Consider the following 71,940-nt stretch of genomic DNA (forward strand, 5'->3'; position numbering starts at 1 on the left):
TGAAAATGTGTGATTAATAATTAAATCGTTGAAATTAACATCATAGTTAGTTGTGAAGGTCCATACTTATTAATTGTAAAGAACTTTGTTGCCAATATAATAGAAATGTTTTTAATGCATCTTAAGTTTACTGTTAGAATTATTAATATTTTTTAGGATTTTGTGAGACTTACAAGATTTATTGGTTGTGCTTTTTTTCATAAAAAGTTTATTTAAAAAATCAAACAAAATGTAAAAGATTATAGTAACAATTGTATTTTTTATATATTTATGTTACCCAAATAGAATAGTTAACACTATTATAGTGAGTTAAACATTGTTTTGTGAGTCGCAGGTAATGTTTAATAAACTTATTAAAGATTCTACAACGAATATACGTCAAACGTAAAAGTTTATTTGTTTTCTTTTTTTCTAAATTCTTTATATGTTGAAATTATAAAAGTTATTATTATTCTTGAGCATTCTCATGAAGTTAGTTTTAGACATATTTAGTTGGAGAATGATTGCGTTGTGTTATATAAGGCTTTTTTTTCTTTCTATTTCTTAATTTGTTGTTTGGTCTCTTAGAGGAAAATAAAGAATAAGTTCGAAAATATGTAAAAGAATTTAAATAATTGTTCAGTTAATTTGACTTCATTATCATTAGAAAATAAAATTCATTATAAATAATACATTATTATATTATTTATATAATTGCTTATGATTTTTTCCGTAAACTTTATCTTCAGAGTCTTTAGCTTTATTTTTAAGAAAGTTTGCTTTGTGCATACATTTGTTAAGTTGCCTATTATTTTTTTTTTCTATTTTTTAATAACTATTTTTAATGTAATGTCAAATTGTATGTTTTGATATGTCAGCTAACTAAAATGCCCTCGTAAACAATAATATCTAAAATAGAATTTATAATAAAAACGTTAGTATGAATGCATTGTTATTTGTTTTTTAAATGGAAAAACGTTTACATTAAGGATTGTATTTTTGAAAATAGAGATATAGTTTGGCTTCTTTCTTCTACCATTAGCAAGTAATGAGCATGTGCTATAAAGAAATTTGTGCTCATTTTATTTATAGATCGAAAGAGAGGGGGAGGGCCCTGCTTGTACAAAAATTAAATAAAAAAATAAAAAACAATAAAAATTCTTAATAAAATCAAATTGTTAACTAATATCTTATATCAGTTTAACTGTTTTTTCTTTCATAATAATTATAATAGCTAATCCTTTAATCATCAGATAAGAAAATAGTGTATGGTAAGACATAAGAAGGTGTGTAATAGAAATAATTTGATCTAATAATTAAATAAGAAGGTGTGTAATAGTAATAATTAAATACTCACATATTTCTCAATTTTCATAAAATTCCCGCATTCCTTTCTATTTGTCTTGAATTTGAAAATATATATTTTTTATTTCTCTTGTTTAGAATTTTAATAAGACATTTTAGGTTTCTTTTGTATTAAACTTCAGAGATATGGATAAAAGAGAAAACTATAGAATAAAAAAATGATTATATTTATTGATTCGTGCAAAATAACATTAAAAGATGCATAAAAAAGATACAGAGAAACATTTTTTTGTGGAAGTTGTATAAGATTATTCAAGACTTAAATCTAAAACTCTTGTGGTGATGTGCTGTTATAATATATGTCCTCTCACACAACCAAGAGTAGCATGGTAAAAATAGGCTTGACCTAATTTTTGAAAGTTTCATAGAAGAGGTCAAACTAAACTAAAAAAATTGTAACCTAAAATAGACCGAACATTGTTCTGAAATCCGTTAAAAGAAAGGTATAACTAATACTTAGATCCTATCTCACTTTACTTTTTCTTAAAATTAATTTCAAAGCATCACACCTCAACCAACCATAGTAATAAATTGATACTTTGATTGCTATAGATAACTGATCTTATTTGCAATAATTTTTTTTTCAATAATTATTATTTGTGATTTATCTTCCATAAGACGAGGGATGTAATCTACACTAACATTTTCTTAATAATCACCGTATAGAAATGTACTCTGACATTTTAAAATAAATAAAGTAATACCATTTTAGTATATATTATAAGTCATTCTATCCTTTTGAGAACTGTACTCAAGAGACCGAGTCCAGTTTTTTTACGTAATTTATTGTACTATGCCCTAGAATGTTTTCAAAATACATTATCTTTTGTATATTAAAGTAAAGAAGGTTTTTAATATACTTGAAAACATAAAAAATCCATATACATCAATGTGTTTTAAAAACACAATGGAGGGTAGCAAAAAAAGCTTAACATGACCTGCATATTACAGCACCGTGACGAAGGAGCAGAGATGCATTCAAACTTCCCTAAGAGTATATATATCGATGATCTTGTCAAACATTCAAGAGGATTAATGTAACATAAAGAAAGAGAGGTGTTATAACGTAATATTTTAAAACAATAAAAAAGTGAGAATAACAAAAACAAGGATTGTTCGTGTAATTTCTCAAACGTAGAAGGATAGAAAGTGTAGTTTATTCCAATATGTAGACACTGTTTTGGTATATATCGGAGCATAGATAGGAAATATATGAAAAGGGAAAAAATGAAGAAAAATAATAGAGATAATAAGTGATATATATGAGAAAAAGAAAAAGTAAATTTAAAGCGAGTAGTTTTGTTAATTTCTTAGATTGCGTAGCAAATGTGAAGCTAATAAGAGGTGTATTTTTTGTTAGGGAAAATGATAAAAAAGCGTATTAAAAAAGAAAAGTTAATAAAAAAAAAGAAAAAAACCATAAAAAGAATCCTATAGGAGTAGTGAAAAAAGGAAAAGAAAGAAAGAAGTGTGTTAAGTGTTAATAAACTCAACGACCTCGGTGGGCATTAATGAGGGTGGATTGAGAAGGCAATGGAGTCTACGGGTGAGGGAAGAAAATGAAGGATGAGAGATTGAAAAGATCAACTACAGCCAGCATCTCCACTCCTTATTAATTGTCCCACTTTCAACTTCACTACTATAAAACACTTTTTTCTCTCCTTCACCTTTCCCTCACACACAAACGTCTCTCTCATCTTCTTCTTCAACCCTTCTTCTTCTTCCCTCACACCCACTGTTCTTCATATTGCATGGAACACAGTTTCTGAATATCCCTCACTTCACTACACACCTTTCCTTTGCTTACATTGAACTCGTATATACATACACATGCATGCATTTCAAGGGTCTCCGGTGAAAGAGGGTGAGAATAGAAGATTAGAAGAATAGAATAAAGGTGGTTTTTTTATTTTTTGGGAGGAGGGTCCCTCGTTCACATGGAGGCATCGACGGCTTTAATGTTCCTATCTGCAATAGCGGCCTATTTAATATGGTTCACCTTCGTAACTCGCTCCCTCAAAGGTCCACGTGTCTGGCCCCTATTAGGCAGCCTCCCCGGTCTCATCCAACATGCCAACCGCATGCATGACTGGATTGCTGACAACCTACGCGCCTGCGGCGGCACCTACCAAACCTGCATCTGCGCCCTCCCCTTCCTCGCACGCAAACAGTGCCTCGTCACTGTCACCTGCGACCCCAAGAACCTCGAGCACATCCTCAAGCTCCGCTTCGACAACTACCCCAAGGGCCCCACCTGGCAGTCGGCCTTCCATGATTTGCTCGGTCAGGGCATCTTCAACTCCGACGGTGACACCTGGCTCTTTCAGCGCAAAACAGCAGCGCTCGAATTCACCACGCGCACCCTGCGCCAGGCCATGGCGCGTTGGGTCAACCGAGCCATTAAGCACAGGTTCTGTCCCATCCTGGCCGCGGCTCAGCAAGAGAACAAATCGGTGGATCTCCAAGACCTCTTGCTTCGCCTCACTTTCGACAACATATGCGGCTTGGCTTTCGGGCAGGACCCTCAGACTCTGGCCGTTGGGCTCCCTGACAACGCTTTCTCTATTTCCTTTGACAGCGCCACCGAAGCCACTTTACAACGCTTCATTCTGCCGGAGATTCTTTGGAAGCTCAAGCGATGGCTCCGCCTCGGCATGGAAGTGAGCCTTAGCCGAAGCCTCAAACACATCGACCAGTATCTCTCCAGCATCATCAAGAACCGTAAACTCGAACTCGTCAACGGCACTGGCTCCCACCACGACGACCTCTTGTCTCGTTTCATGAGGAAAAAGGAAATCTACTCGGACGAGTTCCTCCAGCACGTGGCACTCAACTTCATCCTGGCCGGACGCGATACGTCATCGGTGGCCCTCAGCTGGTTCTTCTGGCTCTGTATCAAGAATCCGCACGTGGAGGAAAACATCCTTCGAGAACTCTGCACTGTTCTGCTCTCCACTCGTGGAGAAGATATCTCAACCTGGCTGGAAGAACCTCTCGTGTTCGACGAGGTAGACCGTCTCGTCTATCTCAAAGCTGCCTTGTCCGAGACCCTGCGACTTTACCCTTCCGTCCCCGAAGACTCCAAACATGTGGTTGAGGACGATGTTCTCCCCAACGGAACTTTCGTTCCGGCGGGGTCCTCCGTGACGTATTCGATTTACTCCGTTGGGAGGATGAAGTTCGTATGGGGAGAGGATTGCCTCGAGTTCAAGCCAGAGCGGTGGCTCTCTCCCGAAGGAGACAGAATTCAGGTTCAAGACTCTTATAAGTTTGTTTCCTTCAATGCGGGACCGAGGCTTTGTTTGGGGAAGGACCTGGCTTACTTGCAGATGAAGTCCATCGCGGCGGCGGTGCTGCTCCGCCACCGCCTCGCAGTCGCGGCGGGCCACCGCGTGGAGCAGAAGATGTCGCTCACGCTCTTCATGAAGTACGGTCTGAAGGTGAACGTGTGCCCTAGGGATCTGAAACCGGTGCTGGAAAAGATAAAAAAGACCGAGGGTGTCGATGTCGGTCAAAAGTGACTTTCATTTGCTTAATTAAACAGATATATACATCATCAGTTTAAATAAAGCAATAATTACGCTTTATAATATAAGAATTTTATATTATTATCATTATTATTACTACTTAATATCGAATGATGATGTGTCGTTTCGTTTCATTTGTGTTGATTAGCTTAATTTACCCTTTCTGTTATATAGATAGAATTTCCCTTTCCTCATAAGCTTCATTTCTCATTTCATCTTGTACGATTTTGATAAAAAAAAGTTAATGCTGCGCTGCCTAAACCAATGTTAATTTGCTCTGTAATTTACAGTACTATAATCTGTTCGTAAATATTAAAGGTTTTTCGGTGATACCAATGTACTTTTTGCTTACCTTTGATGGTAGCGTACTTGCGTAATTAAAGACTTATGTAGTCTTTGTCACGATATATAGTTCGTAACTGCACATTTCTAGAACTGGGATGTCTGGATTTGTGGCGATGCTTGCTTGTGATGCATATACTGTTTTTTCAACTACAAAACAGACAAAGTTATAGGATTGCACGTGAGTTGGTATACTAAGGTTTGGTGTAAAGCAGAAAAACGGTGCACTTTAGTTGCATTTAATTACAATTTTTGCTTAGATTTTGTTCTTGTTTGTATCCCTCGAATGTAAAGTCCCAAAACCAAAAATCTAATATACATTATACATACATATCACAATTATAATAAATATAAACATGTTTAATAAACCAAAAATAGAGCAAGTAATTATAAATACCTAAATTTTACAAACCAATAATATATCCACATACACAATATTTAAATTCTTTAAATCAAGAATTCTCCTTTAGTACTAATTCAAAGCACTACAATAACATGTTGCTCTCACAATCACAAATCTATCTATTGATCTCCCTGTCGCCTCCACTTAAGGCTCCATAAATAGATTAAATTAGATTAGAAAACTTTTGAAAGACATGTCTTCTCTCATAATTTAACTATCTCTTAGTTAAATAATCATTTTTCATTTATTATATGCAATGAAATCTTGGACAACCCACTTCATGATATACAAATTGAGTTAATAATCAATATCATTATGTACATTTACCTACACAGTTATATAAATTTTGTCACACAGAAAATGTTATAACACGTTATATTAAAGCGATATTTCTTAGAAAAGAAAATTAGTTAATCAGTCTCATTTATCACCCAAATGTTTATATTTTTTACGTTCTTTTGATACTTTAGTGACATTGTTATAAAAAGGATAAATTTTCAGTATTTATTTCTCACTAGAACTACTACTTATATGCTTGAACATAGAGCAACTACTCGGTCAAATAACAATATTAAATATCATTGTTTGAGTGCTGTTTAAGAGACAAATCCATCACTTCAACGAGATGTGCATAAGAATATAATTCAAAAAAGTTAGTCAATTAAAAAAAATTAAACATGTCAATTCAACCCAACATCATATTAAATTTAGTTCTAACACCAAAAAAATAATCTAATTGGTTTAAATTGTCTACTTCTACTCAAACCTAATATTAAATATTAGAATTGAACATTAATAGACAACCAAATTAATCAATTGTCAATCCAAAAGAAAATAATCACTTGAACTAAATTGATATTCTTCCTATTATATAATACTTTATTAACTCGAAACCAAAATAATAACTATCATCTCTAATTATATAATTTAAAAAATTGCTGAAAGCAAATCAAGTTAATTAAATTACAGTAATTCATTTTAACTTGAAATTACTTATTTTTAAGTAATTTTTAAAAAGAGGAAATTGTAAAAGATATCCTAAGTTTTTTCTTAAAAAAATTGATTAAAAAAAATAAAATACATCATTAAAAATCTATATCGACATAAATTTATCTTTTTACATCAAATGATACATGTGGCAATAAATCATAAATGCAAACAAAAGAAAAACACGACTTGAGAACCTGGGATAAAAGATTTACTCAAACGAAAAGTATGACATTATAAGTTTTATCTGATTTTTATCACCTTCTAAATAATGGTTTCGAAAGAGAAAAGAAATGATAACCTAATTTCTCAAAAACTTTAAGATAAATAGATTTTTAAATTTAGAAAAAGATTTTCTTCAAATAAAAAATAATTGTAAATAACCTCATAACTTAAAATAATTAAAATATTTATTCTTTATTTATTTTAAACTTTCTGGTTCATATTTATAAAAATATGACATTACATCAATATAAACATATTTTTCATCAAATTTGTTTATGATTTAGTTTCCGAATTAAATATAATTCAAATAAAATTATTAATTTGACATTATCAATTAGTTAATAATTACTTATTTAAATTGAAACTTGATGAATTGCATTTAGTTTGTTTTTGGATTTTTCTCAATTTAATTTTATTCAGCACTTAAAGAATGTACTGGGTTGAATAAGATGCATGAGTAGTATAAAATGTTGACACGTGTTCAGTTTATTAATGAAAAGAAAAAATATTGACTCAGTTAAAGATATAGACAACTTTAGAAATTTAGTTTTTAACCTTTTGAATTCATTCATTTTAATTTTTACAAAAAGTATTACTAAATGTTTATGTTCTTTTAGAGAAATATTTTTAGTTTAATCATGTTGGTATTTTATTTTATTTTTATGGAAAAGCAATGAATCAAACCGATTCAAATTGATATTAATACTATTTGTTTAGTTTGTATTGGCTAAAAATAAAATAAAAACTACAACCTAATAAATTCAATTTAGTTATAATATGTTATTTCAAACATATGTGTACGCCTACGATAAATGTTACTTCAAACAATGGTGTTTTTTTTTTCAAATACGAGAATGAGTATTTCTAGTTGGAAATGTTAATGTTTGGAAATAAATGATTGTCAACTTTGTGCATAATGATAAAGATGAGTTACCGTTATCTTTAGCAGCATTCCACTTATGTTGTACTTATCCCTTGTTTGCATCACAGCATGGAAGGAGCAAACATGGATATTTGCAGAAAGACATTGATCTCTCTTTGTTTATATATATATATATATATAAAATAAAAGAATATGTTGAATGTGGATATGATCCGTCATATCTTCACATAGTTCATTACTTAATATTTTATTCATTATTTATGTTTTAATAATCATAATGATAAATGTATTAAAATATACTAAAATAATAAATAAAAAAATGAATATTTTAATAATTAAAAGATAATCTCAATTTCTTACACATTTTAACTTTCATTTAATCTAAACAATAATTTTCATTTTCTCTTTGTAATCTTCCACTTTCCACCTGATCCAAACAATTCGGGAGTCTTCCTAAATGTGTTTCTTTCAATAAATTTGTGTATGTTTAAACTAGGGAATGGAAATTCGAGAAGAGAAAAAAAAAATATTGTGGGTATGTCAAGTTTTTAAAATATTTTTCAGGTCATCCATATCATAACATTATTAGTAGCGTCATATTTTTGTATCGGTATCGATAAAAGAAAATATTGTAAAAGCAAATTCTTTAAAGAATATATTATATATTAATATTTCAAAAAATTTGAGAGCATATATAAATGTACATTTCTAAAACAAGTACGGTGTCATGTTCCACCATGTTCGCGTATCACTATCATCAATTAATATTTTTAATATTTTCTCATAGTATGTTACAAATATTAAATAAAATGAAGCTTATATTTTTCTTAATTTGGAACGTATTTATCCAACTTGTACATATTCTGAACACCAAACTGAGTATGAAATCAAGTTTTAATATTAAATAATCCATTTGCCTTGTTACAATTAAAAAAAAACTATAATCTTTGATTTTATTAACTATTTTATGATTTTAGTTTTTGTAAATTGTTATTTGTTAAGGATTTATTATACTATTTTATTTATTTGCTCTAAACTCGATTTCACATTAACAGATTCTTAGTTGTAAGAATTGGTTGAGAAACTGTTGATGAAAATTGAGAGCAGAAAAGCTTCCTATAACATGAACATTTGAAAAGAAATGCAATGGACGTGTTCCTATAACATGAACATGGTTGATGTCATTGAGATGAGTTGTTCAAAGAAGATATTGTGAAGCAAATCAACACAGTGTTTGTTATCTTCAGAAAGCATAAATAAATCTTACCCTAACTAGATGGTTTAGGTTACCATAACTGCTCACAAGCCCTAAAAATCTCAGAAAGTGATTCAACACTTTGATATATTGGATCATATACACTCTATCTATCACATTTCCAATAATGGAATATATATATATATTATAAACGTAATTAAGATATTGTCAAATGGTGTCATTTGATGTGTTAATATTATATATATATTTTTTAATTTTTTCTAACTTGCAAGGTTTTTTCACAAGAGTAAATAAATTATAGGATTTGATGCTTTTGGTTTCCAAGACTCTTAACTAAATTTGTGTTTGTGATTATGTATTAGCGAATTCTAAGGCTACAAAACATTATGTATGTTTTTTCGTGAAGAAAATGTGATGTCGCTTCATAATTTCATAAGAGTGTAAATCAATTTTATCTAAAACTAAACCAATCTAATGAAATATTATATGAAAGTACAAATATTATATGAAAGTACAAATACTTCTTGGTTAAAGAAAATTAAGGGTTTAAATGTAGCTTTTTTTTCTCACATTTAAGTAATATTGTTTTTTTTTAAAGAAAACAATCTTGTAAGACTAGATGACTCGATATTTTTTCATTATTTTTCCTTTTTCTTTCTTGTTTTTTCTTATGATTTCTCACACCCCTCTCTCTCTCTCTCTCTCTTATGAAATTTATTTATTTTTTTTTTTGCCATGAAAAATATCCTATTAACAAAAAGGTAACTGAATATGGAGATTTATATCTTATCAAAATTTGATTTGAAGTGATTTTCTTTCTAAAACTTTTCTACTTAATCATTTGATTTTATTAATAAATATTCCAAAGCTTTATATATGTTTTGTTAATAGAAAAATGTTATTTTCTTAACCAATGACATTCCCTTAGGTTTTTAGACGTTTGCTATTTTTTTAACAAAATTTTTGCTATTACATGAAACACGAAAAATTGTCAACAGGAAAAATTATTTGAATTTGATTCTAAATTACGAAGTGCTGTTAATACCAGAAATGATTGGTTTTATATTTTGAATTTTTTGAATTGGATTATTAACGAATGTGTTTTCATTTATTTTAAACAATTTATTGTTTAGATGGTTAATTTGAGTGATACTTTTTATTCCCATAATAAATTTGATAATTTCACTTAGCGGATGAAAATTCCCTCAACTAATTTCAACGTCAAAACAATAAAATAATTTTTTACTCAGAGAATTACGTCTAATTTAAAAAAAAAAATTGTTTTGTTTTAAATGTATGTTTGATTTGAGTTATATGATTTGAAATTATTATAAACGTTTGTGCATATTTATTTAAACACGAGTGTTGAAATGACTTCAACCATTTCATTATTATATTGTGAAATGATGATACATATTTGGAATGTGGTGTCGAGTTCATTTGTTGTTTGAAATTATCTTTCTTTTACTTTTAGCTCACATAAACGAAGATAGTAATAAAAAATTAAGGAAGAGTTCTTGTATCAATGTTACACATGCTTAATTGTATGATTATGGATAAAGTTTTAAAATTTAGAAAGATACACTTAATATAAATATATTAAATTGTCTCTCTTTAGTAAGATACACTTAATATAAATATATTAAATATAATATAGATATCACGTCTTAATACGGCATCCAAAAGTTGATGGTATTGATTCTAGTTCATCTTACTTCCCAACAAGCCACTATAAAATACGGCATTTATTACGTCTAATCATCTCCACAAATTGCGTCACAAGCTCTGCATTTATATAGACCATCCAAGCCATTTTCAAACCAAATAAATAAAATACTATATTCCTCGTATAAATATTTTATTTATTTATTTACTATTTGTAATCTGTGTATTATGAAATGTGTACACAAGTAATTAAAAAAGGAATAATCTGAAGAATCAACTATAATATAAATTGATGTTGTTTTGATTTCATTATGAGATTTTATGTTTAATTACTTTATATTTTAAATTTTTTTTTTTTTTTATTCTAGTATTGGTTAGATTTAAACTTCATTTTTTAAAAACAATTAAATGTGTTCGGTAATCTTATTTTAATTATAAAAGAAACAGTTTGTTAAGTGGTCCATAGCCTTCATGGATTTTGGGGTTGTGATTTAGCGAAAATATTTAACTGCAGACTAACTGTGTCTACTATTTTTAGTGCAGATTCTTGTAGATACATCTTATATGCACATTTTTACTTAGTATAATAATACTTTAAAAACATTTTTTTACATTTTAAATAATTTATTTATCTTTCTGTAATTGGTTTAGGTTGGTGTTTATGATTATTATGATGGATTGTGAAGTAATTTTGGATCAATCAAAGAATAACACGTAAATAATGTTAAAATATTGTGAAAAAAATGTTATCAAAGTATCATTATCCTTCTACTTATTATCATATATTAATTACAAAGAGGTATTCTTTTGGAACATATTTCAAAAACATTAACTTTTATGATAAAATAAAAAAATGAAACAAACTTCTTCATTTCATTTTCTTTTAGTTTTTTTCTGATCAAAAAGTGTTTTTTAGCACAAAATAATTCATTAAAACATGTCACCCAATATAAGTGAACAGTCAAAATGATCAAACCCTCACCAACATATATTGCACAACTATTGTTGTTTTACAAAGAATATGAATTTAATAATATTATTGGTGCTGTATCATGCTGTTAATTAGAATTTCATGTTAATAAATTGTTTGATACATTTATTTTTTTCTTTTAAGCTCTTCAACATTCAATATTGTATTATTAAAAGGAAAAACTAAATGGTATATAATTGTTTTCCGTGAAACAGCTTAGACGTGGTTGTTGGATCTTCTCACTAACACAAAATCAGTGGAGTGTTTTATCCTACACCTTCAACATCTCATTTGTACCTTCAAAAATTTCATTTTTAACTTTCTGACATCCTGCACTTTCAACATTTTTATAAACTTCATTTTTAACTTTCTTTTTTTCTTATTAAAGACATTTTAATAAATATTCTTTTACTTTTTTCTCCTTCTCATTAAAGACACTCTACACCACCTTAATAATAATTCTAATTTAATTTAAAATTTAAATATTATTTAATATAATTTTATATTTTAATAATTATTAAAATATGATTTATATTATAATAACAGCTATATTAAATAATAAAAATAAAATAAAAATAAAATAATAATAATAATAATATAAAATTTAACTTAATATATTCAAATATATTAAATTACATTAAAATATTAAAATAAATTAAACAATTATTAAATTATAAATAAATAAAATAAATTTCAAAAACTTGTTATCGAAAATCAGTTTTGTTTTTTATTTAAAATTTAATCAATATTTAATTTAATTAAAAATTATAGCATTATTTATTATATTTTTATATTTTAATAATTATTAAAATATAATTTATATTTTTATAATATTTTTATCAAAAAATAAAAATAATAACAACTAAAATAAGAGTAAAAATAATGAAAATAAAAATAATATTAAAAATCAAATTTAATATATTTAAACATACTAAATTATATTAAAATATTAGATTAAATTAAATAATTATTAAAATTTAAATAAAAATAAAAATAATTATTAAAATTTATTTATCGGATATATCCGATCATAAATTTATCGGATTTCTATATCCGAGTAACATATGTTTTTAAAATTTTGTTTTTTATTTAAATTTTAATAATTATTTAATTTAATTTAATGTTTTGATACAATTTAATATATTTAAATATATTAAATGTGATTTTTAATATTATTTTTATTTCATGGTTACTCTTATTTTTATTTTTTAATAAAACTATTATAAAAATATAAATCATATTTTAATAATTATTAAAAAATAAAAATATAAAATAATATTATAATTTTTAATTAAATTAAATTTTGATTAAATTTTAAATAAAAAACAAAACTGATTTTGGTATGTGATAAACAAATTTTTAAAATTTTTTGTTTTTATTTAAAATTTAATAATTATTTAACTTATTTTAATATTTTAATATAATTTAATATATTTGAATATATTAAATCAAATTTTATACTATTTTTTTTAATATTACTATTATTATAATATAAATCATATTTTAATAATTATTAAAATATAAAATTATATTAAATAATACTTAAATTTTAAATTAAATTATATTATTATTAAGGTGGTGTAGAATGTCTTACTAAAGAGAATAAAATAAAATGATATTTATTAAAGTTTCTTTAATAGGAAAGAGATGAAAATAAAAAAATATTTATTAAATTGGGAATGAAACTTTTAAAAAAGTTGGATGTGCAGGATAAAATGTTGAAAGTGTAAGATGAAACACTCAAACCAGTGTTACAAAAATTGAGTTGGGCCTGCAAGGCTATTCAACCATCTCTTTCTTTTCATATCCTACCTTACTTTCCAACTATTATTATTACTATTATTACTTCTATTAATATTTTTGCTTTTTAATTATTTTAAATATTTAATAATAATAACATTAATAATAATAAACATAATCATAATCATAATCATAACTATAACCATAATCATAATCATAACGATAACTATAACCATAATCTTAATAATAGCAATAACCATAACTATAACAATATTTAGTTTAATATAATATTTTAATTAATATATATTAATATTTTAATACTTTAAAATATTATTTATTAAACTATAACAAGTAAAAGACGTTTAATTTTTTTAAAAAAAAAGTAAAAGAGTTATAAAAATGAATATTAGATTTAGAAATTCGTTAGAAGTTTTATTGAATTTTGATATATAGTGATCTTTTAATTGAATTTTGAAATTTAATTAAAAATTCAACAAATTTTAAAATTTTGTAATTTTTTTAATCGAATTTTAAAATTTAATTAGTTATGATATAAGATGATTTCTAATTGGATTTCAAAATCCATTAACTTTGTTTATGGGTTTGACCTTCAATTTGTTTTCAAAGTTTTCAAAATGCAACAAAATCAAACTACACAAACTTATACATATGATAAAGATAAACACGACCACTAGCAGGACCACCAACAAAATTCAACCAACAGGAACACGAAGAGTAATAGGAGATCATGAGGACCACCACAATCAAGAACAACGAAGGAAACCAGAAAATGAAGGAACTTAACTTAAGAGTGTGGAGTTCCATAAATATATTAAATGAAGAATTAAATTATATATATATATATATTTTTTTCATTTCATGAAGGATAAAATGATATATTTGGAGGTGTATGAAGAAGTGTTAGAGATGCAGAGATGGAGAAGCAACACGTAATTCAATTAGCCATTAATCACCCAATTTTGTCTAGAAAATATATAATGTTTTGGTGGCACTTTCTTCAGGTCCATAATTTCTCCATGCACCCATAATTAAAAAAAACATTATAATGTCTTTAATTCCTTTATTATTTTTTAATTTGAGCTTTCATGAGTATTAAATGAACATTGTAGTTTATATGATTTAGAAAACAAAGTTATGTTTTTAAAACGGTTCATGATTATAAGGTTGATAACTCCATAAAATAATTGTTACAAATTAAAAGTATCAATATTGTCAATATTATGTAGATCACTTTGATTGATGTTTTTTTTTCAAAGTTTTTGAAGTTTTTATTTTATTTTATATTTATAACTTTTTTTTCTTAATTTATGTTAAACGAAATTATTTTTAAGTTATAAAATGTTAAGTTAGTCAAATCTAATTAAGATAACAACGAGATGTACTCATTTAAGTTTAGGTTAAATTTTTTCTTATTAGTGTTAAGTCAAGTCGAGTTGGTCTAGGTCTAATTTGAGTCAAGTAAGTCAAGCCAAGTTGGTCGAACCTAGGTCAAGTAATGTTGGTCTGATGCAAAGTCAAGTTGAACTTAGACCGAGCTGAGATGACTTGAACCTTGGTTAAGCCAAGTCGTTTTGGACTAGTTGAGCCAAGTTGGGTCGAGTCCATATTTTAGTTGAGTGTAGACAAGTTCATATTCTTTTAGGTTCAGGTCAACCCACTTAGTTGGATCGATGAAGACTAGGTAGGGCCTAACTCGATGAATATTAGGTTTGGGTCAAGTTGAGACTATTTGAGCCTATGTCGAGTCGATTTGGCCCAAGTGAGCTAAATCTAGCAAAGTCGGTCTAGGTCAAGGTCGAGATGAGTTGATGAAAGCATAATTCGAGCGAAGTTAGTCCTAGATTAATCAAGTTAAGCCACATTTAGTGTAGTAAGGAAGGATCCACTTTCATCTAAGTTGGGGAAGATCCACATTAGTCGAGTTGAATTATGCCTAAGAATCCTAAATTGATCTAGACTAGGCCAATCCTAACTTGATGAAGTCCAAGTCAAGTTGGGTTGAGTCGAGACTGTCTGAGTCCAGGTTGAAATAAGTCGACCTAGGCACATTATAGTTAAGTCGACCCAAGCCGAGGTTGGGTTGAGTTGAGGTGGATTAATAATATTTAAGGTTAACAAAGTTGGATTAGACTCAGGTGGGTCCTATTCCAATCAAGACCAGGTCGGGCCTAACCTATTTTAACACCAAGTCAACTCAAGTTTAGGTCAAATTGAATTGGTCTTTGTCCAAGTTGAACCAAGTTTGTCTCATCATAAATCGAGCTGAGTTAAGCGTAGATTAAGTTGAGTTGGTATGGATTAATGTCATTTGAGGTTAATAAAGTTGGGCTAAACTCAGGTGGGACCTATTCCAATCAAGACTAGGTCAGGCCTAACCTATTTAAGACCAAGTCAAGTTAAGTCTAGGTCAAATTGAATTAGTCTTTGCCCATGTTGAACCAAGTTTGTTTCATCATAAATCGGGCTGAATCGACCTAGGTAGAAGTCGAGTCGAGTTGACTTAAGCTCCATCGAGTCATCTTGGTTCGAGCGAGGCAAGTTGACTCAAGTCCAAGTCAAACCAAGTCTAGTTTACGATGAATTTAGGTTAAGTTGGACCCATGTGGACCAAGAGAAATGTGGTTAGGTTTGACCAAATCAAGTAAAATAAGATCAGGTTTGGCCAAGTTGAGTTAGGTCGAGACATTTGGTCAGGATCATGTCAAAATAAGTTTGATCGAATCTATATCAGGTTGAGCAAAGTCTACCCAAACTATGGACGAATCCAAAAGTTCAAGAAAGGAAGTCAAAAGGAAATAACAATTAATAAAAAAATAAATCATAATACATAAATACATGATACTTTGTATTTAAGTTATGCACGTTGTTCCTTCATGTCATAAAATTTATTAATGATAAAATTTGTATCAAACTTCTCAACAATCATTCTCTCAAAGTAGGTAATAAAAAATCAACTAAAAATTCATCTTTCATCTTGTTTCTTAGTCTATTTTTCACAATCTTCATAACTGAAAAAGATCTCCTAGTTGTAGCAGTTGAAACAAGGTCAAATATTTCACTGTTTTGACCAATCTTTAACAAAACTCAATTTTTTTTATAGATTTCTCATTTTAGAATGAAATGGAACATCAAGGTCATGATGTTAAGCTTGTACTCTTAGATGCACTTTTTTAGTTTTGTATAATCACTCGGATAAAATTTCATTGTCAATTCACAAATTTTCTCTACATTGAATGATATCTAAAGCCCTTTTGGATCTAAAGTTGCACTGAAAGTAAGTAACTCCACCATATTATCACAAAATCTACTATTAAGCTCCTGTAATTAGTATCAAGTGTAGCAATAACAAATTAATACAATAATAATGTTCAACTATAATGTTATCAACATTTTTTCAAGCTCGACCTCTTTTAGGAATATACAAGGTAGTTATCTCAAGAATATATGACTTTTAGAATAAGAAAAGTTTTAAATTCTTACTTTTTTATGTGACTTTTTTTTTTAAATTAAGTAATCCGATTACTCTAATAAAATTCTATAATTTCATTTTATGTCCAAATGTGTTACCAAACAACATATTTTGTTATAAAGCAATATTTTTTTTTGGTATTATTTTTCCTCTTAATATGTCTTATCCAAACACAAGGTTGTCCTTTTTTTATTATTCTTTTTACATGTTATTCTACTATGTTATTAACTTAAAATACTAAATTGGAAAGCAATTAAGAGGTTGAGAGAAAAGGAAAAGTAAACACAAAAAAACAGAGAGAACTTATTCATTAAAAGGCTATCTCCATTTACAACGTCTTCATTTATTCTTCCTCTTTTTGTTTAATTCCATGTTATTCAATACTATGAATAGGTAAATTTTGTATTCATTAGGACTAAATATGATCACTAAACTTTTTTATATAATTTGATTATATTTATATGTAGTTTTATATTTTTCTTTTCATAGATGATGTTTAATCTTTATGATTATTGATTATTATTGTAATATCCAAAAAATAATAACAATTTATACAATTGGACCTTGATCCTCAAGATTAATGATATATCATCACTTGGTTTAATTACTCTCTAAGTTTATTGACCTTACCGAGTTCATATTACTACAACCACATATGTCTTCTTTTGTCCATGTATTATCATATAATCATTATAGAATGATAAAACCAACCAAACATAAAACAAGAAAAAACAAGTATAATGCACAAAAAAACATAAAGTAAGGGAATTAATATTTTTTTTTATGTTGAAGTCCAAATTTGTGTGTGATTTATGTAAATTAATGAACTAAATGGTTTATTAATTGGCTTGTAATTTGTGATGCATTAACTGAATTGGTTGATAACTTATACATATGTGTTTCTAAAATTGTGAAATGTGATATGGGCTTTATGATGATTTGTTTGAGTATAATATGAAATCTTGAAGTGTAATGTTATCAAATTGGTTTAGTGATGTTAATTGAAGATGTTTTGAGTAAAAATACACTTATTCAAGAATTGAAGAAGCAAAAATTTCCTCAATGCCAAAACATTAACAAAATTGAGTACTCAACGTCCTGGAGCTAAGATATTCCTTGACAAAGTTGTGCTCAACGCTAGTACAACACCACTCAAAGCTTTATCAATTGATAGAAAGTACGTTTTGTGATTTCAAGTGAACTTAGACCTGATCAATTACTCAAATTGGTACTTCTTTCGTAGTGAATTGGTTCAAAAGAGTTTTTACACATTAAAACTGGTACCAATTTATTCAATTGTTCAGATTCTAAGTTCCTTAGTCACACAAACACAAACAACAATCAAACACAAAACAATCATCCAAATCATACAAATTAATTAAGTCATACACATAAGTCAAATTCATCATAAGCAAAACATGAAATTTATCAAACTCCCGCACCAAAGTAACTTAGCTTCCCTTAATTTTGACAAGTATACAAACAACTTAAAATCCTTATAACACTCCCAAACGCATAGGAAACCTTATTTGTCCAGGAACAACATAAGCATGATCAGGATATGTCATCAAAATCATATATCAATAGAAAAACTTATAGATGACTCTAAAGAAACATGCAAACAAAATTTTACCCACTATAAAGGAATAACCAATTTGAATATAAGAAAATATAGGAAACTAACTTACATAAACTAAAAGATTGATCTGTCAAAAATTGAGAATTCAGTATAATGACCACTAAAACGGTTCTTAATATTCAAATAAATAAACAAGAAGTTAAATAATTTAGAGAGGGAAAAGAGTTTTAGTGAAAAAATTATTAAAAGATACATATTTTTAACTAATAAAATTTGTTTATAAAAGAACTCTATTTATACTTTAAATTTTTAATATTAATATAATTAAATCTTCTAATTTTACACTATTAATTTTAAAAAAATAGTTTTCTAAATTCTTACACGTCATTAATATACAGAAAGATTTTTCTAATACATTTATAAAAAAATAATTTTTTTAATTTAAATTAGAGACTATATAATATATAAATAATTGTTACGTTGCTTAATAAATATTTGTTCAGCACAGTTAATTTATTTCTTATTTATAACTATTTTTTGTTTCAAGTCTTTTCATGTTAATTGAAGATAGAAAATTTCAAAATAACCAGATTTAGTGGTTAAATATTACTGTTAATTTCACATCACAAAGATGCATTTCTTATTTATAACTATTTTTTTTTCAAGTCTTTTTAAATTCATGTTAATTGAAGATGGAAAATTTCAAAACAAAATCCAATAACCAGATTTAATCGTTAGATATTAAAAGCATCTTAGTTTTGCTATCAATTTAAATCGATCAATTTAAATACTTTAAAAGCTCAGTCACACTGCCACATATAAATCTTCATTTTCCAATGCAGTGGAAATTTAATGCTATCTTTTAAAAAATTGTATTCTCGAAGTCAGTTTAAATTCAAATTAGCTATACAGTTACTATTACTATTATTATTATTATTATTATTATGAATAATGTTATAAAAAATAGATTATTTAATATAAATGATTTGTTATAATATTTTTTTATAGTTTAATTGTAACGTTTACTTAAATAATTTTAATTATAATTTTATTTAGTAAGAATTTTTATTTTATTTTTGAAAATGGTGTTTATAAAATATTTAAATATTAAGACGTGTTTTGAAATGAAAGATTATTGTGTGATTGTTTTTCGCCATGATAAAATTGTTGTTCCTTTTTAAAAACCTTTTAAAGTATTTTGTAGGGTGATATTATTAACAGAAAACAAACAAAAGCTTTACAATATTACCTTTAGAAGAAAAAGACAAAATCCAATGAAAAATGAGAAGATAAAATGTTTCATTAAACAATTCTATTACGAGAATAAAATGAAATATATAAAAATAGAATAAAATATTTTTTCTAATAATATAAAAATATTCTGATCTAGTTTTTAGAATATTTTTTTTGTTATTTTTTGTGTGTGTTATTTTAATATTTGGAAGTAAAGAAAATGTTAAAAAAATGGAAAATAAGAAAATCTTACCATAGTGAAACAATAAAAATTACAAATTTGTGTTTTTTTTATTGATCCATCCCAGCTAAACAAAACAAAGAAATAAAAATATGTTAGCAAATGACTTTTCCTATAAAGAGGCAATGACAATAAATCATGCAAAAGTTAATATTGTGTTTTGGTGTATAAAACTCAAATCATGTGAGATTTTTTTTTTAACTTTTTAATTTGAATTTGCTATAAATTTGAATTAAGATGCACATTATAACACAATAATAGAGTGAATATAATTAGTTAATTATATATAAACTGTATTAATTACTTGTAGTTACTTTACAGTAAATATAAATTATCAATAAGATAAATTCATTTTATCCCTGTCTACTTTGGGGAAAAAATATGATTAACATGTTACTTAACTAAGTGAAAGTTAATTAAATTAAAAATTGAGATGTTGAATCACATTAATATCAAGAATAGTTCACCTAAATGGCTAACAAATTCTATGAACTAAGTCATTTATCATTTTTAAGATTTCTCAATTAGTTAAAAAAAGAATTCTATATATAACAATACAAACAGTATTGTATAAACTAATTATAGGGTGAAATGAATTAATTAATTTATTTGGTAACATTAATATTACCATTAATGTAATATATATTATAAATACTTTAAATTCTTTTGTTCTATTTTTCATCCTATTATTAACCTATGAAACTTCATTTAAAAGTATTTTTATAGTAAAAAAAGTGCAACTTATCATTTGAAGAGATTGCATAAAAGGTTAACATTAATGCATATAAAAATCAAATTTTAAAATGGTGCTCATAGAAGGAATTAAAAGCAATAAACAGAGAAATACATTGAACACTATTGTCATGTTAATATTTAAATATATTAAATATTAAATATTCATTAAATATTACTACTTATTAGTATGCTTCAACATTAATTAATATATTGAATATATTATGCTCAATATTGAATAATATAACTATTAAAGATTAAATATATTCAGTGTATTAGTATTCCATAATTATAATATTATTTTAATATTTTAGTACGAAACGTTGTTATTATATTATAAAAAATACTCTGAATATTTGTTGTATAATTTTTAGTGTACGCGTGCTTTTAATATTTAGGAAGAATCCAGTTTTACCTTTCCAAGAAAAAAAATCATTTTAATTTTAAATTTGTTCAAGAAATGCTATTTTAATCTCTCAAAAATTTACCATTTAAAAACTAGAAACAGTTTTGGAAAATCTTTTTGGTTATGTTTAAAGATCAAAAAATAATTTTAAAAATTTGAGAAAATAAAAATAATCAACACACTTTTACATTTTCTTTATTTTTTTAATTTCATTTGGATTTAAAACATTGTTTACATGTTTAAAAAAGGAAAAAAAAGTGAGAGTATTCAAAAGGAATTAAAAGAGAAAAGGAAAAAAAAAGAAGGAAAAAATCCTCTTAATCAGTAGGTCACAGATAATATTAAATAAATAATTGATTATGCATAAGTTGCCGTTAAATACTGCCGAATAAAGATTCGGTGTGTTAGGATACAATATAATACCATGATAGCGCCTAATGCCGGATACCCCAACCGTAAGATGGCACCATATGTAATTCATCTTTCGAGTGTATCTATATCAGAGTATTTAACGGTGAGATAGCTACTAGGAGGTGGTTCCCACAAGTTTATGCACAGTATTGAATCATTTAATAAAGTTTTAAAAATTAATAAATCATTAATTATTATTATTATTTAATTAGTTTCTCACACTGCACTTACGTTTGGACAATAACACTAAACTGAAAGTACCTTGTTTTGTGCCTGTTTTTCGCTCTTATTCTTGCAAGTTCCCATGGCTTTTCTCTGACTCTTTAACTTCGCCTTACTGTGTCTGTGATGAACGGACACCTCGAGGTTCTTATTTTCGGCAAATGTCGATGCTCTGGCACTGAAGAAACGTATCACTGAGTAAGTGTAGGGTTACAGTGTTTCGTTCTTTGTTTAATTTATTGTGCTGGTTTGAATAATTTGTGTGTTTTGAAACCTATCATTGTGCAGAATCGTTTGCATGTTTCTTTCTGGAATTTGAACTAGTTGAGCTTCGGTTGCTATTTTCTGTCTAGGAATTGGAGCTCATTCTCGTTTGGTGTTGGTTTGTTGCTGATTAGTTGCTGCTGGTGGCATTGCTGGTGCGTGCGATTTTGAGTCAATTTCTTTGTGAATAGCATTGTGTATGTTGTCATTTTACAGTTGGTTGAACTAGTGGATCTGATTGAAGGACACTACGGCTCTGTCACTGGTTCTTTTCGATTCATTGGGCTGATTTTATGTTCATGTGCAATGTTGTTTGTCAGTTGTGTCCGTTCAGAGTTTAATTATGATATCTGGTTTGAATACAAAACTGAAAGAGAGAGAATGAATGAAATGTACTTGATAAACTCTGTCTGTGTGCTGGCTAGTTTGTTCTTAAGAAAGAAAAGATTGATAAATTGATGATTGTATCTAAGAAACTGGTATGTGGCTTTTGTTGACATAAACTTAAGTAAATTTTGATGAAGATACCTAGGTTTTTTTGTTATTAATCATGAATGTCATTAATTCATGCAATTTTTACCATTTTTATGAATTTACATATATATTATACATTATATAAACTGTATAAATTATTTTAAATTGTGGCTGTTCTGCAATCCTGTTAAAGTATTTTAGGGTCTGGTATCTGAGAACCACTATCCAGAATTTAAAACACGGGGTCAATTATACCTAATTGAACCTTGTCTAGTGGTTTCATGTGATCCATGTAGACAACCTCACAGTGGAATAAGACTTTTGTTGCTGCTGCTGCTGCACCTTGCCTAATTATAGAACTCAGTTGCTACACTATCTTCATTACTTCATTGTCAGTGGTTCACTTTTTTTAAGTTCTGAGTATATAATGATACAACTGTCTTCATAGAACAAGTTAGGGCCGTGGCTTCTGGTTTTTTTAGGGACACTTTGGCACTCTATGACAAATTTACAACTCAGTAGAACTTAATTGATCCGATACTTGTGTTGTCTTCAATTTCCTAAAATCATCATATTATCATCTCGCCTTCTAATTTTCAACCTGACAATGTTCCTGGGTTCCTTGAATTTCAGTTTGGAATGTGAAAGCATCTGTAATGTATGTTGTCATGTAATAGGTTTCAGCAAGTGCCACAGACTACTACAACATAGATCAAAATATTTTCAAAATAGATTATCAATTACCTGTTCTCATTTACTTCTGTAAAGCCTTTTGGTGTGGATGATTTATTTTTTTAAATGTTTATTTTTTGAGAACGAACTAAGATTGGAAGTCTTTTACAGATTGTTATGGTGTGACACTTCAGAGGAACCCCAATTGAGTTAATTGTATTACAAACATTTGTGCTGTAATGCTAAATGTGAATTTACACCCAGAATTTGCAAATAGCTTCTGCCCTGCCCCTCTGCGTGTTTGGCAAGCTTTTCCTAAGACATGCGGTCGTGGTGGGGAAAGTCTTCTTCCAAAGAGGCGAAAAGGAAGGAAAACAAGGAAAGTATTATTCACACCATACAGCGGAAATTAAAGAATGCTTCCGAAGAGAAATGCAATAATAAATCTGAAAGATCAAGGAGATATCGTGATGATGCCATCTCCAAAAAGGGATCTAGATCTCTTGTACCTTCAAGATCACCATCACCCTCTACACATGTATCCCGATGTCAAAGTTTTGCAGAAAGGCCTCTCTCTCAACCACTTCCATTACCAGGGTCACATCTTTCGGATGCCATTGGTGCAAATGCTGGGGTTATTTTAACATCAAAACTTGATAGAGCCATAAACTCAAAGCCATCTCTATATTTTCCCCTTCCAATACCTGGTTTTGTTTCAAACAAGGAAGACGCTACTGATATGGAAGGAGAAATAGCCACTGCATCTGTTTCTAGTGAAAGCTCAGTTGATAGTGGCAACTCATTTGATTCGCCGCATTTTGTTAGCCCTCTGGCTTCTGATTGTGAAAATGGAAACCGAGCAACCATTAATAGTTCTTTCAGGTTATTTTGTTTCCTTCTAGATACATTTATTTTAAATTCTTTCCGTTTATTTACCTTTTCTTTTTGTTTGTTACTAAATTTATTTCTATTTTCCTGAAGTCTGGTGCACAAGAACCAACCACTTATTACTATACAAAGAAACTCAAGAACATTCTCAAAACCAAGTCCTCAGTTGTGCAATAATAAGCCATTGTCTACCTCACCAAGAGGGGTTCCATTATATCTGCAAAATCTGCAAGTGGCTCGCCCAGGTGGTTTGTGTAGTGCTCCAGGTAGTTCAATATCAAGTCCTAGAAATCCAACGGGAGCTTTTGGTCCTGAACAAATGTTGAACTCTGAATTACAGACAAGAAAGCCTTATCCAGATATAGCTTCTGGGCACTCCTATAGTCTGGTTTCAGGCCGTAATTCTAGCCATATTTCAGTTGGTGGGGATCTTTCGGGACAGATGATTTTGCCTCAAAACAGGTGTAGCCCTGAGTGTTCTCCAATAGTTAGTCCCAGAATGACAAGCCCTGGTCCCAGTTCCAGGATACAGAGTGGTACTGTGACCCCTCTGCATCCCAAAGCTGGAGGAACTGCAGCAGAAGCACATACAAGACGCCTTGACGATGTGAAGCAAAAGAATCATCAGTTACCACTTCCTCCAATAACAGTTACTAAGCCGTGTCCATTTTCTCCAACCTATTCTGCATCAACAACTCCTTCAGCCCCTCGTAGTCCTGCCGGATCAGAAACTTCGATAAGCACAGGTTCGCGCTGGAAAAAAGGACAGTTGCTTGGAAGGGGAACATTTGGACATGTATATCTTGGTTTTAACAGGTCCGTATCAAGTGTATGAATTTTTATTTTTATTTTTGTGTTCACCTTCTCTTTAAATTATGACACGTGGTACATATGGTCGTTTTTTCCGTATTTTGTTTTTGTAATAAAAATTTGGGAGTAATATGTAAAATTTGGGTAGGGCGTAAGTACCAAGGGAGGAGTAGTACAGCGGTACCAACTTACCCAGGTGCCTGCCAGATGTATTCTGCTGTTGGACCAATAATCACTGTATGCGTCATTCAGGAATTCTTAATCAAGCAGATTGTGTTTGAATATGCATTTCTCCACTTTTTACATCACCCTCATTCGTTAATATGTCAGCACTGGTCCTGTTTGAAAGTTGATATTCGTTGTTGTTCATGCTTTGTGTTTTTTTCTGCATTAAATTCTTTCAACTCTTTAATTGTGACGTAGTTCAACTTTTGATGTTCTATAGAGAAAGTGGTGAGATGTGTGCGATGAAGGAGGTAACCCTTTTTTCAGATGATGCTAAATCAAGGGAAAGTGCACAGCAACTTGGCCAAGTAAGCGTTCTTTCGTAGATTCGGTGTAATACCCTTCTATGATCCATTTTGCATGTCTTATACTTGCCTTTCCTTTGGAATGGTTAAAATTATGACGTAAGGAAAAAATTATTTCCTTTCCTCAGTTGTGCTTACTTGTTTAAACAGTTGAACAAGGTGTAATTGTGAATTAATGACATTTTATAATCATAGCGATGAATATTCACATACGTGATGGCATTTGCAGGAAATTGCAATGCTTAGTCGGTTGCGGCATCCAAATATTGTTCAGTATTATGGATCTGAGACGGTATTTATTGAATCTTTGACTTTATACAGTAAATGATTTCACTTTCGGAATCTGCTTGCATAAATCAAGACTTCCACGTTTGCACAAATCAGTTGTTGTAATTGCTTGTATGTTTTGAGAAACACGATTAAATTTCTTCTTAACTGCAATTGCAGCTACTACTGTAATTTAGTGCTTCACATGCTGTCAAACTATTGACTATCAATTGTCAAGTTCCGAATGCATTTACTGCTTTATGAAAATTTTATGCCTAAACAGATCGATGACAGACTTTATGTATACTTGGAGTATGTCTCCGGTGGGTCAATCTATAAGCTGGTTAAGGAATATGGCCAGTTAGGTGAAATTGCAATTCGCAATTATACTCGACAAATTTTGTTAGGCCTCGCATATTTACACGCCAAGAACACTGTTCACAGGTGAGTTTTATACATATTGTACTTGAAGTCTTCTCATATAATTTTCAATCATTGTAGTCAATAGCTCACTGTAGCGGAGTAGCTCGGCAGAGTGGACTTGAGCTGCTATGGGATTGAAATAGAATAGCGGTTTTCAAATAGCAGTTGTTGCAGCCGCTAGTGTCTTTTCATGTTCTATAGTGGCGCACCCGTGATAAAAACCCATTTTACCTGAGCTTAGATTTTTGGGGTAAAACTGTTATTTCTTTCCTATTTTCTAGTTCATTTTTTGCTTTAGAAAGTAATAGGGTTTGAAATCCTTCTTCCTTGACCATTCCATAAAAAAGTTACCTTTGTTTTAGTATTTGTTCCTTCACACTTTATGGCAATGTCGTTTATGTCTCCCGCTCTTTCTTCTCATTTTTCATTCTACTAATTTGTTATTTTTCTATTAATTTATTGTATGCATAAAACTCCAAATAAAATTATAAAGAAATTCATGATAAGTAACAGGTCAGAAGATTGCACATCAATCTAGGAAGCAGTATAGTAATAAATAAATAAAATGACATGAATTTCTTTATTTAGTTTATATTATTAATTTTAAAAACATCTACCTTACAGCTAGCCCGCCCGCTATAGTGTTTTCAAAGGTGGCTACTATGCGCCAGTCTCCTAGACTAATAACTGCGGTTTCAATTCGTATCTATTGTTTTAATTATGTTATGATCTGTGAAATGATTTCCCCTGGTCTGATCACTAAATTCTGATCAGGGACATTAAGGGAGCAAACATATTGGTGGACCCTAATGGGCGGATAAAATTGGCAGATTTTGGGATGGCAAAGCATGTAAGAGCATTTAAATGTTTTATTGTGCAACATCTATGACTTTGTAAGAGCATTTAAATGTTTTATTGCGCAGAAGCATTTAAATGTTTTATTGCGCAGACTTGAGCTTATCATTTCATCACAATGGGTTTTACTAGCCAGGCCAACCTACTTAATGTGCCATGTTTGGTAGGTTGGGTTTACACATTGGAACCTATCAAGTGCAAGGACCCGCCTCTCATAATCAGTGGCTTTTGATAGGTTGAGTTGACCCATCTAGTGCAAGATCCACACCCTAAACTCATCCCATTCACTATATTGGAAAAATGTGTTTTAATTTTTTTATTTATTTAGGTGACTTGGCCTATCAAAAACCTAACCCATCATAAAATGAGTGCACTAACTTTCCTAACTGTTCCAAAAAATAGGGGCCCACCTATCCTGCCCCGTTCATTTGGCGGGAGGGCAACCTGCTTTGCCATCTTTCTAACTTGATATTTCCTATCTTGAATGGTTTGCAGATAAGTGGTCCATCTTGTCCATTTTCTTTCAAAGGAAGTCCTTACTGGATGGCACCTGAGGTCAGGATGATTTCTTGATTCATGTAAACTTTTGTCACTGGTCTTATGGTGTAGTCTATACTTATCCGTGTTACTGCCTTAAATATGTAGGTTATAAAAAATTCAAATGGTTGTAATCTTGCGGTTGATATATGGAGTCTGGGATGCACTGTTTTGGAGATGGCGACAACAAAACCTCCTTGGAGCCAATATGAAGGGGTGAGTTTGTAGACAGACTAAAAGCATCTTGAATCATTTGAAATGTATTTTCGGACACAAAGGATTCTTGGTTGGAAACTTGGAGCACATGCTTGTCTAGGAACATTGATTGCTTAACTTGTTTCTGTTGTTTTACACCACATATTTCAAGGTTGCTGCTATGTTTAAGATTGGGAACAGCAAGGAACTTCCGACAATTCCAGATCATCTTTCAGAAGATGGAAAAGATTTTGTAAGGCTTTGTTTGCAAAGGAATCCTCAAAATCGTCCCTCGGCTGCTCAACTTCTAGAGCATTCATTTGTTAAAAATGCTATGCTGGAAAGATCTATTTTATCTGCCGCTCCTTCAGAAGATCCTACTGCTATAATAAATGCAGTGAGATCTCTGGTATGTCATTTCATACAATCATCTTTTGTCAAGCTGCATTACTTTTTTCAGTTTGTGCATGGCTACGTTGTCTGTTAGTTCTTACGATTCGTCGCTTTTAATTTCTTTTAGGTCGTTGGACCTGCAAAACGTAATTCATGCTTAGACTCAGAAGTAGCCGGGACCAATCCGCCTAGAAACTTGAAAGCGGGTTCTGGATCAAGGTCTCTTTCAAACTCAAATGGCACACCCTTAAGCATGGGAAAGATCACGATAAAAAATACAACAGTCTTCTTTGTGCATATGAATATTTGTAGCTGTACATGTATTCAAAAGCTAGGAACCTGCATAACTTTAGCACTTATTTTAGGCAAGTAGCTTTATAGTTAAGTTGACAAGGAAAGGTGGTGGATAAAGACTCTGATGCCATATTGGTCGAATTTATGCTCTTTTTATTTATTTTATTTTACGTACTTTGATTTGAAAGAGAAGGTACTAACTTTTTTTGTGCCCTTTGTTTCCAGTGATCCTCATACACCAAGAGAGATCTCTTGTCCCATCTCTCCCTCTTTTCCTTATAAATCATTGCATACAAGTGGAAGGATGTCGCCTCCAATATCTAGCCCTCGTACTGCATCAGGCTCATCTTCGCCCCTAACCAGTGGCGGCGGTGCTATTCCATATCATCAGACAAAACAATCAATAATCTCCCATGAAGTTTCGGGGATGATACAAAAGTCCCATCATGGTGTTATTCCAATATCTAGCCCTCGTACTGCATCTGGCTCATCTTCTCCCCTAACCAGTAGCGGCGGTGCTATTCCATATCATCAGACAAAGCAATCAATAATCTCTCATGAAGTTTCGGGTATGATCCAAAAGTCCCATCATGGTGTTATTCCAATATCTAGCCCTCGTACTGCGTCTGGCACATCTTCACCACTAACCAGTGGCGGTGGTGCAATTCCATTTCATCAGTCAAAGCAACAACTATTCTCACATGAAGTTGTGGGTATGAGCCAAAAGTCTCAGAATGGTGCCATTCCAATTTCTAGCCCTCGTACTGCATCTAGCTCTTCTTCACCACTAACCGGCGGTGGAGGCGCTGATCCATTTCATCAGACAAAGCAACCACTATTCTCACACGAAGTTTTGAGTACGATCCAAAAGTCTCAGAATGGTGCTATTCCAATATCTGGCCCTCGTACTGCATCCGGCACATATTCGCCACTAACCAGCGGTGGAGGCGCTGTTCCATTTCATCAGACAAAGCATCCACTATTCTCACATGAAGTTTCCGGTGTGATTCAAAGGTCTCAGAATGGTTGTGTTCCAATATCTAGCCCTCCAACTCCATCTGGCTCATCTTCGCCACTAACCTGTGGGGGAGGAGCTATTCCGTTTCATCAGACAAAGCAGCCACTGTTCTCACATGAAGTTGTGGGTATGACACAAAAGTCTCAGAATGGTGCCATTCCAATATCTAGCCCTCGTACTGCGTCTGGCTCATCTTCACCACTGACCAGTGGCGGCGGTGCTATTCCATTTCATCAGACAAAGCCACAACTATTCTCAAATGAACTTGTGGGTATGATCCAAAAGTCTCTGGATGGTGCTATTCCAACGGCTAGCCATCGTACTGCATCTGGCTCATCGCCTCTGACCAGTGGTGGCAGTGCTATTCCATATCTTCAGACAAGGCAATCACAAATATCACATGAAGTTGTTGGCATGAACCAAAATCCTCAGCATGGTTTGTATTCATTTGGAAATACCCCTCGTCAGGGTTCTCAGCATGCGCAGTTTGGGAGAAACTTGCAAACTACACATGCTTGCCGGGATGTAGGTTCATCTAACAATAATCATTCTAGGAGGGCTGTCCAGGGAGACCCAATAGAATTTCGCGATGGGAAATCATATTTGGCTGATTGCGTGTCACAACAGCTGTTGAGGGATTATGTACGGCTACATGCATGCCTGGATCGTAAACCCGATCCCCCAAATCCTGATCGCGCGAATGGCTTATGATCTGCATTCAGTGCTCAGATGATAGGCATTAAAATTTTGAAGGTTAGAGCATTCGGTTAGTGTAATAGCATAATCATGTAGTGCATTTGGGTAAATCGTAAATCTCAATTTTGTTCGGAGTTCAAAATCGAATACCGTCTGAAGTCTGCGTCTCCTTGGAGGCGCAACATTCAGTCTTAGCCTTGCGTTAAAACATTTTTTGACCCTCTTAAGGAAATGTAAATTACTAACGTAAGTGCTGTCATTTCGCGTTTTATCATCATCCTAGGCCTAGCTGAAAATGGTGGTGGACGCCAAAGCGTATATAAACAGATGCCTATTGTAAATATTGGAGAAAAACGTTATATATTTATTTAACAGTTTCCTCCTGTAATTGTTTGTCTCTTCGTTGGTTGGTTTCTTCAACTCATTTGGCGTTATATCTACACTGAATTTTATCAGCATATGCCTGCTTAACTACCGAAAATTGCTCTGCGGGCTTAACTGCCGAAAACGTCGCAGCAACTTAAATTTTACTTGTAATAGCAATTTAAATACACTGAATTTTATCAGCATGGTGTTAGAAGCATAATTTTGGACCAATTTAAATTTAAAATTTATCTTATCATGCTTTTACTTCCTGAACAATTCAATCGGGTGTACATAAATTAATGAGGCTACTTATTCAAAAGTTGCTTGAGAACTTGGTAGCTTTTAATCCAAGAGAGGGGAATGGAAAGTAACTTTTTAGTTTTAACTAAATACAATAAAAAAAATAGTAGAATATTAAGATGTGAAAAGAAAATATTCGTCCCTTTTCTCAAGGTTGAGAGAAATCGGTGTGAAAGAAAAGTAGATATTTAAAATGTGATATAATAGTTCAAAATAATTTGAAATGTGTAATTTAAAAAAAAAATGAAGACATTTCTAATATAATAACAGTCACAATCCATATTTTCTTGACACCCTTGCCAACCAAGGTAACGTTATGTTCTAGTTTTATCCTCTTTACCAAACACTAAGATTTGCCCAGTCGTAAAAGGCATGGCAAATGTGGTAATACTATGGCGATTGCATTGATACAATTTCCTAAATCCCAAGCACATATACCTCCAAGTAACGATTTTGATATCAATGTAACGGAGTACTTGAACTGCTCAAGTTTGATTACAGTGCTTGATTTTCACCAGTAACGATCTCAAAGCAATAATGGTAGTCTGAGATGTAATTTACTTAAAACGTTCAATAGTAAGCTTACGCCACTAACAGATTTCTTATTCTCTGAAATTTCACTTCCTCTAGTTCAGTCCAGTCAAACAAACCTTAAGCTACTTTGGATTAGTCAGACTTGAGCTGAATTCCCATAGTTTTTTTGCCAGCTCTGAATCTTTAGCCAGAGAGGTTGGGTCGGCCTTATTGCAATCCATAAAGTATTCACCAGATACTCCCTTCACTTGTGGATGCAACGCCACGTAACACTGAGTTGCAGCTCCCTATAAACATGCCCCAACAATTCAATTATCAAAACACTGGCGTAACATATTAAGATTAACAGCATATCAGCACACACTGTTGTAGATATATTTTGTATGTACTAAATACCTGTTGAACATTTTTAAGGAAGTACTTGCCCACCATATTAGCAAGGGCTGCATAAACCAAGTACTATACATGAATGAAAGTTCAAATGGTTATGGAAGGAATTTTGTACAAGAATCACCAGCTATAACATCTGTTTTGCTTCTCTTTATGACCCTTTTAGTGTGTGTGTGTGTGTGTATATATATATATATATATATATATATGCATAGAACGGTAAGCATATTTATATGGATTATTTAGATCAGTCATATAACTATGTCTAATATTTGTTAAACCGGTATCAGACCTATTTCCAAATTCAAGGATACTAATAAACACATTAATTGAATGGCATATAGATACTAACCATTAACATAACCATGGTATCGCAAAATATTTGTAACAATTGATCCAGGATGAAGGGAGTTGACAGTTATTTCCACTCCTTCTTCCTGAACAAAGGAAACATGCTAGGGTTACATCAAACTAAAACCAACTAGTTCACCGATTAGTCAAAAGACCAAAAGGATTGAAAACTCCATTACTGAAGCAGGCTATTTACAAACATAGAACACTAAATGTTGCAGTAAATAAAGTGGAACCAATGAAATTCCATAAATTAGAGGTGACTTTTAATGAATATAATACCTTCAAGCGCCTTGCAAGCTCCTTTGCATGCAGAATGTTAGCAAGTTTTGACTGTCCATAAGAAAAATAACTGTTGTACCTGATAAAAATCAGATAGAGGTGGAAGTTATGCAATTTTGGGAACTCAACATTGGACATGAATAGTATACATTTATTATGATTTGTTTTATAGCAAGAGCTTTGTAGCAAACGAGGAAAAGGTTTGCCATTGATTTATCATTCCAATCAGATTGTTACCCTGATTCATCATTGATCTTATCAAACAAAATTCCTTCACGGTATGCAAATCTGTGTGCCTCTGATGATATAATAACTATCCTTCCTTCCTGTTTGCATTCTCGTACTGTTTTTTTCATTGTTTCTAATAAAAGATTTGTCAAGAGAAAATGACCTACAAAATAGTATTAAAAATTAATCTTCAAAACATTTTTGAAAATTATACGACAACACCCAACTTTAAGTTATATATGATGATTCACAAAGACATTTAGCAGAAATGAAGTTAGAGAAATCCCACATATTATGTGAAGTAAACATATAATATAATACCTAAATGATTGGTTGCAAACTGCAATTCAATATTGTCTTGGGAAAGCAAGAATGGAGTTGCCATCACCCCTGCATTGTTACTTCAAGGGAAAGAAAGAATATTATTTCTTTCAACTTTTAAATAAGCAAAAGATTATGATTTGTCTCAACTTTAAGTGTGCAATCAACACAAAGATAAGGAAGTAATTTTACAGGTATAGTCTATCAACAATGTCAAACAAGAGAGTATAAAGTTGGCAAAAACATCTTTCCAGAAAGATATGAGCATAATAAAAAGTCATCAATCATTCACATTCAACCACGTGAAGCCAAACAGACAAAACATTACCCAAGTTATCTTAAAACAACTAGAGTTAAGATCTCTTACATTAGAATATTGAGTGAAAGACCAGATGAGTTAAAATCTGCTGCAAATTTCCTTACAGATGCCATAGAGCTTAGATCTAACTCCATAACATCAATTTTAGCCGAGGGAATTTCCTCAAGAACAGTTTCTTTGACATTCTTACCACTTTCCACATTCCTTACTGCCATGACAACATGGACACCACGGGATGCAAGAACCCGGGTGGTCTCCAGGCCAAGACCACTTGATGCTCCTGAAAATGGACTACGTAAGTACTGAATCATGATACTTAAAACCAGAGAAATAACTAAGCCTCCCATCTAAATCAAATAGCAAGTTATATGAATCTCATTTCTTCAACAATTCAGAACAACTAGTCACCATCAGAACCAAAGAAAGTTAAACAATCTTGTGCTGTATGGTATACCAGATAATGTAACATATCATTTTCTTAAGAGATCACAAGTGTTGGGTCTTCGATGAGGCTATTCTCATACAAAGCTTCGATAAAATGCTACCATTGAAACAAGCCATAAGTGATGCATCATTAAACTACAACACAACATAAGAAAATATAACACTGTCAACTTTCAATTCATTTCATCCCACAAAAGGGTTTCAAGTGGACCAAGACGTTCTCGATCAGACAAAGATAAAAATGTTGACTTGCTTCAAGTGGAAAAGCCTTTCATACAAACACACACGCCCGAATTTTCTCAGCACCCAGAAACACAAAACATAATATTTTTATGCAAAGAAAATAAAAAAAATAAAAAAAGGGAAGAAAAACCTGTGACAATGGCGGTGAGAGCGGTTCCATCAATCCCTTGAGTGACTTGTTCGGCTGTGGAAGAGGCTGAGAACCCCGACGCCCCTTTCCAACCCAGAAACCACATTTTTACTTTCTCACACCAAACAAGTCAAAACACAAATCACTTTGTGTTTCGATTTCTGTATAAAACTTACACATACTCACCCAATAGTTTCACCGATAATATATTAACGGAAAATACTAAAAATAATTACAATTAATTCTTCATATTTTTTCAAATCATAATTAACTTTCTCTCCGTTATGTAAAAAATTGTGATGATATAATATTTTTAAATAAAGGGATAAATTTGTGTAAATTTTCAACAAGTTGAAGACTTGTAACATCTTCGTTGGAATTAGTTATATAAATTCCCTTATCAATAAAAATAATATTTAATGTAAGTAAGTATTTTGCTGAGATTTTTAATGACAATTTAATGTGATTAATATTATTTTTAATTTTCGGCGACATATATATACGTTCTTTCAGTATCAGGATTTACATCTCTTAAAAAAATCAAGCTTTGGTTCAACTAAGTTTTTAAACAAACTAAAGCAATAATTAGTATTGTGGATCATTCTGACCATGTGGCGTTGATATATACTTTTAGTTTATTTATTTATTTTAAAATAAAATTTATGACTAAAACGAAGTTGAAATCATTAACTTAACTTTTACCTTAATGATTGGTTTTAATAATTTTAAAAAATTAAAATGTATGATATTTAAATAATTTATAATCATTTTTTTATTTTTTAAATATTTGTTTGGATAAAGTAATTAAAATATTTTATATTTTATTCTTTTTGTTAGATAATTACACTATTCTTTCAAGATAAAACTTTATTGTAAAATATGTATTTTAAAATTAAAGTTTACAAAAAAACTAGTTCAACTTTAAATATTCAACTAATATTAAATTCTTAAGTTTTTTCAATATTTATCCATAACCATTAATAATGATATTTTTTGGTAACTATTAAGTAACTGATTTTTTTAATACACATTCATTGTTTATTTTATGCTTGTCAATATAAACTATACTTATATATAAAAAATTTGACATTCTCAGATACCAAGAACAGACCTTCCTATGTTTAGGACTCACAATCGCCTTTTTAATAACAACATAGGTAGATAATTAACTTTCCTTTGTTTTTAAGACATTTTGTTTGAACAAATTAATTAAAATATTTTACATCTTAATTTATTTTTGTTAGAAAGTAATTGTATTTCTCTTTTAAGATAAAATTTTATTTTAAAATTAAAATTTACAAAAAATATTAGTTCAAAATTAAATATTCAAATAATATGTAATAATTTAAATTTTTCTTCAATATGTGTATATATTAAGAGAGAGAAACTAGTTGGGAGCTTGAATAATTTTTCTTCAATAATTTAAATTTAAACCCTAAACTAGTTGGGAAATTTTAATTTTCTTCTTTTTTTAAGTGAATCTTAAATTTTATTGTTTTAATTATTTGAAAAACCTTATAATTTTTAAATTTCAATTTTCTTTTATTTTTTTTCATTTAAACAACTCATTTTATTCTAAAAAGTTTCAGATAAACCAACTAAACGAACTGTTTTAAAATGTGTCGACCAAATACACTATTATATTATTTTCAAAATAAAAAGTAAAGAATTTTTGAACTTGATTTTTATTTTAAAAAAAAGTCCATCTGTTTTCAATAACCCCAACATTTGCATATACTGTGGTAGTACAAGTTTTATTATTTAAAAGGTTTAATCCTTTAGTACATCTCTATTTATGTACGAATGTCTCAATTGGGTCCTCGTTTTTTAAAGTGTATCAAAATGGTCCTTAATTTTGAAAATTCATATCAATTGAGTCCTTTCCGTTAAGTTGGCTGGACGGCGTTAAAAAAATTCATGAGTGGATGCTGAGATGACGAACGAACGCTCGTCCACCAGCGAACGAACGCTCGTCCACCAGAGAACGAACGCTCGTCCACCAGAAAACGAACGCTCGTCGACCTATTATTGCTGGACGACCGTTCGTTCCACACTGGACGACAGTTCGTTCGGTGGTCGACGAGCGTTCGTTCACTGATGGACGAGCGTTCGTCCGCTGGTGGACGAGCGTCCGTACGTCCTCTCAGCATCCACTCATCAATTTTTTTAACGCCGTCCAGCCAACTTAACGGAAAGGACTCAATTGATATGAATTTTCAAAATTAAGGACCATTTTGATACACTTTAAAAAACGAGGACCCAATTGAGACATTCGTACATAAATAGGGATGTACTAAAGGATTAAACCTATTTAAAATTATCAAATCTAATTGAAGCATTACAATTTATTACTTCTAGAGCAATTATCATTATGAAATATACTTTCACGGTCAGAATTTACTTTCTTTGGAAATGTAAATTGAAAACGAATAAACGATAGTTAAACTAAAAGTAATTAAAATGCGTGAAATATAAAGTGTATGGAAAAGTATACGAAAGTCATTGAAGAAACATATTGGATGTGCAAATGGGCACAAAAATGTAAATGAAGCTGGAAAGTTAAAGTGCTTCAAAAGTAAAAAGCTTGAATGGAAAAATGATTTCTTGAAAGGATAAAGGTTGAAATGAAAGATGCTCAAAGCAAATAATGAACAACTTTGATTGAAGTTACCAATCCTAACTACCAATAACTTAGACAAATTTATTGTCATAACTTTCAAGCATCATCATGATTAACCGTCTTCAATATGTACCATTTTTCAATCTTCAAAACCATAGTATTGTCAAACTTAAAATAGTTTGAACTTTCATATATTTTTAAACTTAATTTCAACATAGTATGGTCAAAACAGCATTGTGCGGATCTGCATTTTGAGCAGACATTCTTAAAGTCCTCTAACATTGTCGAGACCCTTAATAATATATATATTCTACTGAGAGAGTATGATAACAAAAGGAGCAATCCATTAAAATAAAAGAATAGATAAAAGAGGTGGCTTCAGAGTGTGAGAAATACCATGTCATAATTTACATCCATAAAGGATTAATTAACACAAAAAGATTCACATGATGAAATTGGAAATTAAGCAGACAGCAGACACATAAACAACAATTAAATGAAGCAAGCACGTGGAAGAATGAAGAGCCTAAGCTCTTGCCTTGAAAGGAATGGCTCGGATAACTATCTGGTGATACAAAGCAGCAAGAGCAGCTCCAATGAAAGGTCCAACCCAGAAAATCCACTGTAAAAAAACCACAGAATAAAAAATTAATATCAGAACAAAATTTAAAATCTTGAAAAATTATGCAAGAAAGGAACGTACTTGGTCATCCCATGCATGGTCCCTGTTGTAGATAATGGCTGCTCCAAGACTCCTAGCAGGGTTAATTCCAGTTCCTGTGATGGGAATGGTGGCCAAGTGGACCAAGAACACAGCAAATCCGATGGGAAGTGGAGCCAAAATCTGCAATTGTATACATCATACCATAAAATTAACCACATTCAAGCCAAATTGGGTTCAAACAATTGAATGCATGCAGTGTAAAGAGCAATCATACAGGAACGTGAGAGTCTCTGGCGTTTCTCTTGGCATCAGTTGCAGAGAAAACGGTGTAGACAAGAACAAAAGTGCCAACAATCTCAGCTCCAAGTCCATCACCCTTGGTGTATCCAGAGTTCACAAAATTAGCTCCACCTTTGAACAACTCATACCTACCATTACCCTCAAAGCCCTTCACCACACCGGCTCCACAGATGGCTCCAAGACACTGCATGATGATGTAGAACACCGCCCTTGTGAGGGACAACTTCCTTGCCAAAAACAGACCAAAGGTCACAGCTGGGTTGATGTGTCCCCCTGCAACCACAACAAGTGCAGATCTGCCTCAGTTCCATATCTCACAACAAAACTTTGGAATTGAGCTAGATCCAAATCTTTGAGAAAACGAGAAAAGTAGCATAGGAAAAGCAAAAGGAGAAAAGGGTATGATACCTGAAATTCCAGCAGTGCAGTAGACAAGGGCAAAGATCATGCCACCGAAGGACCAAGCAATGCCTTGAATGCCAACAGAGGAGCACTTGGAAGAGGACCTGTTCACACCCATGACAGTTAAGATGGTTATGTAGAGGAACAAGAAGGTGGCGACAAACTCGGCAATCCCAGCTCTGTAGAAAGACCATGATTTCAGCTCACCGGGCTCAAACAATGGAGCCGGCGGTGGCTCCTTGTAGTCCTTGTCACCCTGTGCCGCCGTACCCAACGGCTGCCTCTCCGAGAACTTGTTTGCTCCAACCTTAACATCTTCCTCTTTATTCTCCATTCTCTCTCTGCAACAACAACCACCACACCCTTTCCTTTCTTTGCTTAATCTCTCTCTCTTCCAAATTCAATAAGCTAGCTAGGGTTCCATTCCATCACTTCCTTTATATAGTGGAAGAAGGAAACTCAAAACTCCACTCTCCAGGTAATAATTACTATCTTATATATATTATATTATTATAAAGTAATTAAAAGCTTCGAGTGTGGCTGTTTTTTTGTTTTTAGCAAAGGCTGTTAATTATGTTTTGGTTTTGATTATAGATAGTACTTCTAGGATTAAAAAACCAATAATACGTGGTTAAGGTCCTAACATGGTGATGTGCATGATTATTTAAAGGGAAAATCATTTTTTATGGAAAGTGTATAAAAGAATGTGAGCAGTACAGACTTGTCTTCTCATCCTCTGCAGACCCTTAACATTTTTGTCTTTTTAATGTTTTAACGTGTAAATATGTAAAACTGAAACTTCGTATTAGTTATACTGATTTCATAATTAACATTTAATCACATTATAAGCAGTATAACAGTTTGGATGTTATCGAGAACGATTACGTTAATTTATTTATTATTAACAAAATACGTGTATATTTGAAACATAATCATATGATGCATGTCACTAAACAAGGTGGTTGGTTTTGAAGTGTGGTTGAAGTTGAACTTTTCTGTGAGTTGCAATTAACGGTAGGGAAACGAGAGCCACAGGATTGAAAAATAGATCGGAGGGATAAGAAGAAATGGCCGTTTGGTTACCGTTGAGATAGTGACGGGCACATGGAAATATAGATAAGTGTTCTGTGGTCGTTATCAAACTGTGGTTCCCAGTTACTGTTGTTACTGTTACTGTTGCTCAAAAGGTGTTTCTCTCCTATTAAAGTGATTCCTCTGCCCGTGATTCTTCCATTAATCAAAAGCTAGTTTCAGTTCTGTCAATTAAAATCTACCTGTAATCGAATAAAATAAAATGGCATTAGATTAATTTAATAAGACCCAATCATAGTTCAACATACCCCACTTCATTATCACGTCGACAATAAAATAAGAAAATAAACAAAATATTGTAATTGATTTATGAAATAAAATTATGTAATAAAACGTTTAATCTTTTAGTTTCTAAGTTTATAATCATATACTTTTTTCTTTTATTTAAAAATGCTTAATCTGCTTTTGGTTCCTTTTAACCACTCCGCCACCCCTAACCTTAATTTAGATTCGTTTTTATTTATTAATATGAAATGATATGTTTCAAAAAATTAAAAGCTGTTCTTAATATATTTTGTAATCGTAAAAACAATTACTATAATTTGCATATGTAGCTGTAAATGAATCATATATACTAGAATAGCAAACGTTCAACCTGCTTACTGAAATAATTTTTTAAAATATACTATTTAAGTTTAATTTGCAATGGCTTAGTTGATGTCGATCACATCACTTCTAAACGAAAACAGAGCATTCTCATTCTAGAAAAGTTTATATGTAATGGAAAATTTTCGTGAATCACTCAGAGGTAATTTAATAGGTTTTTTCCATTTTGATCTCTTTCTTATTAGAATCCTCAATTGAGTCATTAAAAGTGATAATTTAAATCAATGGAGCCCCTCCTGTTAATTTTATTTAACGAGATTAAATTTGTGCACAGATTAAAAGTTTTTGTCACATCACTCATACTATGTAAGAGTAATCTTTTCTAACAGCAGAAACCTAATTACCCTAGTGAACGTCGCGCCGCTGCAAAGCCTTCAGTCTCACCGTCACCACCTTGCTACGCTGCAACCGTGAAGCCATCGTGAGAACATTATTATCGTCTTTGCTGCACCGCCACCTTCTTCACGCATCCATCATCTCGCGCCTCAATGTTGAAGGAGTTTAATGGTCTACGATGGTAACCCACGGTGCCACATTCGTCACTGTGAGGCCACCAGGACTGCCATTGCCAGCTGAGGAGGAACAAAAACGCCAGCCAAGGTGGCGCCAAAGGCGTTAATCGCAATCTCGTCGAGGTGGTACGACACCACCACTCCTCCGACCCTAAGCGACACCACGTCGACGTCGTGGGCCACGACAATGTCGAACGCGGCGAGAATGAAACCAAGATACTGTCCAGGGGAGAAACAATAGTAGCCCAGAGTTCCCATTTGAATCAGAAAAATTTTGCTGTTGGCACAAGGAAGAGATAGCTTGCTGAAGATAAGCTTGAGTTTGCAGTCGAGATTGTGGTGAAGTTGATTCTCTTGATTATTTCCAAGAATCTGTTGATGTTATGGCTGTTGCTACATCTGGACCTGCACAAAAGCAGCTATCCTGTTTGGAAAATTCTGCGATTGTTGAAATTAAAGTATGGAAGCAGAATGCTGTTTGGAAGGATCCAAACCCCTCATCTCCTAAACAGCAGCAGCTGCTTGATACATATCTGTTTGGAAGGATCCAAACCCCTTCAACTCCAAGGTATCATTTTTCGTTTACCTTTGGTTCCAATTTTTTAATTGATTCACGTTAAAGAGGATATCTTTTTTTAAAATTAGCATTAGTTAGAGAAAATTATAACAAAGAACGATAATAGGTATGGTAAGAGATTTGGAACCAATGTGAGTGAATTAAAATACATATTAGAAGAAAAAAGTTAACTGTTTTTGTTGAGAATGTCTTGAAGAAGAACAATTCTGTGCGTTTTGATTTCAATGTTAAATGGGGTTGTTGGGTTTGTTTAGGATAGAGAATTTATGGGCGGATCAGTTTGATCTGAATGTTAAATGGTTCTTCTAGTGCTTCTGACAATGTTTTTGGTGGCTCTTTTGATGTGGTGAATTCCATGGTCTTTGAGAATCCTCTTCAATCTAAAATGGGTGTCAGGAATTGCTCCAATCTCTTGAGGCAAAAGAGCTCCCCTGCAGGATTTTTCTCCATTGAAAAAGGTTTCTGTTGTTGGGAAACATAATTTTTCTTCATTTACCCACATAAATATTAAATTATTACATTTTACCAAATTTCAGGTCTCACCATGCCAAGTTTCAACTCTCACCATGTCATGTCTTGAAAATAGACACATCAACCTTCCACTCGTGCACAAATTTAACCCCGTTAAGTAAATTTAACAGCAAGAGCTCAATTGATTCAAATTAACACTTTTAAGGACTCAATTTGGAGATTCTAATAAGAAGAATATCAAAATGAGAAAACCCCACATAAATAGGACAACTAAAGGATTTAAACCAATTTAATAAGTACAATTTCTTTTTAAGTGTGATTAGAAATAAAATAAAGTTAACTACGTCAATTGTTTAATAAGATTAATGATTAGCCTTTTTCTTTTTGTTATAAAGTGATTGTTGTGTTTCAAATTTTAATTATAATTACAAAAATATTATTGTCAAAAACATCTTATTCAAAATAAATGCACATTTCTGAAAAGAACACTACACTTATAACGTGTTTCAAAGAGAAAATCAACAACAGTAAATTTAATTTATTATATAAAAATGTGTTATACAAAACCATTTTACGAGTAAAATTAAAAAATATATATATATTGAGTATTATATAAAACTGAAAATTTATAAATTCATTGTTTCAATGTTTTGAATTGGAAATTGTGTTTTTTCTTTTGTATGAGTTGGATTAATGTTTTATCAATGTTGTGTCTCTTTAATGATATTTTCTTGTAATACTTATATACTTTCTTTAAATTGAAATTAATGTAAATATATTATGTATAAGTTATACTTATATCTTCATAATGATATTTTTTTGAAAATATTATATATATCTTTTCACATTATATATATATATATTATATATATTGTTTCATTTGTTTAGCCATTTTTAATTTTTTACTCTAAAGTTAAACATTAACAAAGTTAGAATCATCATCTACGACTTTATTAAACACATTAAAATATTGTATTGTTAATCACTAAAGTTTCTTCTTTGGAATGATAACGTTTTAGAATGAGGTGACCTTATTCTGTAATGATATAATATTTCTTGTTTTAGTATTTTTATATCACCATATGAGAACAAAGTTTATAACGAAAATTCAAAACAAACAAAACCTTAAATACAAATATTCAATCTAACGGTTTCGATATCAATTTTATTGAAATAACATTATTAAAATTAATTATTACACGAGATAATTTATTTATTTTATAGTTTTTAGCTTTATCATATACATTGTCTTTAAAAAAATTAAAGAACAGAATAAAAACATTTAAGTTTAATTACACATAAATAAAACTATTAAATATACCAAAATAACAACCTAAAAAGTCCTATTTAGGAAAGTTAGAAGGGTATTAGAAAATGGAGGAATAACTTGGTTGATAATCTAGACACATGTGGATGTAATTTGTTTATTGATATTGAATGGTTTTAGGGATTCTTGTCTTTGATCTTACATTTTGTATTATATGGAAGAAGTTGAAAAATGAAAGTATGTTGTTTGAAATATTAGAGAAATCGGATGTGGTGGACCTAATATTAACTGTGTGGAGTATGATAACATGTATTCAAAAAGCAGAGTGGGCCCTCTCATCAACCTTTTATGTTTCTTGTGCACAACAGCTCATACCTCAAACATACCTCGTTGGACCTGCTTCTCACACATGACCATTAACTCCACATTTTTAAACATTTTTATTTATTTATTTACAATTTCGTTATTATTTCAATTTTTAATTCTTTTATCTTCACTTTTATAAAATTCATATCGAAAACACTCTGTCCGTATGTAAACAATTTCTTTAACAATATAACAAATTATAAGTATTTTATCAGACGTCATGAAAAGCAGTGGATGTATCATATGAAAACTCAGTGATCCATATGGGTCGATTTTTGTTTCTTGCACTTGTTATATGATTGTTAATAACTCTTGTCTTTATATATTTCGACTGTCATTGAGAATTTCATCTTGAATATTAACTATTTTCTTGTGATTATATTCTAAATTTCAAAGTTTAATTTTAGATATTAGTTTGGTATATGATTTTATTATAGGAAATATTTTAAAATGAAATTAATAAAATAATACATTCTATGATGAGAGGATGAAAAGAGGTTGATAGTTATCCAACACAAGAATTTGGGCTGTGGTAGATGTGTGGGTAAGTGGGGACAGGTTTGATAGAAGTATTTGGTAATGACTCCAAAACATTATTTAGAACCAAATTATGTCACTACTACACTCTTCATATTATCCCTTTCTTCTACTTTCCTTTTTCTTTTCCATTTCATCATGATGTTGGAATGTGATGTGCACATGCATGCTCTTTCCCTTTCTTCTTTACTCCACCAAATCCCACAATTACTTATCTTCATCCATTCAATCATTTAAACAACAAAAACACTTTATATATACTCAATTTCCACCTCATTTTTCTCTTATATGACATTTTTCATTTTTCTCACATTTATCAACTTCTCTCTTACACTTATAAACTCCTTCAAATATGCTGTGTATTGGATTTTTTTTAATAACTATTCAAATTATTTCATTAAATTTAACTTAAAAGCAGTAAGTGAATGGAATAATGCATGGTAATCATGGTTTGGAAATGTCCATTTGTTAACTATAGTATCATGTTCATAGGTCTCACATTCACTATTAATAAAGTCAATTTTTATATATATATATATATATATATATATATATATATATATATTTCACCTTACAAGTTAGTTTTGTAAAATTAAGTTAAATTTAAATTCTATTTCTTAAAAAAACTTATTAAAAGTAAAAAATGAAAAGTAAGAGGAATAATATTTGTAAGTTAAGCTTTAAAATTATTTTTCTTTAATTTCAAAATAATTTGTTTTTAAGAGAACTATAAATTACGAATATCAATGAACTTTCCTTCTAAGACTTATTCCTTTTGTATCTATATGCACGTATGACATTTTTATTATAAAACTTTATTTTACAAACTAATTTTGTAAAGTTAAATTAAGTTTAAAGTTACTTTCTTAATAAAAAACTTGTTAAAAGTAAATAAAAAGTAAGAAGAAAATCTTTGTAAGTTGAGTTTCAAAATTACTTTTCTTTAATTTTAAAATAATTTGTTTTCATTGTCTAAATAATAGAATTATCAAAGTTAATAACAAATAAGGTAAATATAAATCAATTCTCATGAAAGACATAGACAATCATCACAATAAAAAACATCATTCATACAATGAATACATCAAAATTATACAAAAATCAACAAAACTATGAATTACGAATATTAAACTTTCGTTGTAAATAATGAATTTCCTCTATGTACATGCATGTATAGTGTTTCTAACTATTGTGAGAAACATAGGTTTGTCATTGCTCAACACAAGTATTGCCTATAAAATATGAGGATATGATACAAATAAAAGGAGAAACCAAACTTCAAGATCGATCAATCAATAAGTGAGAAAAAAAAGGTTAATTTCGAATTGGATACCTCAAAAGTAAAAACGTTCATTTCAGATTCTATAACATGAAAAGTATTTTCAAATGATGTGATTTGGAATTCACAATGTTATTTTAATATAGAATATAACACCTAAACTTTTAATTTATGAAACGTGAGAAACTTTTGAGAAACTTTTTTAATGGCTTAATGTGGAATCTTTTCATAAAAGATTTTTTTTTTTAAGGTTTAATTAGTAATTNATGAAAGTATCTAGCTGGTGTCCAATGATAAGAATGACAGTGGCAACTGGTAATTCTTCTTTCAGACTCATTCAATGGTATTTACCAATAAAGACAAAAATTTCAACATTGAAAGAAAAAATATATTTTAGCATGTGCAGCTTTTTTCAACAAATTGAAATTCTTGCAAATTAAAAGAATAATTCGATAATCAACCCACATAAACAACACTACATGGATTATTTTAGTTATTTTAGTGATAAAATAAGAGCTTTAACTTTAATGTCTTCTTTTTTATCTATTTTATGTTTGGAAGATCCTCTATCATATCGAAGCATTGATAATCTAGAAAAACAAGAAGAAACATAAAAAAGTGAGAGTTTTTCATATATAGGGACACTAGGCGCCACCTCCTTATCATTAGGTGAGCATCGCTGAGTGTCTACATCTTGTCACTGGGTGAGCTACCATTGAGCATCCACGTTTTATCGTTGGATAAGCCACCACTAAGTATTCACATCTTGTCATTGAGCAAGCTCACTCCAGAGAGCAATTATGGTGTTTTCAAAGACCTTTACTAAGCAAGAAGCATTGTGTCCTGGGCGACAAGATGCAGATAGTGCAAGTTTTGACCTATTTCTTCTAGTTTCGTAAAGGGAGAAAGGTTTTTAGTGGTTTGGGGGCGTAATTTCACTATAAGGAAAGCTTAGAGGGCTACTTCGAGGGAACACTCCCTTCTTCCTCTTGGTTTCTCCATCTTTCTCCATGTTTTGTAAGCGTGGGGCTCTTCATTTCCATTGAGAGCCAAACCATCTTGGTAGAGATAGTTGTAGCTATTGAACTCTACTGTATATTGTGAATGCTTTAATTATATATATATATATATATATATATATATATATATATAGATTCTATTAAATGCTATTTATTTTTTCCGCTCTTAATTTTGCATGTAATGGGGACGTTGTGGATTCATTAGATTTTGGGAACAACCTAGTAAAGCCTAAACTTGAAACAAGAAACCTAGTTGAGACTTGTATCTAGGGATGGAATATGGCTCATTTGTTGTCTTAAACCCTAAATCTTAATGTAGGTTTTGCTTGTTGAGTGATCAAGGGATTGATGCTTAATAGGAAAACCTAGGCATATCCCACATTTTACTTTCAAAAATAGAGACATGTGAGATGAAGCTCTAATTTACTTCATGTGATTCCCTAAAACTTAAAAATAATCTTTCATCTGAGATACTAACACTCTAACCATTTACGACATCAACAAATACAACTTATATTCAGATGTAAAAAAAAAAAACAATTATAACTTATGCATGGAAAAATCAATTACAACAAAGAGTAACATCAATCGAATTTTATAAACTGATGTTATTCAACTATGAATTTCTACGAATTTCAAAATTCATTCAAATTTCTCAACTCTAATTTTAAAATATGACGACTAACAAAATTCTAAAATTAGAATTAAATTTTAACATTTGGTGAACAATTTTAAGAAATTAAATTTTGAAATGTAGTAATAACTTATATTCAACTAACAAATTTCAAAATGTAGTTTTATTTTCATATGGAGTATTAATCGGATTTCATAATCTATATAATTATCATAATCAGAGAACTAGATTTTAAAATTCAGAAAAAAAATTTAAAATCCAAATTTTGAAATCAAGTAGAGAAAAAATAAAATACAGAATTTGAATAGCGATTTTAAATATTCGAGTTTTGAAATATGATAATTAATAATCATTTTAAATGATTATCAATATGATATTCCTAATCATACGCTAATTTCCCTATTATTATTATTATTATATATCGTACTGTTAACAAATACATCATAAATTATATATTTTAAAATATTAAATGTCAAACAAAAAAATAGTCTCTACTTAAGTCTAAAAATTTCAAAATGGATTTATATTACGTAAGTTAACCCGCTCACTACAGGTTTCAATTAGGTTGAGCGAGAAATTTTTTAATCTTTTTAAATATCGATGGAAGTGAATCTCACTCACTTATATTAAAAATACGTTATTTTTTTATTACTTTACTAACAATCATGATTATATATAATCACTCTTAGTCAATACAACATTCACAACCACATATTTATCAAATATATAATAATATATCAATTTTAAGGATATATATTTTCTAAATATGATATAATATAATAGAAAAAATATAACATCTTAATAACATCACATTTACGTTGATACATTTACATACTAAATTTAAACTTCAAAATTGTTACAATAATTTATATTCAATTTATCATTGTTTTATGGTATAAAATATTCATTATATAAAACTATAATAATTATTTAATATTCATTATATATATATATATATATATATATATTTAATATTCATTTATTCAAATGTAATAATAGTTATATTATTTTACTGCTTAAAAAAATCCGTACGCATGAATTTATGTCTAGTCATAATTTATGCGTAAGGCCATCCTAAAATTGTAAAACTAATGTCTTAATGGGCCTTTCCTTTATTTTTATTTGTCAAAAAACTGCTTGGTATTTTGCATTTATGATCCCTTTATGTGTGTACTCTTTGAACTTGTTTCTAACTTATTTATCAATATAAATTTGTTTTGGAGTTGAATCAACAGTTCTTCTCAAGCTCTGTTGCAGCTCATTTTTAATTTTTTTGGTTGGGCCTATACTTTAATTGAAGAAAAGATAGAAACAACTCAACCCAAATCACTTCTTTTGTTTGGTTTATTTAATAACGAAAGTAAAGTAGACCTGTAATCACGCTTCATTTTCAACAGGATTCGTGTAGGAACTTATAACATATATAAATAGAATGCTAAAAACATCTAACATTACAAAATGTGGTAGGTCAGATTTTTAAAAAATAAATATGATAAAATATAGCAATTTACATGGCCATTTCTAAACAAATGATAGACAAAAAAAGGCTTACGAAGCATTATGTTGACTAACTAAAAAAGAATGTTTCCATGTGTGATTTATCAATAAATTAAACTATAAGAGATTGTTGTTGGCAATAAACTATTATAAAACCCAATAAATTTACTTGACAGTTGTAATTAAATAGTGATTTCAAAATATTTTATGCGATGTAGACTTTTTATTGAATAGAAAAATTGAAAGTGAAAGACAAATGGCAATTTATAGTCATTACGAATTAAATATGGCAATAACAGACAAAACACAGGATAACGATGAGTGGCTTTTACCAGGATTCAATTGGGGAACAGACATCATTATGTGAACACTTATCAAGCATGCTGATGTTAATTTTCATCATCAATCACTATATTAAGTTTTTTTTTAATCTACTTAACGTGAAATAAAACATTGTCGTTATTCTGTTCTTTTCTTCACCTTGCTTACAGTAGTTAGAAGAATTAAAAAAAAAAAAAAAAAAACTATGGCAACATTGTCATGTTTCAGATTAAGCCTTTTTCTTACTTGACGTACAAAAGTTATAATATTGTCCCTTTTCCCTTTTCCTTCATTGTTACATTTGTGCAAGGTGGCATGTCGACAGAATCAATCAGACGAGCATGTTTCAGTTGTTCGCAAATAGCAAGTAGTTGGAGGGTCAACCTATTTGTTCAATTATCATGTCTCCATCGAGCATACATGTTTTTTGGTCGTTTGACCAGTATTATGGAAACTCCAACTTTGCCAAAGCTCTTTCTTTCCACTTCTTCATCATTGATTGGAAAGGGTGATTCTTTCCTTTTTGGTGAAAAGCATTGATGATTATGTTGCCTGTACCATGGCTATTTTCTATAGCCATTTCACCATGCTTTCATAAATAAGCTAACACACATACCAAATGTCCCACAACCCAAGTTCCTTATCCAAGCAAGATACAAAAACCCAAGGACGGTGAAGGTGAAGGTGAAGGTGAAGGTTTTGCATTTCTCAAAACTTTTGTTGAAAAGCAAGAAATAGAAAAAGAATCCACAGTCCTCAGTAAAGAAACAAATTATATTCCCATAGATTAACCTCCATCGAAGTTATTCCCATCATATATAACACAACCGTTGAATATATTCAATACTCAATATCATTCAATAATCAAGATAACCTAATTTGCAAGAAAGATATTTAAGTATATATATCCATCCTCCTCATCATCATCTTTCTTGCATTCAAAGCTATTTGATGCTCTACCATAAAAGAAATTTTATCCTCGTGTTGAACCTTCCATGAACCCACCTGGAACGAGTTGCTGAACTCGATAAATTTGGCTCATCTTAGGAACTTGGAAAATTAAAGGCCAACCGTTCTTTCACAGCATTCAACTACCTTGAACTCTTGCATGGGAGCTTGCATTGAACGATCAGAAACTTATATTCGTCAATGAAACTACAGCAAGAGAAACAATACCAAGATTCAATTATTTTCCAGGAAAATACATTTTATTTATGCTCGGGATCAATTACGGGGTATTTCCTGAAGAAAACATGCATTTTCTAGGGAATAAATTTATGCGGCATGCCTTGACAAATAAAAGTTGAATACTCTAGGAATATGCCAATCAAAAGCACAAATATGACCGTGGATAAAGACCAACGAATCATAACTAACTGAGCAAGACGAAGTTTACATGCAGAAGAGAATTATGCAGCATATAACAAATAAGAGATCTTCATAGCCAGAAGGGAATGGTGCTAGTATTGGCCAGCTTGTTCATAAACTTCACACCAAGAAATAAAACAAAAGAATCCTACGCTTATAAGAATTTTTAAGCAGATTGACTTCAAAGAGAAAAAATCAAGCATCTAAACTTATTACTGTGCGGCCACCACAATCTGACAAGTTAACAACACTTAACAGCGTCCAGCATCAGAAAACAGAAAAGGCCATACAGATGCAATAGCCCCTTGCTTCCAACAGTTATTTTTAGAAGAAAATCTAATATATAGTCAACCACGTGAACTTTATTTCATACTTCACTCGGACAAGTAAAATTTTTTATCAGAAATGGTATTTTGGAACCTAAAAAATTAAAAATTACAAAAGAAGCTAGGCATGTCTTGCCACTACACTACATGGATACGAGGAAGTTGGAGTTGTGTCATTGAAAACATAAACACTGATTTTGTCTTAGGTACACTACATAACCACTTTTGTCATATGTCCTTCTCTTGGAATGTCATCCATTCTATGGACATGAGCAAAATTACTGATGACCTAAGTGTCAATCATACAACAGATATGAAGTGAGAAAAGGAAAGAGGTTCCATGCACCCACTCAAATTAAACGACCCGTTTCTCTTTGGTTATTTCCAACAAAATAGGTGGTGAATATTAACATTGCTAACTTCTAGCCAGAGCATGAAGGCATCAAATCTAAGTACCTATTTCACACCATTGAATTTGCAGGTCGTAGCTGAATCAAATAGACATGATCACAAGAAGCACAAAAAGGTGACGTACCCAATAATTTACTGCCAATTCTTCCACAGTGGAACAATCTGTCTTCAAGGGTTCTCAACTGATGTAGTTGTAATTCGTAATTGTCTTGTCCGTTCTTGCTCTCCATTCCTCTTCCAGAAAGCCCTTCTCCACCAAACTTCAAACCCTCTTTGAATATTTGGGCAATCTTCACCGGAATTCAAGAAACGATCAAACCAAGCAAGCAAAATATCCTGTTGCCAGGAGAGTGGCAGAGTAAGAATAGTGTTACTAAGACCATCCTCAATTAGGTGCCTATCAAGCCCCTTGGATGCCCTCCTCATCCAACCAAAGTCATCATAAAAGGGCACCAACCAAGTTTTTAGAAGCAAACACCTGACATCTTTAGAAGCCAACAACTGTCCTTTCCCAATCCCAACAAACAACCTTGCTGTAACTCTGCTAACCTCAAACCTGTGAACTGCTGGCACCTTAGAATGAGCTTCAGCCAAATCTGCTTGAGAGGCCCATGTTTTCAGGAAATCCTCAGCAATCTGTCTGTCAACTAAAATATCCAAAATCCAATGCAGATTGTCTGCTTGTCTTGCAATTTGACTCACATCCTGCAAATGCGAACCCGCAGCCTGCAAAAAGTGGTCACGAAGTAACTGCAGACAGTCATCACATGCTAAGTACAGCGACTCCTTCCGAAGATCATTCTGAGAAGAATTTTCATGCAGCATCTTCGACACTAACCCTTTCATCTCACGCCGGGCCTTCTCATCCTTACCTTCAAGAACCACACGAATAAGCTTAAGAAGAACCTCCTCGTTATCACTCCCCTCTTCATTTCCATTGGCAGCAGCATCAGTTGAAACCCTCTTCAAAACCTCCCCTGCGCCAACCGCTTCAAGACGAAGCTCAGAAAGGAGCGATGCCACCTTCTCTTCCTCATCCTCGGCCCAAGGTGCCGCTTCCAGGTACTCCAAACAAGACAAAACCCCAGCATCAAACCCAATGGCAGCTGAAACCTAAGAAAAAACCACACAAAAAAACCAACTGGTTCAGCCCCACAAAACCCTAAACCAGGCAAATTCCAAACACGCACAAAAGTAAAAAACAGCAAGGAACGAGATAAGGAATGCACTGGCGTAATAAATAGCCAAACCCATAACCTAAACAGCAGAATTTTCATCCATCAACTGTTCACATACGAAATTCAAACTTTTCCTACTGCCCAAACCTAACCCCACGGCATCATTTAATTATCATCCACTATCCATCCAATAAAACAGAACAATCACTGAACTGTTCCATCCCAAAAGAATAATCCATTTTGTTTAGAATATGAGATTAAAAGCAGTTCAGATAGAACTCTTGCCCTAACGCACTAACTACCAAGACGCACACTTTAAGAACAAATCCCAGATGGCGTCAACCTAAAAATGCAGCCAAATTAATGTATGTACAAAATAACAAAACCCCCAAAAAAACGGCGTTACCTTTAAGATACCGAGAACTCTGGAGACATCCTCTCTCATGAGCTTCTTCCTAAGATCCTTACAATACATCAACCTCAAGGTCTCGATGTAAACCTCCACATCGTCGCAATCGGCGATTTCAACTTCGTAGGGAACCGGCGAGCGCTGCTGCTGCTGCTTGGTCCAGCGATCGGAGAGCTTCACCGAGAAGAACCTACTGTGCGCGACGAGGATTTGGCGATGCACGTTCATGGAGACACTGATTCCGTCTTTGGAGCTGAGCGTGAGCTTGATATCGCTGGAAGCGGCATCGTTGAACTGGTTCCCGGGGCTGCGGGACCCCAAGAGGTCCGAAATCCGCTGCATCATGAGGGCGTGGCGATCGAGAATCTGGGGTTTGTGCAGCGACGACGCAGCGGCGGCGGCGGCGACGGTGGTGGGCGGGATGTGGGTGGTGGGCCTGTGGTGGACATCGGGCTCGCTGGCCATCATTTCGAAGAGCGTGGGGCTGGATCGGGTCTTGTCTGGCGGGGGGGACATTGGGTTCAAAAGGCCCGCGGTGAGGGCGGAGTTAAACTTGGAGAAGCTGGAGGGGAAGTCGTGGGGCTGTGGCTGGGAGGGGTGGTGGCCGTTGGCGGTGGGGGAGGAGTGGGTGAAGTCCATTATGGGGGAGAAGCGCCCCGGGGAGAAGCGGATCGTGTGGGTGGAGGGTGATTCGGGCAATGCAGGTGGTTCGGGTTCGGGTTGGGGCTTGGATGGGGTTTGGGAACATATAGGGGATTGTGGAGTGCGACGATGAGGAATCGTTTGGGTGTGGTTTGGAGAAGCGGCAGCGGAGATTGTCGTTTCTCGATACTTGCGTCGTTTGGGCTTGGTGGGCTGGTTTTGAAGTTTGAGGAAAGTTGTTGTAGTTGTCGCTGCCATCCAATGTTGGCGTTGTTGTTATTGTATTGTTGTTGTGGTAATCACTAATCACACTGCTACTACTGCTACTCCTAACACTACTAATCTGAGTTGTGCCCTGTTTTTGTTCTTGTCCTTTAGCGCATCGCAGAAGAAATAAGAGAGAGAGAGTGGCGCATGGTTTAATAAATGGCGGTGGAAACGAGACGTGTGAGATGGGAATGGGATAAAAAAGACACGCCAACACCCACACCCACACACCCATTAATACCTGAAAGATACATATATTTCTTTTTTCCAACTGGATTTCACCATTTTTATTTCCTTTTCTCCTTCCATTTGCTGTTTGGTGGGTACATTCACATGCGCAAGCGCAACTCACATTCAAAACTCAACCCAACAAACATCATATCTTACTGGTAGATGCCTGTTCTATTGTCCCTCTATACTTTCATTAATCCCATCAAAATTAACATTTTACGCTAATATCCCACATTCACACCACTTCGCTTCCATCGTTAATTATTTTATGCCTCCTCCGCTTCAACTACGCTTAGCCTGCAACATTATGTATAAATTAATTTTTATTTTATTTTATTTTAAATAAATTTGTTCGAGCAAATCTTTATCTAAAAATAGAAAATGCTTTTAAAATGTGCACATCTGCTTGTGTTGAGTCCGAAGGTCCATGGAGTTGAACTAATGATGGTGTCGATATTTGGCAGAGAGCTAATTACTCTGTTTTTTTTATGGTCAGCTTTTCTTTTCGTGAAAGGAAAACAAAAACACAAAAGCTGTTGTTTTTCATCATCACAAATTATAATGTTAATGCCACAAACAATTAGTATCTTTTTTTTTTCTGGTTTTTAAGGCACGTCTGAATCATAGTAAGAGTCGTCTCCCACCTTATCACAATATTATTGATGTCTGCTTCGAGTTATACAATACATTTAAAAGATGCTTACGTGGATAATTGTTTATCCATGTTAATAGTGTGATTTTTGTAGAATAACTAAGTTTTTATAGTGCATTTACTAGGGATGGGAACAAAGCGTGTGAGCCGGAGATATCGATGTCACAAAAGGGAGCAAATGTAAATTAAAACTCAAAAATAAGTAAGATTTATTGTTTTTAATGTATTTTTTATTTACCAACTAGGTATCATATTGAGCATATTGAAATATTTATTTAAATCGTTCGTATTTATTTATTATATTTCTAACACATTCTATCTTTCCATTTACATATTATTTTTATTTTTATTTTTTTATATTTAATTTGTCGTCATTCGTTATCACCAAAATTTGATTGAGATTTTCTTGTTATCGTAGTCTTCATTGTTATTATCTATTAAAATTGACATTTTTTTTGGCTAAGATTTTCCAATTTTGAACTTGCTAAGATGGATAAGGGTGACAAAATATCATTATCTTTACATATCAGCACAATGATTTGAATAAACTCATTTCAATATATACAAAATTATAGATTTGTCTAATTTATTTCATTTAATTTAATCATCAATTTCTTAAATAAACTTTTACCTAATAAGGATTTATTAATTGACCAAAATACTAATTGATTACGCCTTAGTCATTGTCCCGCTCTCACTTTAAGTTCTTAGCTTTGTTAGAATCTTGTTAATGTCAAAAGGCCACTAATTAAATCATTGAAATACCACATTTTTAAAAAGTTTGTTCTTGTAACCATGTTCTCGTATGTACTTCTATGCCATATTTGTATAAATTAAAATGACATATTTCAACAGTTTTTTTTAACATATTTTTATACGTATACATAATTATAAATTTGATCATTTAACTATTATTAGGTTTTATTATGGAATGTTTTTTATCGAACATTTTACAACCGTATATTTTAATTTTCATACCTTTTACAGATATATTAAATGTATAACAAATGATGATTATTACATCACATAATTTTATTATAATTTTTTTTAAACAACACCTATTTCTCAAAGCAAGATGTGTTCCTTTGTGGACCTCTGGATAGTAGGACACCAACCTCCTTTTACTTTTACCCTTTTTACGGTCTCTCAAATTTCAAAACACTCAATAATGGGCTCTGGCCCACATACGTAACATTACTGGCCCAATAATTCAATTGTCAGGGCTCGTTTTCTTCTCCTCCATGTTTCTAAAGTACAGAAAACAACTCGGATACATTACTGGTACTGGCCCAATAATTCAATTTTCCCTCCCTCTCTTCGTATTTTCTTTTTTCATTTTTAACTTTGTACTACGAGGAACACCCTTTTATTTTTTTTTAGTAAATTTTTCACACATATTTATTTATTGATTTTAGACATTTTTTACTTTTGATCCTTCAAAATTAAAGGTTTTGAATTTTTGAGTCTCTAAAGAGACTATTGAACGATTTTTTTTTTGTTTAATATGAAGATTCAAAATGAAATAAAAAACTAGAATAGAAGTGTTATATTTCCAAAAGTATATTAACATGCTTGAGTTATTTTAAGATGAAGCATATGCAAATTCTTTGTACTATCTGCGTTACGCTCTCAGATCAAATATTAAAAATTTATTTAAGAAGGCAATTTAGGGAAAACATACATAATTGTTTGACTTGACATATTGATTTAAATTGTCATTTTATTTTAATTATAAGAGAATTGAAGAGGAAAAGAGAAGGCACTGATGTTATATATAAAAGTTCTCAACCATATAAAATCTATCAAGATAAAACAACAGCAGGAAACAATACCACCCCATCGCTATATTATTTCTCAGACGATTTTTTTAAACAAATTAATAGTATGTTTAGGTGGAAATTTTTAAATGATAATTACTTTCGTAGAACTTTTTTAAATGTTCTTGAGAATAAAATATGTTATTTTAGTAAAAAAATATTAATTTACATGAGTAATTAAATTATTTAAAAATAAATAATTTTAAATCTAACTAATAAAGTAAAAAGTGAAGTCTTTCACTTTTTTTCACTCACTTTTATATGTTATTTCCTCGGTTAAGTTATTGTATCGATTAATTAATTACCATTTCAATGTAGTTATTGCAGTTAAGGTAAAAAATATCATAGGGGATTAATACATAACTGAGACGTTGTTCTCGTTTGATGTTGGATGTTTTCTTTTGAGTTAAAGAAGATTGTTATTATTTTTCATCAACATTCCCATAATTATTTTTTTCCATGAAAGTTAATATTATTTATAAAGTAACATTATTTAGTTTGTGTTTGGATTTCAGGAGGTAGAAATGAGTTGACTTGAAGTTGTTTGAATTAAAGACTGAGAAATAAAAAAATAATAATAATAATAAAATTTTGTAAGTAATTTAATTGATTTGATAGATTAAAAATATATTTTAATCGATAAAATCATTTATACTTAAAAAATAATTTCAAATGAAATATTATTATTGTAAATTATCTTAAAATGATATATAAATTATTATTTAAATTAAAAAAAGTTTTTATTGATGAAAGAATGTGAAAATATTAGGGTTTTTAATATTTTTAATCAAGGGTGGTTACGTCATTTCATAGGGATATGGGGGTGCAGGAAGGAAATATGGGGCTGCAGGAAGAGAGGCAAATAATCATAAAGGAGGCCCATCTAATCACGACAAAAGAACTCAACCCATTATTTGATTGATGAGTTTACACTAACTAAACAATATCAAATCCCATTATTTGATTGATAAATTAATTAAGAATACGTAAAAAAAGGTAAAAAAGCTTCGATTCAAATTTCATGGCTTTAGTATTACATGTGGACCGTTAATATTCTACTTGTACTTTTATTATTCATATAAACAACTCTTGTCTAAATAAAATAAAAAAGGAGAATAAAAAAATCACTAATACTAAGTGAGTACAGATCAATCACACGTTTCCTTAATGACTAAAATCCATTCTCGCCACAAAATTATTTTTATAAAAGTTACATTTCTACCAAAAGTTCCACATTCATTTTAACTCATATATCATTTAATAAATTTAATTTCAAACTATGTGATATTCTAACTCACTCACAAACTCCATCAATTTTTAACTAATATTTGTTCTCAGATTTATTAACCCAAAAAATCACTTGACAAATGTAAAGTTTTAATTGACAAAAAAGTTAGTTTGATATTTTCTCTTCCTTTACAATTCATAGTTATATATTTTTACCATTAAAAATCATTTCTCATTAATTGTTAAGTGATATATAGATTGATTACGCCACGTTCTTTTCAATCCAGTGTAATGTATTTTATTATTATAAAAAAATAGTATCTCTCAAGCTCAAGTGGTTGAGTGAAACTCGATAATTATTTAAAGACAATTTTGTAACAGTAAAAAGGTACGAGAAGAAAAAATATCACGTAATATTTCTTTAATTAAAAAATTAGAATTAATATATATTGAAAAGACAATGTCTCTTCTCCTTAACGAAAAGTGATTCGAGAGAAAAGCCAGACAGTAGTATTCTACAACTAAAAATCGTACGGTAGAAGGTACAAAGAGTTTGTGAAAGAATCTGAGACACCAAGAAAGTGAAGAAAGAAGGTATCTGAATTTGTACATGCGACTTTTTGCCTAGGCTGTCCAGATGCCGAACATAATATTAGTAAAACGTAAAACATATAGATAATTGTTGTTCTTATTTTAATCCTAGTATGGTACAATACAGATCATAGATTCACTTAACCCAATTCAATACTCGTACAAGCTATAAAAAACACACACCATGCCAATGTCAGTACTTAGTTTTTATTTATTTATTTCTCTGTGTTCTGTGCGTGTCTCTAGAGTGAGGGATCAAGAAAAAGAAACCTTATACATAAACAGTTTTATTAGTACCATATATGGCTATAACATTTTCCATCAAACACTACATCATTGGAGTTAGTTAATCAATCGATTGGTTCCATTGCCAGAAGGATGCAACAAGTATATGACGGCTCCAGTTTGCAACAAAATCATGGAACAATGATTAGTGTTTACAGCATAAAAAATATATATAGGAAGAAAATAAAATATATAAATATTATTTAGCTTATACATTAGAAAGGGCATGCATATGCCAATTTTTTTATGTCTTCCATATTCCCTCCCTGGCTTGTCTTTGTTTTTTAAAATTTGTTGTTCTTAATGAAGTTGTAGATATTTTCTGTCAACATCTCCAATCATGAACGTGCTCTCACGTGTGAAATTGAAGAGTTGATAATAGGGGTGCATATAGAACCATTTTGCACATGCAAATATGTGTACTTGTTCACATTATCTTTGTCAACTCTTATTTTGAAGCTTTTGTCCATTGTCGAGAGGGAAAGACAGTATCTGACAACCATATTGTATGGCACTGGTGTGGTCGAGTTTTCGGTTTTACTTTTAACCTAATGGCAGGCAACTTCTGATACTTTTGGATTAAATATTTTGGAATCATTAAGCTCGTTTGAATTAAGATTGACTTAATATTTATATGTAACCTGTTAAAAAAATAACAATATTTATATTTTTTATATTTCAGGACAAAATCAGCATAAAATAATTAGTATTTAATTATCTGTTAATTATTTTCTTAAAATGTTGTGTGATACATTGGTATTTGTGAAAAAAAAAAGAGTAGAATATAAGAATAATTTAGTGAAGTTTGGATGTGGAGCCATGGCTGTCTTGGGTGCATTAGAAAAGAAGTGAGAGAAAATTAGCAAAGAGTGATTGGCAGTGGTGCTGTATGGTGGTTGGTAGCCTAACACGATGCAGCTTATGGAACCGTCCTCTACTCTAGTGTGGCCCATCATTCAAAATATTCCCTCCCATTACCTCTTATTTTTCCATTTCTATTTATTTTTTATTCCTAATTTAAATGTAAATCTAAAATTCATATATTTTTTTAAAATATTTTTTTTAAAAAAATTTAGGTTATAAAACAGTATTAACTTTTTTGTGTGGATTTGAATTTCTGTTTTATTATTAGTGTTCAGTCTTCATAATAACTTTTTTCGACCCACCAATAATAACATTAAAACTCATTATTTGTCTTAATTTAGGTTGTTGTTTTTTTAAGAATATACTTCAGCGTTATTCGAGTTAGCATTAGCAATCCTTTTGAGTAAAATTTTGGATATATATTTTGCTGATAAAAAATATAACCTGATTACAAAATTCATTGTTGTTTTTAAGACGTTCCTTTGAAGGAAAACTCCTTTTTCAGGTTCTTATTTATTTATTTTATTCAATTTAAGTTTGGCAATCAAATCCAATAAGTTTTCAAAATACAGTGTAGTGATCACTTTCTATCGCATTAGTAGAAAGATTATTAAATAAATAAATATTTGGCAGTTTTAGAAAAATTACGTTGTTGCATTTAAAAAAAAGAGAGATTTAGAAGAACCATGATATTGCTTTCTTTTCTTAAGTTAAGAAAGTTGACTGTAGATGAGGAACATAAATTAATAAAATAAGTAGTAAAAATATAAATTTAAACTTTTTAAAATTTTATGCATGTCATGTGTGAGACAGTGACAACAAAAAAGGAAAAAGAAAAGATATACCATGTAAAACGAGTAAAGAAAAAAGACAAAGTGACATTTTGAAAAATAAGCAATTTCTTTAACGCAAGAATTGAGGGAAATGAGTGTAATTTCTGTTTAATCATCATATATTTTTCAAACTACAAGAAAGTTGATATTATTTTAATTTGTATAATAAATAAATAATACCATCTTATGCCACATCAAATAAGCAATACTTTACTATAAAAAGTTAATTTTCAAAACAAAGATTAAGTACGTGTTTGGAGATCAGTTCCACGTTTTCTTTAAAATAAAAACCTTCCACAGTGAAAAATTATTCCTTCTTTAGTGTGTTCTTTGAAATTTAAATCTAAAATGAAATGCATTACGACATCCTTAATCCAAACCAACATCTCAAGACAAGTTTGCTTTAGCATGCGAATCCCCCAAGGACCAACTACTGCTTCACTTATAGAAAAATAATAATTTATTTATTCATTCCATACCGTTTAAAAAATATATGTAGATATTAATTTTAATATTAATTTTTTTGAAATATATAAGAGTAGCATGACAACTACACTTTATTTTTTAATAAATCAATATTTAAATATTCATTATCCATAAATAATAAATATTCATAAATATCAATTATTTACTTTTTAATTTTATCTGCATATATGCGTCGGGTATTTTTCCATCCTAATTACTACTGTCACGGGCTTTTGTCTTTAACTCATAATTGATCTTCCCACCATCAATTGTTTTACTTTCAATTTTCAAACATGTTTTAACTCTTGCGCAAACCAAAACCAGATTCAACTTTTGGGGGCCCTTCTTCCTTGACTAACTTCAATTATTCATTTCATTACTAGTATAATAATCACAACAGTTTAAAAATTTAAATAATTTAATTTCAATTAAAAAATATAACAAAATATATTTTATACATTTCTATAATTTTTAAATTTATTTATCAGTATTTTAAGACACTGATTAGCATTTGTTTTAGTCAATCATCACCATCACTTTCTAGTTTTTAACGATATATATTGTTTTACATATAAATGGTTTCAATAAAGTATTTATCAAATATTTTAACTACTAATATCCAATATTCATAACCAGTAAATCAAGTATATTTTAATAAAATTATTTATTTTTATTTTTAGTTTATGAGAAAAACATATAAACATAACCCTCTGGGAATGGAGGAAATAAATTTCATAAATTTTCCCACTCTGCCAAGGTATAGAACATGTGGAATTGCTTCCTAATTACTCGTTCTATCAATCTCTTGAAATTTTGTATGGATAAAAAGATTAATAGTTTTTTATTGTAATAAAACGGGTTTGAGATTTCTTATTTTTTATTTTCACATTGTAATAAATGCATTTATTAAAACAAGTTCAAAGTCAGGGTATAATTATAAACATAATAATGATGCGATTTTAAACTTGGAAAAGGATAAATAAATAAATATAAAAATATTTAAAAATGAATAATAAAAAACGTTCTACTTTACTTTTTTATATTAGTATATAATTTTTGGTTTTGAAAATATCTCATTTTCATCTGAACTATTAAATCGGTAACCCATCTTGCTAGAAAACGGTTTAATTAGCATTTTGTTTTCTTATTTATTTAACTGCGTCACAGCGTATGTATTAATTAAACATAAATATTTTAGAAGCAGAGGGGGCATTTATTTTTGTTCATTTAAGAAAGTACAGAGTTTAATATTTAGATGAATTATATTGTTCAGCTTTAAGAAACATTTATTAGTACTTGTAATTTAAAAAGCTATAAGTTAGTTTTTTATTAAATGAAAAATTAATTGACAGAAAAAACTGAGGTCAACACTTCATTCTCGAAAAACAGGGATAGCACGTGATGTGATTGAGGAAGTACTGCAAAAAAAATTATTTATAAAATAAGCTATAGTGATTTATTAGAGTCACTGTAAAGGAGTGATGATAAATGTTTGATACTGAACAACTAAAAAGGACACCAAATTTAAGAATGTGGTAACATAGTAGGAGGCGCAAACGTTAGATGGTGCACCTCACTATCCAACAGCCTTTACAAAGGAACAAACAAACACAAACTATCATACATTTATTTGTGTACTCTGAACTGTGTAAAATTTATAATCCATATTACTTGGATTCCTCGTAAAAACCCTATTTTTGATGAGTTATGGAAAAAAGAAAAGAAAATGTATTATATGAAATTATTTTTGTAATAATTATAGAAATTATATAAGAATGTTGAATTAGGGGGAGTGCATTTGGGTTGTCTCCTGGTGAGGTGAAAGGCACGTTGTGGAGAGAGAAAGAAAAGGAAAAAAAGGGATAAAAATGGTGAAACACGAAAGGTGATAAGAATGAAGGGTTGCTAAAAAATATGTTGGTAATGGACGCCTATCATATGGGACAGCAACTCCGTGAATGGTGATGTCTTACTAAAATCCACCATCTTTCATTTTTTGCTCTTTCATGGCTGCTTACCCACTCACTTTACTACCTCGTTTCTTAATTTCATATTCAATAATGCCACATTTTTTATGAGTTTTTCAAGTCAGAAAAACAAATTTTTAAATTTTCAACATACCACCCAACAGATTTTGCTGCGAAATTAAAGTTAGAAATAATATAGTCATTATTATTGAAAACAAAATCAGGCCAACTCACTCATCCGTCCCCAACTCAATTCAAAATGGAAGCTATTAACGTTTAATTCATACAATAGGCAGATTAGGCAAGTTGACTATTCTAAATCCATTTTAATAGTTAGTACAACAGCCTTTACTTTTAGTTAGGAAAAATGAAGGGTAGAAACAATAATACATTTAGTATGTTGACTATATAAAACAACGTTGTTCAACAAATGTTCCAAATCCTTTTTATCTAATTTTTCATTTCATTCTCCAAACCAAACAAAATATTAGAATTATTTCTGGTGATGAAATATTTATTCAGAAAATTGAGTAAGATAGGAACGAAAGAGGTGCAATTGAACTGAAAATGAAATGGACGGTTGAGGAGTATTATTAGTATAACATAATTAATGTGATTTTGCTTTATTGATTTCCCCGCTACTTTACCGAGGTAAGGTTGTTTTGTTACACTTTTGACGCATGCAAAAGATTCAGACAAGGCAAAGGGAATGAACGGGTGAAGAAAATCTCTCCATCATCTTTCAATAGGTTATGTTATGTTAGTTTTCTTAATATCATTCAAAGCAGTGTGTCTTTCTTGTCACTGTCAATTCAACTCTCGGTTACAACTTTCATCACTATATTTATAATTACTTTTTCAAGAAAAAAAATATGAAAATTAAAATTATTATAAAAAATTTAACCACGTTTATTAGCATATATTAATAGCTTTCTATTACATTAAACATTCCCATTAAAGTTAAAAAATGTTATTTATGATTCTTTACTCTCATTGCAGACCCATTTAAGGTTATTTAAAATTAAAAGGTAAATTTTTTGTTTTAGCCATCTTTAAAAAAATAACAATTTTGTTTTAGTACTGATATATATTTATTAAATTTATAATAAAATTCTGTTTGAAAATAAAATTTAATTAAATTATTATAAGTGTTTATTATTTTTTATAATAAATTATTTTATTGGTAAAAAAATCTCGTTTTTTTAATCTTCAACAATTATGATATATTTGAACATAAATAATTTTATTAAGAAATAAAAAATTTGTTCTTAAATAAGTTTTAGGATATTAAATTTTTTATCACCTTTTTTTATCATTCATGCATTCATAATTCTTTTTCAAAATAAACCTAAATAAAAAAAACCTCCGATGAACTGATGGACTCAATAATAAGAAGATATTTAAGTCAAAGTTCCTCCTCCGCATCCTGAATTCACATATGCTTATATTATTGTCACTTTTTTTTTACCTGCTAGAAATCAATTCCCCGGATACAATTTCTGTCCACGTTTCTTTATTTTTTAAATAGTTAAATAGTTTTCTTATTTTATATTATTAATGTATAATTAATAATGAATATATTTAATGCAATTAATAAAATATTATTTAAATTAAATAATTGATAAAAAAAGTTTGATGAGAATTACTATAAATTTATATTATTCAAAGCGATTTTCGATAAAAAAAATAACTATTATTTACATTAAATTATGGTTATTATTAATAAGCAATATTGAATATGCTTATGAGTAATAATTATTATTAAATTAAAATTAAATATGTTTACGCCATTAATAATATCAACAATATTGATAATTAATGTCAATACAAAATTAATTTAATATGTTTTAAAATAATAATGTTTATTTGAATTTAAAAACTTGTGATTTATTTCTTAATATTTAACTCTTTTAAGTCTTGTGAGTAATTTTTTTGTAACTGTGATTTTAGTGACATTCAAACCAACAATTATTTTAAAATTGGTTTTCAATAATTTAGTCCAACAAAATCCAACTCTAATAATAATTTATTTTATAAATCAATATTAAAATGGTGGTGTTAAATTTGGTTTTTGATTAAAAGCTATTATTTTTGTTAGTAATGTTTAATTTCAAAATTATTTTAAAATAAAGTTAATTGGATTAATGATAGTTACTATCAATTATTCATTTAAAATATTAAAGTTAATTTAATTTATTTAAAAAATATTTATATTTAATACTATTAATGGTATAATTTATTGTTTAAATATATAAAGTATTTTTTAAGAGTTAAATATATTTTTAGTTTTTAAATTTGGATACAAAATTAAATTGTTCGTGTTTAAAAATTTAATACATTTTAATGTCTAAATTTTAAAAATTTATTGATATAGTTCTCTTAATCAAACTATATTAATATATTTTATATGTTAAATAACTTTTCAGTCTCACATTAGAATTAAAATATATTAAATTATATAAATAATTTAAATCTCAATTCTAAATTATGCTTGGCATATTAAAAATACAATATTCTTAAAAAATTATATTAATTTAATTTTAAAGTTTGAAAATCAAATTATATCAAAATTTAATAGTAGAAAGAACTATAATTTTTAGTTAAAATTTAGAGGCTAAAAATATATTTAATCATTTTTAATTTATATTTTAGAAAAGAGAAATTGAAATTATGATTCATAACATGGAAGTAACATAAAGTAAAAGGAGATTAAACGAACAAGACAATAAATAAATAAACAAATATTTAAGCATGAGTTGGATTTTCTTTTTATAGTGATTAATTTTTTTTGGTAAATAAAGTTCAAGTCATGAAGCATGTCATTCATGCTAACTTGACGTAAATGTTTGTTATGAGAAAACAATTTAATTTTTCGTCAAATTGTTCCTTTATAAACTAATTAGAAACCAGTTTAGAAACCAATTTTATAATAATTAATTTCTTAATTAGAAACCAGTTTAGAAACTATTTTTTTCTTACAAAAATCTTGATAAATAAGGTTAGTGATCACTTTATATATCAATTCATAATAGAAACAGTTATACTTATCAATTTAAAAATCATTTATTTTTTATTTATAATACAAACTATTTTACTTTTTAATAATTTTTAGTTTATAAATTGACATCTAAATTAGTCACTATAATATAATTATATATATATATATATATATATATATATATATATATATATATATATATTTACAAGAAAATTTTTAAATAATGATTATTTATAGTGATTAAAAATATGTAGTCAGTGTAGAAACCAATACTTGAAAGTCCAAGTTTTTAGTGACGTGATGTCTTGTTTAAGAACTCTAGCATTAAAACAATTTTAGCAATAAGTAGCCTAATAAGCTTAGTACACATCCATCGAGAGTGTCACTAAAGCTCTCAGAATTTAATGTGACAAAATTCACCAATGATGTTGGATAACACTTAACGACAATCAAGTCAGTGAGTTTCAACATCACAAGACCACAATTCAAGCTTCATACAAGTATCAATCATACCAAATGTGAATTTTAGACATTCACAACAGCAAACATTACACATCATACCACAATTGTTATAAAAAAATTGAATTAGTAGGGTTAAATTCATTTGGAGATGTTTTATTTTTTCAAATCACAAAATTTCATTTGTTGATGTCTGATATAATGTTGAGCAGTGAAAGGCTGACACTAAGCGCCAGTTCATTGTGCAGGTATGGGAGCATTTTAGCTCCAGGCCATTGAGCGCCAATTTTGTACTATTGAGCACCTAATTTTGCAAATGTTTTGGGTTTAAGTGATAAAAGGATAGCGTTAAGCATCATTCTTGTATTGTAATTTGTATGTTGAATTTCTCTTTTACTTTAAGGTGTTTGAGATAGATTTACCATGGAGTTGATGTTTGTTTAAGAGTATTGAAATACTAGTATAAATGGATAAATTATATGACATTTTCAAGGAGGGATTTCCATTAAATGTGTTTCACTAGGGTGTTCATTAAAGTAAGGTTTGTTCTATTTTATGTAGTCATCTTGAACTCTGCTAATCATTCATACTCATGTAGAGGAGAATGATTAGGTGGTGAAAATGACACGAGATCTTATCATAAGGACAACCCTAGGATTTTTATGACCGTGACAACAACTAACCTTGTGTATCAACTCGGTAGAGCAATATTTTTGTCACCATAAGTGCATGACTTTACTAGTCTGACTCAATGACACGTATTCGAATAATTTGAGTTTCGAAGAGTCTCATTTCATGTACGAATGTGTGAAATCTATATGATAAAATTTTAACATGTTATTAAGTGTTTCAGTACTATTTATATTTTGAGCTAACTTACCTTGTGTATATATATGATTTAATTATTTTTGAAAACTTTTTTGCATATTAACTTATATTATAAGTTTCTTTTGGTCTTGTTTGCTTATTTCTTTTGTGATTATCACATTAGTGGTGTGAACAAATGAAAGATAGATGTTGAAACATTTTTTTATAAAGAACAATAATACTCCAAGGTATTTTTCTTTGTTGTCTAATATTTTTCCTTAATTATTTTTGATATATTTTATTATTAAAGTTATTTAGTTTTGATTGTTATATAAAATTACATATTTATATTTTGAAATAAATCTGTTTTTTTTATGAATTTTATAGCTTCTTAGTTATAAATAGTTAAAAATAAGATGTCAAAAATAAATTATTTTATAATAAGAAATTTTTTTAAAGTTACTTGTTTTTATAAACATTTATTTTAATTTAAAATACAGATATTGATTTACTTATTTGACAATAAATTTTCTACTATTTTCTCGAAATGTCTTTGTTAGTAATCTCATAAAACAAAATCCATGAAAATGAAAAAAAAAAAAGATATTAGTGAATATTTATGGTAAAAATTGTTAAATAAAATAAAAAGGTTAAGTTAGTTTGAGAAAAAAAAGAATGCAGCTTTTATTTATCTGAGAAGAAAAAAAGGTATACTTTATTAGCTGCCATGGTTGTGATTCCAACCTCAAACTCTTCTTCATCTATCTATTTAGCATAGAGTTATTCACTTCTCTCTCTCACTCTCACTCTCACTCTCTCTCTCTTGGACATCTTTCCTCTCTGAAACAATACCAAGAGCTCTACCCTCATGGGTTTCCCTGTGGGCTACACGGAGCTTCTCTTCCCGAAGCTTCTCCTCCAACTCCTCTCCGTCTTGGGCTTCCTCCGGAGGCTCATTTGCACCGTCCTCCGTTTCATGGGCCTCCACGATTTCCTCGAGCCCGACATTGCTTGGCCCGAAGCCCACACGGGAATGCCAGAATTCGAATCCGTCTCCGCCACGTTTATCCGGGAAATCCTCCCCGTAGTTAAGTTCCACGACCTCCTCGACCCACCCGAAACCTGCGCCGTCTGTCTCACGGAGTTCGAGAAAAACGATGAGATCAGACGGCTGGCCAACTGTCGACACATATTCCACCGAGGATGTTTGGACCGTTGGATGGGTTACGATCAGAAAACGTGCCCTCTTTGCAGAACACCCTTCATACCGGACGATATGCAAGGTACTTTCATCGAAAGACTCTGGGCTGCGTCTGGGATCTCTGAACAGCCTCTTGTTCCTGCTTCCTAGCTTCATTAATGGTATTTCAAATAATCTCGGTTTATTTACCGTTTTGGGGAAGGGAAATTGATGAAGAAGAATCGGAACAACATTCTGTTTTTCATTCTTTCTTCTTCGTTTTTAATTTTTTTGTGTATGTGTAAATATACAGAGGCCAGAGGAAAGATTGAGACTTTAATTGTATATCATTTTCTCATTTACATGAATTTTGTAGACTTCGGATCTGATTCATGGATCTTCTATTATTATGAAAAACTTCCCTTTAAAATGTGGAGAATGGAAACTAAACTGTAAAAGAAAACCATTTTGCAGTTTATTAAGGTTTAATTTTGGGTGTAAAACTATGAAGGTTCATCACGAAGGACAGAAAGCACGCGACCAGTAAAATGGTTTAGGGTTTTGCTGACCTTATTTCTTTTAGAGAAAATAATAAAATTGATTTTATTCCAACCATGCTAAAAATGAATTTAGTCGTGAAAAAGTTTATTAATAATATTTGCTTAATAAAATTTTTAATTTGTTGCTTCTATGATTTACCAAATTGGTGGGATTTATTATTATTATTTTTCCGTTCCTGATTTGCAACTTGTAAGCAAATGTTTTAGTTTTAGGGTGTTGGGATTTTGGAGCATGGATTGGGAAGTGAAGGAATTGAGTGGCAGTGAGTGAAGGGCATCACAGTTTCGACAAATTTTGGTCATAAAAAGACACAAGTTTTTTGTTTTGTTTCGAACGTTTGCAACTTAGGAGGAGAATGGTAATGGTAGGGTGGCTGGTTTTACCAGAACATGAAAATCAGAAAAAAGAAAAAAAAGAAAAAAGAAAAAAAAAGAGAAAGTTATGTTGGGGAGCCTTTTTGTAGTTTAACGGTGATGCTGTTTATGTCTTGTATACATTTGGAATGCTTTCTTTCTATCTGGAAGATATTAAAAAATGTTATCTCTAAAACTAACGTTAAACATATTATAAGTTGAAAAAATATGTCATTTACTATTGCTATAAAAATCATACTATTATTTGATTATAAATTTACATTTTATCATAAGTATTTTGAAAATTTTATTCACAATATTTATTGATTGGCCTTGTACGATTTTTTTTCATATTATAAAAAACACAGCCAACTATTTCTGTAAATAATTTCAAAACACACTCAACACTAATTGTATTCATTTCAAAACCTTAAGTTTTAGTTTTATCTACAAGATTAATTCTATCAAAAGAAAAAAAAATCAAGATAGCAATAACCATTATTGTAAAAATAAAAATAAAAATACTAATAGTACATTCTTTAAGATGTTGTGTTCACTAGGTTTTAGCGTGAATTACTATTTTGTTAAACTCGTTTATTGTTATTTAACGAGGCTCATTATTTTAACGATTAATCGTAAGCGATTATAATGTTAATACTTATTAATCAAATTGAATTGATTACCATCATCAAATGAAGAAACATGGTGATATTGTATAATAAAGGCTTTTTTATTATTTACTATTTATTGTTAATCAATTTTTTTTATTGTTAACAAATTTGAATGATATATATTAACGAATCCCGTCCTACTACCTCTATTTTTCTAAAACGTGTTTTTTTTCCTCCTTCAGTGGAAGAGTTTTATAAAATCATATATTATTTACATTTCAACATAAAAGAATTATTTTTATTATTAATTAGTGAATGATTATTTCTTGTTTATTATTGTGAAACTTTTCTGGATATAAGAATTACTTTTATTTTCTAAAATCTTATTCAAGAATCTTGAGTTTTAAATTTATTATTATGTCAACGTACTTTAATGAGAGGATTTTATAGTTTTAAAATAACATATGAAGGAGGACTATAAAATTGTGTACTTTTTCAAAATAAGTTTTAACGTATTGAACGGAATTATATGTTTAAAAGGTTTATTCGATACTTTGTTTACTAAATGCATGCATTTATTGACAGAAGATTTTTTTGGTTACACTCAATGATACTTCATTTAGTGAATGCATGTATTTATTGGTCGATAAATGATAATATTTACTTATTATAATATTTTTTAATTTACTTATAATTATACTTTTTTTAAATAATAATAATTGATAAACAATATAAATATATATAGAAAGCAACTAAATATTAATGATATTTTAAGGAGAAAAAAAGAGAAAGTTAATCAATAATAATTAGAATTAAATCAGGAGAATGACTATTTATATTGTGAAACCTATCTTTGTTTTTCACTACATGAAAAAAAAAATCAAGTCTATCCATTAAATTTAATCTATTTTTGATTCTCAGAGTGGGTAAAAACTTGTCAAAAAGTCCATATATTTAGTTTCCATAATATGTAAAATGTAAAATTTTACAGAGGTGACCAAATTAAACGTGTAGAACCACATTGTAACATTTACATTAAAGACCCAATTTAGTATAACAATTCTTTTTTAATAAAATTATGTGTAATTTATTTGAGTTAAATATATTTTTAATTTTTAAATTTTCACGTACTGTTGAATTTTTTTTTTATTATATATATTGATATAATTTGATCTCAAACTTTAAAAATAAATAAATATAATATTTTTAATTTAGTTATATTACATTTTTTATTGTTTAACGTGTAAAATAAATTTAACATATAAATTTTAAAAAAATATATTTATTTATATTTAAAGTTTCGAAATAAAAATATATATAATTTGTAGTGAAGAAAAATTCTAAGTTCATATCTAGCTTACTAACGTATTTATCCCCTTATTAATGTAGGTACTTTTAATCCAAATCATCACTATTTAAATTATAGTACATATGAAAGAACAAGGTTCAATTTTGATACATCTCATTCTAAATTCTTAGCAAAAAGATAAACCGTATTTAATTCTCTCCATAAGTAAGAAGAACATCCATTTAATATCGTAAAAGTATTTTTATTGAATATGATATCAAAATTATTTATGTTATTGATGTTTTTAATATAATGTAATAACAACGTTGTAAGTCCAAATATTTGTTCTTATCTTTCATTAATATTGTTTTGATCATAAATTCATGAAAGATGTAATTATGATTAATAATTATAGTTGATGAATTTTAATCTCCCTTATGAATTTATCCTTAAAAAACTTCTCAGAAGATAGAAAGAGAAATAAACTCTTTGATCCAGGTCTAAGGAAAATGAGCATTAATCTCCTAATGGATGGTTAAGGGGAAATAGATTTTGTCTCCCTATGGACGACACCAATGTTTCGATTCCAAGTCCATTAAATGACATTATTAGGTCAATCACATAGAGTTTAAAACTCTATTACAATTTTGTCTTTAAAAATATATTAGAGAACAGAAAATATATTTAAATTATTCTTAATTTTAACTAATTTTAAAGTAATGTTCTTTGTCAATTTGATTTTTTAAAAACTTTGTTGTCTCTTCAAATGAAAGGTGGAGTGACTTATAATAATAGAATGAAGTATCTATTATTAAATTTTTGTTATAAGAAAATATACTTTGATATTTTAATGGTTTGAATTTGAATTTGAATTTTATTTTATTTAAGAATAAATTTGTAATTTAATTGCAATAGAGTTTTTTTTAATTTAAAAAAAGTGAAACAACAAAAATATATATATATATATATATATATATATATATATATATATATATATATATATATATATAAAGTTATGTCAGGGTTAATTTTTATCTTAAAAAATCTTTTAAAAAAATGTTACTTCTAATTAAATATTAAATATTTATATAATAGTTTAATATTGATATTTGACGGAATGCATTCGAAATATTATTTGATTTGAACAATTATAGTAACACAATTTAAGGTAACCTTATTCTAAGCATTATTTAGTGAATTAGTAATTAATGGTTTAATGAAAAAATACAAATACAAATAAGATCTCAGTCCAATCATATAATAGATTAACATCACTCTTTACCTAAAATCTTAAGGTAATAGATTAACGGGTCTATCACCTTATACTTATTTATTTCTATCCAATGTAAGACTTGAAGTCACACTTGGAATCCCAACATGACTTAACTAAATTATTACAATCAATGGTTTCTTATCCATTTTTGTGCATGGTCAGTTTCTTCTCATGCATGACATCTAATTTGCATTAGATTCAAGTTACACATAATTATTTAAAAATAAAAGTAGATAAAGTCTTTTAAAATGAAACGTTGAGTCATTAAAATAAATCTAGATCTAACAAGACGACTAATTTAAAGAAACATAAATAAAATATGTGTTGTGTTTGCATTATTAATAGCATTACATTAAAGTTTTTATAGTATACTAAATTTTATATTTATTTACCCCTTTAAAATTAAATAGATTGACTAGCATGGCGTATCCATCTTAAACATGGATGTTTTATTGCCAAATAAATTATTATTTAAACCTCTTATTCAAAAATATGTTTTCAGATAAATTATAATAAACATCAAATTAAATATTCAAAATGTTAATATCATATCATACCCAGTTATAATTTCTTATAATGCATAATATGTATTTTCGACTTATTATATCATTAAAATATAACAAAGTAAACCCTTCAACACACTTGTCCAAGAAAAATAAGAATACTACAATTCAAACTCAAGACCTAACTCAGTAATTGAAAAGATCGGATATTGACTTCTTGAAGAGTTTTTTAATTAAAAACGGAGCTTTAAATTTATTAGTTTATTCAGTACAAATATCATAATTATATGGCACAAGAAAAAAAGTACACTTAGTAAAATAAAGCAAAATAAAAAACAAAATATAAGTTAAATGCATAATTTTATAATTT

General features: G+C 30.0%; 6 protein-coding genes across 6 annotated transcripts; 3 read left to right on the forward strand and 3 right to left on the reverse strand.

Moving 5' to 3' along the window:
- Positions 1–2,874: 2,874 nt before the first annotated feature.
- LOC148205440 (cytochrome P450 86A22-like) lies at positions 2,875–5,005 on the forward strand. The gene has a single exon (XM_088103238.1). It carries the CDS (start codon positions 3,282–3,284, stop codon positions 4,863–4,865), a length of 1,584 nt encoding a protein of 527 aa, XP_087959364.1. The 5' UTR covers positions 2,875–3,281; the 3' UTR covers positions 4,866–5,005.
- Positions 5,006–21,646: 16,641 nt separating this feature from the next.
- Positions 21,647–30,329, forward strand: LOC148205441 (mitogen-activated protein kinase kinase kinase YODA-like). The gene is made up of 13 exons (XM_088103239.1): positions 21,647–21,814; positions 21,905–22,035; positions 23,198–23,908; positions 24,008–24,730; positions 25,170–25,257; positions 25,484–25,546; positions 25,805–25,965; positions 26,719–26,794; positions 27,295–27,354; positions 27,445–27,552; positions 27,704–27,940; positions 28,052–28,143; positions 28,444–30,329. The coding sequence occupies exons 3-13, from the start codon at positions 23,349–23,351 to the stop codon at positions 29,945–29,947; spliced, it is 3,672 nt and encodes a 1,223-aa protein (XP_087959365.1). The 5' UTR covers positions 21,647–21,814; positions 21,905–22,035; positions 23,198–23,348; the 3' UTR covers positions 29,948–30,329.
- A 704-nt stretch (positions 30,330–31,033) lies between these two features.
- Positions 31,034–34,006, reverse strand: LOC124830555 (short-chain dehydrogenase TIC 32, chloroplastic-like). Its single transcript, XM_047304314.2, has 8 exons — positions 33,841–34,006; positions 33,072–33,303; positions 32,705–32,784; positions 32,393–32,546; positions 32,156–32,234; positions 31,875–31,959; positions 31,529–31,575; positions 31,034–31,419 (listed from the first exon to the last, which is right to left on the reverse strand). The coding sequence occupies exons 1-8, from the start codon at positions 33,944–33,946 to the stop codon at positions 31,255–31,257; spliced, it is 948 nt and encodes a 315-aa protein (XP_047160270.1). The 5' UTR covers positions 33,947–34,006; the 3' UTR covers positions 31,034–31,254.
- A 2,781-nt stretch (positions 34,007–36,787) lies between these two features.
- Positions 36,788–38,269, reverse strand: LOC148205442 (putative aquaporin PIP1-2). Its single transcript, XM_088103240.1, has 4 exons — positions 37,833–38,269; positions 37,399–37,697; positions 37,164–37,304; positions 36,788–37,082 (listed from the first exon to the last, which is right to left on the reverse strand). Exons 1-4 carry the CDS (start codon positions 38,158–38,160, stop codon positions 36,987–36,989), a joined length of 864 nt encoding a protein of 287 aa, XP_087959366.1. The 5' UTR covers positions 38,161–38,269; the 3' UTR covers positions 36,788–36,986.
- A 10,491-nt stretch (positions 38,270–48,760) lies between these two features.
- LOC148205443 (BTB/POZ domain-containing protein At1g63850-like) lies at positions 48,761–53,058 on the reverse strand. The gene is made up of 3 exons (XM_088103241.1): positions 51,694–53,058; positions 50,234–51,222; positions 48,761–49,159 (listed from the first exon to the last, which is right to left on the reverse strand). The coding sequence occupies exons 1-2, from the start codon at positions 52,594–52,596 to the stop codon at positions 50,278–50,280; spliced, it is 1,848 nt and encodes a 615-aa protein (XP_087959367.1). The 5' UTR covers positions 52,597–53,058; the 3' UTR covers positions 48,761–49,159; positions 50,234–50,277.
- A 13,494-nt stretch (positions 53,059–66,552) lies between these two features.
- On the forward strand, positions 66,553–68,146 carry LOC148205444 (brassinosteroid-responsive RING protein 1-like). Its single transcript, XM_088110919.1, has one exon. The coding sequence runs from the start codon at positions 66,670–66,672 to the stop codon at positions 67,150–67,152; it is 483 nt and encodes a 160-aa protein (XP_087967045.1). The 5' UTR covers positions 66,553–66,669; the 3' UTR covers positions 67,153–68,146.
- The last annotated feature ends 3,794 nt before the right edge of the window (positions 68,147–71,940 follow it).

This window comes from Vigna umbellata, chromosome 1 (genome assembly GCF_029865625.1).
Source record: "Vigna umbellata cultivar VRB3 chromosome 1, Vumbellata_1.0, whole genome shotgun sequence".
NCBI lineage: Eukaryota > Viridiplantae > Streptophyta > Magnoliopsida > Fabales > Fabaceae > Vigna > Vigna umbellata.

Bases quoted from the DNA above. Each gene is read 5' to 3' on its own strand.
- LOC148205443 (XM_088103241.1), bottom strand. From the start codon at position 52,596: ATGGCAGCGACAACTACAACAACTTTCCTCAAACTTCAAAACCAGCCC. The intron at 51,223-51,693 runs GTAACGCCGTTT...GTTTTTTCTTAG, and splicing joins GAGTTCTCGGTATCTTAAAG to GTTTCAGCTGCCATTGGGTT.
- LOC148205442 (XM_088103240.1), bottom strand. From the start codon at position 38,160: ATGGAGAATAAAGAGGAAGATGTTAAGGTTGGAGCAAACAAGTTCTCG. The intron at 37,698-37,832 runs GTATCATACCCT...TTGTGGTTGCAG, and splicing joins CTGCACTGCTGGAATTTCAG to GGGGACACATCAACCCAGCT. The intron at 37,305-37,398 runs GTATGATTGCTC...ATACAATTGCAG, and splicing joins CCAGAGACTCTCACGTTCCT to ATTTTGGCTCCACTTCCCAT.
- LOC124830555 (XM_047304314.2), bottom strand. From the start codon at position 33,946: ATGTGGTTTCTGGGTTGGAAAGGGGCGTCGGGGTTCTCAGCCTCTTCC. The intron at 32,235-32,392 runs GTAACAATCTGA...GATTTTTATCAG, and splicing joins AAGATCAATGATGAATCAGG to GTACAACAGTTATTTTTCTT. The intron at 31,420-31,528 runs GTATTTAGTACA...GCATGTTTATAG, and splicing joins TCCTTAAAAATGTTCAACAG to GGAGCTGCAACTCAGTGTTA.
- LOC148205441 (XM_088103239.1), top strand. From the start codon at position 23,349: ATGCGGTCGTGGTGGGGAAAGTCTTCTTCCAAAGAGGCGAAAAGGAAG. The intron at 24,731-25,169 runs GTCCGTATCAAG...GATGTTCTATAG, and splicing joins GTATATCTTGGTTTTAACAG to AGAAAGTGGTGAGATGTGTG. The intron at 27,941-28,051 runs GTATGTCATTTC...AATTTCTTTTAG, and splicing joins TAAATGCAGTGAGATCTCTG to GTCGTTGGACCTGCAAAACG.
- LOC148205444 (XM_088110919.1), top strand. From the start codon at position 66,670: ATGGGTTTCCCTGTGGGCTACACGGAGCTTCTCTTCCCGAAGCTTCTC.
- LOC148205440 (XM_088103238.1), top strand. From the start codon at position 3,282: ATGGAGGCATCGACGGCTTTAATGTTCCTATCTGCAATAGCGGCCTAT.